Raw genomic sequence first — 67,172 nt, 5'->3', positions numbered from 1 at the left:
AGTTATGGAAAGAGGGAAGGCCAGATGGTACAAAGCTAAGAAGTTCACACAGCATGTGGCTTGACTCAGGCAGCCAAGTACATAGGGAAAATGGATCCTCTCTTGGTGGCTGGGAGCACACATCATCGACTGAGAATAGTTCCAGAGCTGGCTAGCCCCGAGCAAGAGATCATCAGAGCAGACTAGCCTCTGGAGCCAGCTATATGCTGTAAGGTTCACTTCTGATGTCAGATAACTCTGGAACGCCAACAGAATGCTCAGTATCTATGGCTGCATATCTCCCGCAGGGGAATGAATGCTTTGAGGGCTTTGAAGTGTGAAGACAGGTCCTCCCATGAAATTGCTTCCTCCCCTCTCCATGCTCTTGGGAAACACACTCAGCCAGAACATCACCAATGCCAGAGGATACAAACTGGGGTGTCCTGGAAAAGTGGAAGAACCTGTTTGGTCCACAGATGACAAAGCCAGGGGTGTCTAGCCAGGAGAAGCTCCATGTGGACAAAGAACAGAGCTACTGATGCTAAGATTGCTCTGACAAACACCAGACAGGCTCATCCCAGGTTCAGCTCAGCACGGCGTGCAATATGCCATTTGTATTTCCCTCTTTGTACGTTTAATTATGTATACTTTTTAAAGTATTTTGAGTTTATCTTATTGGTGTGTGTGTGTGTGTGTGTGTGTGTGTGTGTGTGTGTGTTTCCCCTTCTTATATTTTTTCTTAGTTACTTTTTTATTGCTGTGAAGAGATACCATACCCAAGGCAATTTATAGAAGAAAGAGTTTATTGAGGCTTACAGTTCCAAGGGTTAGAGTCCATGGCCATCATGGCAGGAAGCATAGCAGCAGACAGGCACAGTGTTGAAGCAGTAGATAAGAGTTTACATCCTTCTTCAAAAGCAGCAGGCAGAGAGAGAGAGCTAACCAGGAATGGCAAGAGTTTATGAAACCACCCCGAGTGGCACACCTCCTCCAAGGCCACACCTTTTGGGAAGGATTAGAAAATCCTTCCCAAAGAGTGCCACACAGGGAACAAGTATTCAAATCAATGAACCATGAACCTTATAGGGTCCATTCTCATTCAAAGAACAACATTACACTCCTTGGCTCTATCTTAGTTCAAATTCAAAAGTCTCCAAAGTCTTTCACAGTCTCAACATAGTTTAAAACTCCAAAGTCTCTTAATTGTCATCTAATGTAAAATCAAAACCAAGTCTTGTACTCCCAACATACAGTGTCACAGATTGTACATTACCATTCTGAATGGGAGGTGTAGGGGCTTAGCAAGGAAATACTGACCAAAGTAAACCTGAAACCCAGCTTCAAATCTTCTAACTCCATATCTGATGTCAAAGGCCTCAGATGGCTCTCCCCTTCCAGCTTTGATGACTACAACACACTCCTCTCTTGGGCTGGTTCTATTCCCTCTCTGCTGCTCTCTCTGACAGATCTCCCACAGTTCTAGTATCACCAACATTCTGCAGCCTCCAACACAGTCCAGGCTTCACTTTAATGGTATAAAACATGAGATGGGTCCTGAGTAATTACTCCATTTTCATGTATGGATAGGCCACCCAATCTATGTCATAGATGAGATGGGCTTGAATGACATCGACAGAATATTCCATTAAGCATACGGAATGCACATTCCTCTCAGCACATGAAACCTTTTCTGAAGTAGATGGCATTCAAGGGCACAATATCAGTTTTAACAAATATGAAAGAACCTTATAATTTCTTGTATAAAACTAGAAATAAATAGAACAAGAAACCACAGTAAAAATGCAAGCACTTGGAGACCGAAGAATATACTCTGGAATGGACAATGTATAATTTTAAAAAATTAACATGAAATTATTTTAAATTCCTAGAACCAAATTAAAATGAAAACACAACTTGCCAGAACTTCGGGGATATTGCTAAGGCAAGTCCAAGAGGACAGTTTAGAGCTGTCAATGCTTATAGCTAAGGTAAGTCCAAGAGGACAGATTACAGTTGTCCGTGCGTATATTAAGAAAATCAGAGAAATTACAAGTAAGTTCATGCTGCATCTCTAGATTTTTGGAGAAGCAATGACAAGCCAAGCCCCAAAGCAGTAGACCACAAGAAATGATCAAAGTTAAAACAAAAATTAATGAACCACAAACTAAAATAACAAATAAATAGTTGAGGATTTTTGACAACATAAACCTGATTGTCAAGTAGTTAACAAATCTAACCAAAAAGAAAGAAAGAAAGAAAGATCCAAATTAATGAAATTAGGTGAAGGGTGAATATTGCAACAGACTCCAGCGAAATCCAAAAGGGCACTAGGGAAGATTTTAGAAACTTACATATAAGTTTTTAAATGAACTGAGAAATCTAGAGGAAATCAACCAATTTCTGGGCATATTTGACATACCAAAATTAAGTCCAGACACTATGAACAGTTTAAACAGATCCATAGCAAGCAACAAGACTGAGTTTACTAAGAAATAAAATCCCAAGACTGAATGGATTCACTGAAGAATTCTGCCAAGCTTTTAAAGAAGTGCTAATGGCAACATTCCTCAGACCTTACAACGTACCTTACACACAGAAATGTGTTTCCATGGAGAGTATAAATAATGTTTCTCATCCCATAAAACAGAGTAGGAAGAGACAGTACCAAACTCAGCATTACCCTGAAGCCAAAATCAGATAAAAATACAATGCAAAAGAAAACTACAGGCCAACACCTTTGTTGAACAAGAATACAAAAATCCTCAAGAAAATACTTGTATTTAATAGCAATTAAGATGATCATACACTGTGACCAAGGTAGAGTCATTCCAAGGATGCAAGAATGATTCTACACAAATCAATAAATGTAATAAAGCACAGGTAAGGGCAGAAATCGCACGGCCATCCCAATGTATGCAGAGAAGGACTACATGATGACGTTCAGTGTCTGTATTGGTTACTTCTGCTGTTGAGATCAAATCCCCGATAAAAGCAACTTAAAGAGGAACGAAGAGGAACAGGTTTGTCTGGGTTCAGAGTTCAAGGATACAGTCCATCACAACTGGAAAGTCATGGCAACAAGAGCATGAGGCATCACAGCAGGTCACACTGCATCTGGAATCAAGAAGCAATGAGAGATAAATGCTGGTACTCAGCTAATTTTCTCCTCTTTATTCATCCTAGCACACCAGCCTATGGGATAGTGTCATTCATGTTCAAGGTGAACCTCTGTACTCAGTTAAACCTTTCTGGAAACACCCTTACAGGTACACACAGAAATGTGTTTCCATGGAGAGTATAAATAATGTTTAAGTATTCTGTTGTCTACACACTGATACTTTGTCTTCTTCCTTTTCAATGTGTATCTCTTATCCCTTTCTCCTGCCTTACCACTCTAGTTAAGATGGTTTAGGAGCAGAGAATGGAAACTTTGTCTCATTCTGATTTTATAAGTTGTTCCTTCTTTGACATGATATTGGCTATGAATTTGCCATGCATACTGCCTTTATTATGTCACACTGTGTCCTTTCTGCTCCCTCAAGAGTCTTATCATGAAGGGATGCTACACTGGTTAATCCTGGCAGTCAACTATTGGAATCTAGAATCACTTAATCTTTGATGATTGTAGCAAGAGTGTAAGTTGGAGAAATGATAGTCCCTGCACAAATGGAGAAACTGGGTATCTACTGTGGAATAATAAAACTATCTCTCACCCTGCACAAAAAAAAATTAATTTAAAATATACCAAAAAGACCCTAATGTAAAATATAAAAATAGCTTGAAACCATGGGGCAAGGGATGCTTGAAGAGTCAGGTACAAGCAAGAGTTTTCTGAAAAGGACTCACTCTGCTAGCTCAGGAAGAAATAGCAAGAATTGTCAAATGGGGTTGAATCGACTTAAAAGGTTTCTGGACAGCAAAGGAACCAATTAACTTAGTGAAGAGAGCCTACAGGATGGGAGAGAGTTGTCACCTATACATCTGATAGAGAACTCATATCCAGAATCTATAAGGAACACACACACACACACAAATACAAAATTCAATTATTAAGTGGACAAATTAAATGAATAGACAGTCCCCAGAGATGAAGTGAAATAGACAATAAACATGCAAACACATTGGCACCCTAAACCATCAGGGTATTTACACAGAATTCATCTCACTGTGATTAGAATGAGTATCATCAAGAGAAGATATGATAGGCTGCTGAAGGAATGTAAATTACGAGAATATGTGTTGCAGTCCCTCAAAAAAAGAAAAAAAAAAGAACGATTATAAGATCTATCTGCATCAAACCCAGGGATATAAGTCAGCTTACAATAGAGAGCTGCACCCTTTGCTTATGATGCACCAATCACAGCAGCCAGGTCGGGAGGCAGCCTGGGAGGCAGTCCCTCAGAGGATGAGTGAACAAAGAAAATGTGCTACCTTTACACCGTGGAGTATTACCCAGCCACAAAGAGTGAACTCTCTCTCTCTCTCTCTCTCTCTCTCTCTCTCTCTCTCTCTCTCTCACACACACACACACACACACACACACACACACACACACATTTTTTTCTGATCTGTTTCTCCTCTGGAGTGCCAAGATTACAGACAAGTGCCACTATACTCAGCCTCAGAACCAGAATAATGATGATGATGATGATAGAAAGCAGGAGGAACCCAGGTTGAAAAATAAGGGACAAGAAGTGGGGGAGCAGGGAGGAAAAGACACAAGAGAAGCAGAGGTGGAGGTGGAGTGGGACACTGTTATCAAAGTCCTTTATGTAAATATGTGAGAATGTCTCAATGTTATCAATTGTTTTGTACAACTAATGCATAATAATAAATAGTTAATTCCAAAAAAAGAAAAAGGAGAGAGCAGAGGAACCCACAGACTAGTGGACAGTCCGGCAGATATTTGTGGCACCAGGGGACATTTAAAAAGAGCTAATGGGGCTGAAGAGGTGGCTGGGTTGTTAAGTGCTTATGGCGCAGGATTACTGTACAAGCTGAGGACCGCAGTTCGGACTCCAAGGCCCACCTAAAACCTGGGAGTGGTCCTGCACGCACCGGTAACCGCTGCACTGAGGTGGGTGGAGACTGGGGAATCGCTAGGTTTTGGGGCGTGGCTGGCTAGCTGACAAAAGCGAGGGAGTTCCAGGTTCAACAAAAGAGGAACAAGGCAGAAAGTGGTACAAGGAGACACCCTCTGTCCTCCTCTGGTCCCTGTGAGAGAGACTTGCAGCCCTCCCCATACATAAATAAAAATAATTAAACATTGAACAGAATTCCTTCCGGTTTATGGGCTCACACCTCAGGAGGGAAATCAGAAAGCTCCCCTCCTGGTGTGATTTGCATTTTAATTAGTGCCGAGTCTGCTCTAGGCACTCCCTTTTGGTCGTGAGTCAGGAGGCCGAGGCCTCCCTGCAGAACCTGCTCAGGGCTGGACTTCAACCACACCCTCAGTCCATTCAGACTGGGCACAGCCCAAAGAGCAGAGGCCCAGTGAACTGTCTCAGGGGAGCCTGATAGCCCCATCCCCAGCTGACACCAAGCCCTCCTAAAAGGGCTGGACCACCAGCCTTCAGCTGCCCATCCACAGATAGTGGACTAGATGAGCGGGAAGGTCCTGCCTCCAGCCCCCTCAGAACCTCTCTTGTGAAAACTAAGGAACCTGTGCTCTGAGTCAGCAGCTGTGGAGACACATAACTGAGTGTGACTCAGCCCCAGGCTCAGCTCTGAGGTTCCCCGCAGATTATGCCCTTTTTTGGCCCCAGGCAGGGTTTCCCTCTTCTCTCCTAAGTGCTGATGGGCAGAGCCTCAAACAGCCCCGGATGAGCAGCGCTGTTGCTCACAGGCTCCCTCTCTAGAAGGGCTGGGTGCAAGGAACGACTCCCCAGGACTTCAGATCCTACGGGAGGATGAAGGGGCACCACGGAACCTCCTCTAGCCGTGCCTCAGAGACCAAGCTAATGTTTTAGTGAACGGACAACCCCAAGTCCGTACCTCCTTGGGTGTATAAAGGGAAAAGGAAGGAGAAAGGGAGAGGGAGAAAGAAAGAACAGGAGGAGGGGACAGGAAGGGTGGAAGTCTCTACCAGCGGAAGCATCCTGGTTATTTTATCCCAAATCCTAGATGAATTCACAAGTGACCCCTGATGGCAAGTAAAAACACCTGCGGCTTTTGAGACAGAAAAGGCAAAAGGTCCTACGAGAAGACACAGCACAGGGAAAGAGGGGGAGGGCTACTTAAGGCAGTCTATCCAGGACAGAGGAAGAGAAGAGGTCTGCTGGGAGGGGAAGGGAGAGGAGCAGAGTGTCTGGAAGTCACAGAAGTGACTAGTGACACCAGTCCTGCAGTCCGCAGTGCGTTGACATTGAGTTCAGGGCGTTAGCTTCTCCCTTGGACTGACGTAAATCCACGTCCTACATCCAGGGTCAGAGTTCCCAGCTGCAGCCCGCCTTCACAATCCAGAGCCACAATTCTCTGGCTGCATGGTCCTAAGGAAGCAAACGAATCTCTAGACGCCAATGGCAATGATGGCAGAACACGGCTCCCTGGGCTCCCGAGCTGAACTAATGAATGAACGAACATGTGCTAAGCCTTTGAGAAGGAGGCATGGACTCCCCACGCTGCTCCATCAGTGACAGCACACAGAGGTTCTGGACCAGCCATTGCAGCCCAGGCAGATCTTCACCAAGCCTTCATTGTTCTGGAGTCTCGGGCTGAGTTTCCTCAGAGCTACATTGTGTCCTTTGCCCTGTGGTATTTTTCTCTCTCTTCCTTGTTCTTGTAAGAGCTTCCTTGGGCTCAGAAGGCTTCCCTACCTCCTGTTCTCTGTATCCTCACAGTTGGTACCCCAAAGCCTCCTGCATCTTTTCTTGTTCAGTTTTCTGAGCAGTGTCTTACTCTATAGCTCAGGCTGGCCACACACTTGAAGCAATGCCCCCTGCCCAACCTCCCAAGTGTTGAGATTACAGATGTAAATCACATGCCCAGCTCTCTTGCACCTCTGTTCCAGTTTGCTCTCTGTTGCTAGGATACAAATCATAACCCACAGCAACCTAGGATGTGTGAGGGTCTGTTTGGTATAGAGGTTACAGTCCATCACAGAGGGAAGCCAAGATAGGAACTCCAGGCAGGAACTTGAAGCAGAAGCTGAGGAACACTGCTTACTAGCTTGCTCCCTCTGGCTCTCTGTTCCCTGTCTCATACAACCTAGGCCACTTGCCTAGGGGTGGCAAGTGCTCACAGTACACTGGGCCTGCCCTCCTACATCAATTAACAATCAAGAACATGACTCGCCCATTCTTATGGAAACAGTTCTTCAATCCAGGTATATTAAGTTGACAACCATAACCTCTACCTTTGTGTGTGTGTGTGTGTGTGTGTGTGTGTGTGTGTGTGTGCCTAGAGGACACAAATCGGTACATGAAATTAAGCATAATAGAACTTACCCGAATCCTTAATATATAAAGAGTGTTGTGGATCATCAAGAGGCAAATTGAATATGAAACTTTTTCAGATCCACATACACACAGAGACTGCCCACTGACATCTCATGAGACTTGGGCTGCTTTACAGACTCAAGTTGCAACTAGAACACCTCTAAAGTTCTGCCCAACCCTGGTTTCTGCAATGCAGATTTCACATTGTGAAGCATCCTGGGCAAGTATGGCCCAGTCAGGGCTATGTCTGCACAGAGTTAACTCAAGCCTTCCTCTGAACTGCATCAGCAACCTGAGCTTTATCTGTAAGCGGTCATCCACCTGAGAGTTACCGAGTGCTTTGTCAGCACTATGGTCCCTCTTTCTCACACAGAGAAACTGAGGCCTAAGAAGATAAAGACACTGGCTTAGAGCCACGGTCAAACAAATTCTTAGTGTGCTCACTGAGTCGCCCCCTGGCAGGTGGATGGATACCAAAGGACCCCCTGATGAGGACCCAGGACCAGAGGAGTGTTTGGAATCAAAACCCTAGAATAAATGAGACCTCAGCAATTATGCTATATCACTGAGGCAGGCCAGTGACAATAAGGAAATAATACCTGACCCCAGGGAGACCACAGCAGAAAGCAGAGGAAGTGTATGAACCATGCCTCAATGGTCATAAAGCAAACACAGCAGAGAGCAGAGGCAATGTAGGGCCTAGAAAATTAGGTGACTGCTTGGTTTGGATTTTTTTTTATTTGTTCATTTTATTTTGTGTGTGTGAATATTTTGCCTGTGTGTATGTGTAGGCACTAATGCGTGCTCGGTACATGAGAGGAGGTATCCCCAGAACTGGAGGTGTAGATGGATTCTGGGAACCAAGCCTGGGCCCTCTGCAAAGGCAACGCATACTCTTGACCTGAACCATCTCTCTAGCCTCTGGTTTGGATTTTAAATGCCTATCAGTGCCTAGAGGGTAGAGGCTGGGTGCCAGCCTGCAGCACTTTTAGAAGACATTGGAGGCACTGGGAGATGGGGCCTAGTCAGAGGAAATTTGATTGTTTGATTGGGAAACATCCCTGGATAAGTCTATGTTGTATTGTTGTGAAGAGACATGGTAACCATGACCATTCATTTTTTAAACAAAGCATTTATTAGGGCTTGCTTACAATCAGAGGTTTAGCCCATTGCCATCATGGCAGAAAGCACGGCAGCACACACACAGACACCGTACAGGAGAGATGGCTGAGAGTTCTACATCTGGCTTGGCAAGCAACAGAAAGAGAGGCGGTGGACTTGGCTTGAGCGCTTGAAACCTCAAAGCCCACCCCAGTAACACACTTCCTCCGACAAGGCCACGCCTCCTAATCCCTCTCAAGGAGTGCACTCTCTAATGACCAAGCACCTAAATATATGAGCCTATGGGGGGCACTCCTATTCAGAACATCACAAGCCCCCCTAGGCTCACACATGGGAACACTTGATCAGTTGAACAGTTGGTGGCACTGTTTAGGGAAGTTTAGGAGGCTTTGTTAGAGGCAGCTCGTCTCTTGGGAGAGGGAGTTAACTGAGTCTATAAACTCACCTCACTTGCAATTTGCACTCTGCCACTTCATATTTCCAGTTGCAGATGCAATTCCTCAGATTCCTGCTTCTGTTGCTACTTGCTATCATGCTTCCCACAGAGACGAACCCTTATCCTTCCATATCCATAAACCCAAATAAACTCTTCCTATTAGTTGTCTTGGTCATGGTAATTTATCACACCAACAGAAAAGAAGCTGGTATGTTTGGTCACTGGGAGCATTCATCTCATGGGGCTACTGAGAGTCCAGCCTCTCCTGCCTCTCTCTCTCTGCTTCCTGGAGACCAAGAGGTAAATAGACAGTCCTGCCACATACCCCTGTGTCTTAGTCAGGGTTTCTATTCCTGGACAAAATACCATGACCAAGAAACAAGTTGGAGAGGAAAGGGTTTACTCAGCTTACTCTTCCACACTGCTGTTCATCACCAAAGGAAATCAGGACTGGAACTCAAACAGGTCAGGAAGCAGGAGCTGATGCAGAGACCATGGAGGGATGTTCCTTCCTGGCTTGCTTCCCCTGGCTTGCTCTGCCTGCTCTCTTACAGAAACAAAACTACCAGCCCAGGGATGGTCCCACTCACAAGGGGCCTTTCCCCCTTGATCACTAATTGAGAAAATGCCTTACAGTTGTATCTCATGGAGGCATTTCCTCAACTGAAGCTCCTTTCTCTGTGACAACTCCAACTGTGTCAAGTTGACACAAAACTAGTCAATACACCCTGCTATGACATAGTGTGCCAACATCAACTCAAACCCATAGGCCCAGGTGATCACGAAACAGAGCCTATGAGACCAGGAGCCGAGATAAACTTTCCCTTTAAGCTGATTGTCTTAGATGTCTTGTCAGAAGGGCAGAAAGATGATTCACTAGTTTGGTGGTTGGCCTTCCCAAACCCTTCCTGTCCCTTTACTAAACTAGGGTCCTGGCCACTCTGCCCCTTATCTGCAACCCCCATATGCTCCCTTCAACATCCACTGAATGATTATTGGCAGACAGACTTCCTGCTTCAGGACCAATATCAGCTTCCTCTGCTCTAGTTTAGCATCCAACGCTGCAGAAGCTATTCAGTGTTTTCAGTATCACTTTTTGGCAATGGGCCTACTCACCCTTTGACTGAGAAAAGGAATGGAATTGGGTGAAGATCCCAGGTAGACTTGTGCTCCTGTGACTGCGAATGCCCCCAGATCATAGCTGAGCAAGCCCAGTGCAGTGCTCACCCTCCACTGTCACCTTGCAGGGATTTGCAAACAACTCAAGGACACATTTTGGGATCTATCTGAGGGTGCTTCCAGAAAGGCCTAACTGAGGAAGGAGGACCCACTCTCCTACTCTGGATGTGGGTGGCTCCTTCCTATGGGCTGGAGTCCCAGACTGATAAATGCGAGAAGCAGGAGGCTACCTGGGCACCAGAATGCATGTCTGCTTCCTGACCATGGATACCTTGTGGCAAGACACCTTATGATGGGTCCTAGTCCTCAAACTAGAACCAAAATGGACCCTGGGTGGCATTTTCCATGTACTTCATCCCAACAGTAATTAAGGTAACTCGGTGCTAATATACCCAGGACTGCTTACAGTGAAGATGGCTACTAGAAGCACTGGGAAACTGGCACTTATGTAGCACGTTGGGAGAAATTACACTCTGACCATCTAGGCTGTACGCTCAGGAGCCAAACGACCAATTAGCACACTGGCCTCTTGCCATGTGAACTTGAGCATATATACCCAAGAAGTTCTAGAATTTCGACTTGGAAGGGACTTGGGAATTGAAAAAGTGCAGATGGTAGATGGAGTTGCAAGGAAAAAAAAAAAGATGGTCTTGGAGCCTGCCTTGAGGCTATTTTGCTTAGTGAGCAGCTTGCCCTGGTAAGAAACATTGATTTGGAGGACTTGGGATACTACTGATGGAAGCTGTGCAGGGGCCATAACTCTCTGATACACTGTGGTGCCCATAGAGTGGGCAGTGTAGTTCTCCAGCTCTATTCTCTTCATCAGGGACTATGAAGATAGAGAATCAGCGGGGCTCTCACACAGAGGTGACATTGCTATGACTGCTGGCAGTGGTGGTAATGATGATGGTGGCAATGGTGGCAACACCTAAGCATTTCACAGATATCCTGAGCTGACACTTGTAACAACTCTGACTATGCAAAGTAGACAGTGGGTCTCCACTTGAGCAGACAAGTTTCCTTCTCTGTTGCTCTTATAGAATACCAACTGAGTAAAACTTGCGGAAGAAAAAGGCATATTTCACCCTCCAGGTTCATTGTCTTAGTTAGGGTTTCATTGCTGTGAAGAGACACCAGAATATTGGCAGCCCTTATAAAGGAAAACATTTAATTATGGCTAGTTTTCAGTTTCAAAAGTTTAGATCAACATGGTGCTAGAGAAGCAGCTGAGAGGTCTACATCTTGATTCACAGCCAGCAAAGAGAGACTGAGCCATCCTAGCTGTAGCTTGAACATAGGGGACCTCAAAGCCCACCTCCACAATGACACACTTCCTCCAACAAGGCCACAACTCCTAATAGTGCCACACCCTAATGACCAAGCATGACACATAGACACATGAGTCTATGGAAGCCATACCTATTCAAATCACCACATCCATCATGGAGGGAAGTCAGGGCAGGATCTCAAGGCAGGAACCTAGAGGCAACCACTGAATTAGAGCCCCAAGGAGGCACTGAGCACTGGCTGTCTTCTAGGCTTACATTTAGTGACCTTATTTATATAACCCTAGGCCCACCTGTCTAGGGGTGGGCACTCACTACAGAGAGATAGGTCCTCCTCTGTCAATTAGTCATCAAGGAAATACACCCCCAGACATACCCAGGAGCAAATCTGAAGGAGGCAATTCCTCAAATGAGGCCCCCAACCCACCCCCAGTTATCTCTAGTTGGTGTCAAGTTGGCAAAAATGACCAGGTATAGGAAGGAGATAAGATAGGGGTGGAGGGGCTGGCGTTTTGAAAATGGCAAGGGATCCTACAAGTGAAGATGGAATTCATCCTTAGCAAATCTGCCATTGTGAGACACTCCTGTGAAGGTCCCTCTCAGAGAGGGAATTTGGTGCCTAAGGGGCGCCCTCATCTGTGGCCCTGCGTGCAGGCTGGTGACACAGGCAAAGACTCAGAAAGCAGCTGGGTGTCTGGAACTTGATTCAAACGGTTTCCTCTCCTCTTCCAGCCCCAGGCCTTTCACATCTGCAACATTAAGGAGAACCTGTCTGATCTCCCTTCGGCTCTCGGATACCCTCCTGAGCCCTCTCTGCTTCATGGCACACACTGCAGTCTTGAGAGAAGAATAAATCCTAATAAATACAATCTCTCCAGAGGAAAGGAAGTCATACTATGTGCTACTCAGCCTTCCACGGCTGTGAAACGAGCGCCTGAGAGAATAGGTGAAAGGCAGGAATGACTTGGGTGGGCTCAGGCTTCCAGAGAGATCAGTCTGTGCTCAGCTGGTCCCACTGGTTTAGGGCTGAGGTGAGGCAGGAACCCGCAGAGAAGAAAGGGGTTCCCTTCATTGTAGACAGGAAGCAATCAGAGAAGAAGAACCTGAAGGCCGTATATGAACCCTTCAAAGGCCACTCTACAGTGACTTCTTCCTCTGACTAAGACCTGCGTGCTAAAGTTTCTACCATTTCTCAAAATAGAGCCACCAGCTGGGAACCAAGCATTCACTATCTGAGCCTGGGGTGGGGACATTAATGCTCAAACAAACTTGTCACACAAAACCAGGTCCTTTGTTTCTGTCTCCTGTACATTGATACAGGAGACGGAACTCAGGCTTCCAGAGAGGTCAGTCTGTGCTCAGCTGGTCCCACTGGTGCACACTTAGATAACTGATCTACCAGTGAACGACAGCTCCAAGTGGATTTCAGTAACACTGTGGAATTCCTCTAGTCTGTGATTTGCTTTGAAGTCACACCACAGACCTGAAACAAGGAGAAGAGGAAAGCATAGTTGTGCCTCGTACTCCACCTGCCTTGTCCTTTGCTGTCTGAAGCCAGAAAGGGAGGCCCTGCTGTGGTGTAAGGTTTCAGAGTAAGGCTTAGTCCAGTCCACCACACGCCAGCTACTGCCACAGTCCTCCTAAAACAGGGAGCGAGGGTTTCCTGCAGCCAGCTGTGAAGTTTGTGAGTGCAACCAAAAACTGCATCTCTCTCTCTCTCTCTCTCTCTCTCTCTCTCTCTCTCTCTCTCTCTCTCTCTCTCTCTCTCTCTGTCTCTCTCTCTCTCTCTCTCATATTCCAGATATGCCAGCTGTTTCTGATTCACAAATACCCTTCTGGGCGGGATGACTCATTTGGAAAGAGGGGATCTGTGTATGTGGCTATGGTTCCCTGACAGGGGTCATGTGGCCAGAGAAAGAAAAGACCTGGCCAACTCCCCTGAGAAAATATGGTGAGGGAAACTTCGAGAAGCATAAAGAACAGGGTTGACTCAGGTTACAAACTGGTCCTTGTCCAGAGAGTGAGGTCAGCCATTCCTCTGTGTGTCTGCAGATTTGTTGCAGTAACACTAGACTCCGTCTGGGGCCTTTGGGGAGCAGAGCTCTATGCTCACAGTTGGCTTGGTCGGCTGCCCTGCCTGAATGCACCGTGAAGGGTGTCGCTAAACCGGAAGAGGAAGCCCTGGGTGAGAAGGGATGTTCTTCTGCCTCCGCCTTGCAAAGAAAGCTTCGGTCTTGCAAGTTTCTGACTCGTTGGCAGTGATGGGCGTAGCCTGCCCAGGCTTTTGTAGCTAGAAGGATTGGGGAGGGGGGCCTGGTCTCCAGCTGCCAGGGAGGAGGAACCAAACTTCCTGCTATATCAAGTTTGGGACAAACTTTTTTCCAAGAGCCCTGAGCCGGGCAGAAATCAGGGTGGGGCCAATGGAAATAAGATAGTGGGAAAATTAAAAGTTTCCAGGAAAGGGCTGTGAAGCGTCTGAAGCCATTGCACAGGAAACCCCTGAACTACCAAGAACAACTGTGGTAGTCTTCAATTCCTTCAGTCCCACAAGACAAGACAGAGCCTGGTGACATGCAGTGTGCCTATTAGGCTAAGTGCTGGGAGTTGAAACCTAAAGACAGAGAATATCAAATAGAGTCAAACTGAGGTAGGGAGACATTGCCTTTCCAACCTGTGATCCTGGGCAGGATGGCCCCCTCTCAGGACTCTGCAAGCACCTCAGGTTCAAACAGAAAAATAAGGGAGAGGAGGCTCCGTTTTTTTTTTCTGTGGCAGAGGAGGGACAAGCAGAGTCAGGGAGAATCTGGAAGAGAAACACTGGGAAATGACGAGCCAAGTAGAGGAATGTTCTGGCTATCGTTGGCCCCTTCCCAGAAGCTGGTGACAGTGGGCTGGAAGCCCTCTGTTTCATTTGTGTGTGGGCCATCCTGGGGGAAGCAGATCTGGGGAACCATTAAGGAAAGAAAGAATCCCAAGTGAAGTTTGAGCAAGTGAAGCAGTGAGTCAGCCTTGGGCAACAGTAGACACCCGGTTAAAGACAAGAATACAGAAACGAGGCTAAATAGGAATGAATCTTTCTTAAAGCTAAAATTATGGCTTCATATTGATACAAATGAACACATTTTAAAAGATTTTATTTGACAAATACAGATGGAGTAACCAGACACCTCATGTTTTGTTTGTTTGTACTTTTGTTTTTTTAGACAGGGTCTTGTTGTATAGCCCTAGCTAGCCTGGAACACTCCGTGCAGACCAGGCTGGCCTGGAATTCATGGAGATCTGCCCCCATCCCTGCCTCCCCTTAGCATGTATGTATCCAGCTTACTGCTGGGTAGAACCTTCTGGGCGCGGCCCGTCAGGCACTTCATGTTAAGTGTTGGGATTTAAAGACATGGGCTACCATGCTCGACAGCCAGCATTTGTTTGCAGCATGGTGGTTTCTAAGCTTCATGGCTCTTTTCCGGAAGCTGTTCATTTTTTCCCACCATCTGATTTCCTTTGGCCCCACCCTGATTTTTTCTGGGCTCAGGATTCAAAAGGGAAGTGGGGGAAGATCCCAGACACCTGCCATGCCCAGGAGAGAATAGTGAGGTAGCAGTATCAACAGACAAGCCCTGGCTTTGCCACAGGGAGACAGACACTTTGATTCTTCCAGGAACAGTCATTTGCATATCACTGATATTTCAAGTTGCTACAATTTCCTGCAACTGACAGAGTTACAAACTATCTCAGAAACCATCAATGCTGAACCAAGATGAGGTTCAAACCAGGGTTTCTCAGCCTGGCACAGAGATCTTTCAGACTGCACTTTTCTTCCTGTTCTCTCTGTAGAGGGATGCCCTCCGCCCGACCATCCTTTAGTAGCACCTGGCTTCCACCCAGTAGAGGCCAGGAGCCTCCTTTGTCCCAGTTGTGACAATATGAGGAAAGTCTGCAGTTAGGGTCAAAAACCTTTAGGGTCACATTGGTGCGTGCGGGTTGCTTCCAGTTGAGAACCCGTGCTTTAAACCATTCATAGCACAAGCCCGCCCAGTTCTGTGTGTGTGAGTGGCAGCGAAAACTTTCATTGGACAGAGCGGTGGTACAGGCCACCAACAGGGGCTCTGTTCTAAATGGTGTCCCAGCAGCAACTCAATAAATCATCCCAGGTAAATCTGAGTTTTAGATAAGCATCACATTATTATTCTAACACAGGTTTGCCTCGGGTGATATTTGAGGGCTACGTATGCTAAAACCACACAATCCCCCAGCCCCTTTTCTTGAAATTTAGATTTAACAAGCATGGATTGTTTTGTTTTGTTTTTTTGTTTTTTTGTTTTTTGTTTTTGTCAAATTGTACAGCCCTACTTATGCACAAATAAGTAACTGCAGAGGCCCTGGGACCCTAAAATTCCTGTCTTGCTTTAATTTGTAGGGGTTACATCTTTGAACTTCTTTGGAGCTCAGTTTCTCATCTGTAAGATGGACACACCAGTAGCCATTTCTCACAAATTTGGGGGTGGTAGGTAACATGTGTGCCCAGAGCCTGCAGAGCTCTCTTTCGATCCTGAGCCCAATGAGTGGCAACTGGCTTAGTCGCCGCGCTCCCTCCCTCATCCGCTCCTGACTCATCCGATGTTTTCTGGACAGTCATTGCTGAGTTTCGCCCAGCCTTACTCCCCAATGGCTGGGGTTTGACAACTTCGCTCCCCAACTTGCGATTGTCGTCCCCCCAACACCCCCCGCTCGCCCTCCCCACCGGGCCGCGCCATCCCGAGAGCCGTCCGAAGGTGGCAGCATCGGCCCCGTAGTCCTCACGGTCGGGCTGGCACTGTGCAGGTCGCCGGCGAGCCGCGTCCGGAGCCCGGCGCCGAGCAGGCCTGGGGAGGCGGAGGCCACACCCCGCGCACGGCCCAGGCGCTTCCCGCCGGTGAATCATCCCCGCAGCAGCGGCTCCCGCAGTCCGCTGCAGCGCCCCGGGCCCGGCCGCGCCCCAGCCGAGTGCCGTGCCCCGCCTCTCCGCGACCCCTTTCTCCGTGCAGTGCGCCAACCGGATCGCTACCATGGCGGGCATCGCGATAAAGCTGGCCAAGGACCGCGAAGCGGCCGAGGGGCTGGGGTCGCATGAGAGAGCCATCAAGTACCTCAACCAGGACTACGAGACGCTGCGGAACGAGTGCCTGGAGGCCGGGGCGCTCTTCCAGGATCCTTCCTTCCCCGCCCTGCCGTCATCCTTGGGCTATAAGGAGTTGGGGCCCTACTCCAGCAAAACTCGGGGCATCGAATGGAAGCGGCCCACGGTAGGAAGCGCGAGGGGAACAGGCAGGGCCGGCAGGGCCTGGAAGGGCACTCGGGGTTCCGGGAGGCTGCAAGTCCCTGGCTCCCCGGCTCGGTAGTCCCTGCTTAGTAGTGCTCCGCGATTGCTGCTAAGGGGACTCCCTATGCAGACTGAGGCCCAGCCAGTGGACCTGCCCCAAGCTGCGCGCAGAGCGCTTCGCAGGACAGGACCCCAAATCCCATTAGTGGACACGCCCTGGAGGCTGCCTTCGGCTTCACAAAGCCGCAGGGACACAGGGCCGCTGGGGTGAAACTTTTACTGGACTCTAGTGGTGATCTGAGTGAGGGTGGAGACACTGCTCGGCAGTAGGGGTGGGGGTGGGGATATCAGAGTAGGATAGAAGACTCGGGACTGCTGGGTGGGTGGGGGCAAGGGGTGGGCACAGCCTGGCTCTGGCTGACAAAGGTGGTCACAAGTACATGTGGCACTTGTAAATGCAAGTACATGTATTTATCCAGCGTGGGTTTTGTCTGGCTCTCAAAGTGCAGTTAGAGGACTCTTTAACTTAAAGAACTGAAGGGTAGCTTAAAGAATCGATGGGCTCCAATGATTCTGTTACTCATTATTTTGCTGACCTAGAGTCCTCACCCGGAAACCTCTGCTCAACTCCTAGATACTCCTGTCCTAACCCTCAGAGTCTCTGCCCTTAAGCCCTTCCCGTTCCCTTGTGGTTTCAATCGCCAGTGGATGCCCATGGGACCCTCACTTGACTTTTCCCAGGAACTGAGAGGAAGTCTAAACTTCTAGATTCCTGTTAGGACAATGGACATTCATACCCTGCTTCTATCCTCTTGGTTCCCCCAGGCTGCTTTTGTTACTGAGTCTAGTCTGAAAGTACCAGAGACTAGCGGGGGTATAGCTCAGTTGGTAGTCTTTACTTAGCATGCATGAAGCCCTGGGTTCTATCCCAAGCACCATATAAAATCAGGTGCATGCTAATATATGCCTGCCATTCCAGGACTCAGGAGGTGGAGATGGGAGGATGAGAGATTCAAAGCCTGGGGCCACAAAGATGGCTCATTGAGTAAGGGCTTTGGTGGTCATTTCTAATGACCTTAGTTCTGTTGCAGAACCCACCTGGAAAAAGAGAACCAACTCCCCCAAAATTTTTCTCTGACCTTCATATGCACACTGTGGCGCACACGTGCAGAATCTCACAGGCACGAATGTGCACACACACAAAATAAATACTAATAACAACAGAAGAAGATGGAGGCTGGCCTTGGCTATACAGTGAGTTCATTTGAGGCCAGCTTGGACCACATGAGAACTTGACTCAAATTTGAAGATAAGTGGCAAGGAAGACTAGAGAAGTCTCTGTGGAACAGGATTCAGAGCACCTGGGTACCCAGGGTGAATCACTGGCTCTCCCTTCCTCACCTCAGCCGGGCATGGTGGTACACACCCTTGATTGAAGCCCTCAAGACACTTTGTAGCTTTGGCTGTTTAGTAAGTTCTAGGCTAGCCTGAGCTACACAGTAAGACTGTGTCTCAACATTAAATGAAGATAAAAATAAGACCAATGAGGCCACTCTGTTTTCTCTCTTGTCTACCACACTTGGTGCAGCTGCTGCGGCTGCTTCGGTTTCCTGGAGACACCCCGCTCTTCTCTCTTACCCTCCTCATCTCCCAGGCATGCTCTTGCCCCAAGTCTGGCTCATTTACATTCTTTCAAAGTCTCCTCCTTCGAGAGTTGTTCCTCACCCTGCTGCTCTCTGCCCTGTGCACATTCCTGCCCTGGGGTTGTCACCATGAACACACGCAGTCACATGTTTTCTCGCTGAGCTGTTCTGTGTTATTTGCCATGTGCTCTCAGTGTCTTGCTGGAGTAGCATCCCTTCTCAATATCCATTCATTCATTCATTCATTCACTCATTCACTCATTCACCAGCATTTAGGGAGTGCTTACTCTAGCCCAGGCATTGAGACATCCACAACAAACCACTGACTGTTTAAAGAATGAATGAATGAATGAATGAATGAACGAACAGTCATTGTGAGCCTCAGATGACATCCTGGCCGGGGAGACTATTCACATACCAGAGAACACATTCCTCACATTTGCATACTGTTTTACGACTTACTTTTTATCATTTCTGTGGTTAGGAGACACCCTAATCAGAAGCAACTGAAGGGAGAAAGAATTTACTTGGCTTAAAATTCCAGGTTACAGCACATCATTGAAGGGAAGTTAAAGCAGAAACTCAAGGCTGAGGCATGCTTACAACCCACACACATCTGAGTCCACCAACGTTCCATTCAATCAATGAGCAATTATTGAACACTTATTATATTCCAGGCACCGTATACTTAGTTTCTGTCTCTGAAGCCCAGAGAGGGCAGAAGTGTCCTTCAACAGGTGATAGTAAAGCCTTTGGGCCTCCTGAGTAGAAAGACAGAGTTCCAGAGCCACCTCAGGGACACTGCCTAGGGCAGGCTACACACATCATCGGACAGTTGGAAAAAACAAAGCTTGGGAGTGTCAACCTTGCTCAGAACAAATCAAGTCTGCATTCATGGTTGGGCTAGCTGTCCTGACCTGTCCTGTCATACCCTGGTGGGGCCAGGCAACAGGAATAACAACAACAATAATAAAATAATAATAATAATAATAATAATAATACTAATAAAGTGGCTACTGGAGTCACTAGCTGGTTTTTGGAGACTGAAATAGAGCAAAGTCATTGAATGGGAGAAGGGAAGGGACCAGACAGGCTGCAGACCCTGGAGGAGGAGAAATGGAAGGGAACTAGGTGTTTCACTTATTTAAAAAGGATGTGTACAGGAAAAGAAGAGTGGAGGAGAAGGAGAAAGAGGGGGAGGGGAGAGAGAGAGAAAAAAGAGAGAGAGAGAGAAAGAGAGAGAACAAACACTTGTGGCTTGATTTAAGAGTTGTTCAGCTGTGAATGACTTGAGTTTGCTAGAGGTTGAGTCATAAGAGAGGAAGGGGTTAAAGGTGACCCCCTGAGAAAGGCTGAAGCAATCCAGAGAAAGCAAGGCAGGCAAGGGAGCTGATTAGCCAGGTTGGTGGCTTGGGGGCTGACAACTCTTCCGGAGAGAAGAAGAGTTCTTGTCCTAACACTGGCAAGAGAACTCTCCACTGCAAAGAGATGAGATAGACCATGACCAAGGCTGAAGGCAGTGGCCATGCTAGGCCACAGTGACGAGTGGCCCAGCATCGTCCGAGGATGGCACCTCAGGTCCTCTCAGCTGTCATGATAGAATACTTGTCAAGGCCATTCACTTGACTCTGAGAACAGTCCTGTGTGGGTGGTACATTTGTCTTCTTCAAACCCATTGTGCAGATGCAGATGAACAAGCTTCAGGATGTCGTGTAACCCACCAGCATCCTAGACCTTATGCAGTAAGTGGCAGGGCTGAGATTCTCACTGCCTTATCAGAATCCAAGGCTCAAGCCCTCCCTCCTTTCTTGTATGGCTACATCATATTTAATTCCAGGCTCCACAGGCTGTGACTAGGGCTCAGTTTTCTAAAGTATATCCAGGTTGTGAAGTCTGAACTTGGACTTCTCTGGAGACCCTGAGGCAGTCTCTGAAGTATAATGGTAGCCCTCCTCCTGGGGTAAGAGCTTGGCCCCTGGATGATCGGTGTGACAGAGGCTCCTGGAGCTGAGACCAGTCTGCTCCATTCCCAGGGTTAAGTGCTTGCCTGGCAGACCTTAGGAAAAGTTGGCTTCCCTGCTCAGACAGAAGTGCTTTCTCATTGCCCCTGCATCCGTCAGGCAGACTGATGGGGAAGCAGAAAGTGAGCATGGAAGTGAGCAGGAAGTGAGCAGGAAGTGAGCAGGAAGTGAGCATGCTCTGTGAGCTGGCGTGCTGGAGGTTGCCAGGATAGACCCATCTCTCAAGGAAGAAGACTCCTGGTAGACAGAATAGTGCCAAGAGTCAAGCCACACTATGCAGATGCGAAACTCCTACAAACCAGCTTAGATTTGGGGCCTGACTTCCTTTGTGGCTTTTGGGTGGAGCTCTTCAGAATCTGGAAACACACCCAGGAGCCTGTGGGAGGGCCGAGATCTTCCATGTTGGCTGTAGGGAGCAACCTCCTCAGAGGCATAAATGCATTAGCACTTGACACCAATGAGTTCAAATCCCAGTTGTCTCTACCACTGGGGAACGGAGAAGCTTTAAGCAATCACTTTACCTCCTTAGGTGTTCTCCACATATAATAGGAGCTGATTTCATCTTTAGTCGCTAAAGTGCTACAAGAGATAAGGCTCCATGCGGTGTTTGCATAGCAGGTACAGAATGCACGGATTCTCCAAGTGCTGAGAGAAGGCAGAAGGGCTGGATTCAACCCGTCCCCAAGAAACACGTGTATTAGAAAGATGGAGGAGGACCCGTGAGTGTCACCAGACTTAGGTTCTCAAAAACTCTAGGACAGAACTCAAAGGGAAGGGTGGGGATAAATGAGGGAGAGGGGCTTTATCCTAGAAGGAGAGGGAAAAGATATCGAAATGTGAACTCATTTGGAAAATGTAGGCAAAATGAATGTCATGCAAACCCAACCACTTGCATGCATGCCCGGAAGAGAAGCTGCCAAAATGGTGGGCAGGGGCCACTTAGTGTGGAAGGTCCCAACACCTGGCAGAGGATGCTGATGCATTCCCTGGCCCTGGTAAACAGTGTAATGGAGCAGGGTCATAGGACTTCCTCCTAGCATGGAGGTCTGACTATGAAACGTTCCTCAGAGCTGAGCAGCATGAGGAGGGGCTTGAAGCAACCACTGGGAACCGAGGCTCCTGGCCACCGTGCTGACCATGCTCTGTGTGTTTGTTTCCAGGAGATCTGCGCTGACCCCCAGTTCATTATTGGAGGAGCCACCCGCACAGACATCTGCCAAGGAGCCCTGGGTAAGTAGTGGGGTCTGGAGCAAGCTGTGCTGTGTCAACTGCAAGTTCTGTGGCTTCTCTCCCCCAGCTGTGTGGTGACTTCCATTTTCAGAAGCTCCCTGGATTTCTTGTCTCCTGGGGCTGCCCCCTCGCCGGTCACAATGCTAAAACGGAAGGTCTGTGAGGTCCAAGACAGGTCCGAGAGGAGGCAGTGACTCAGTGTGAAGGAAGGGGAATCCTTTCACTGCTGAGAGGAAGTGGGAAGCACCAGGGCCAGCTCTGCCATGCCTGCTGCTCCCCGCAGGAGCTCACCAGGGAAAGCAGTGTGAATGTGAACAATCGGAATGATTCAAACTAACCCAAGCATCGGTCAGGATTGGGAGGGCCCTGTCTGAGAATTAGGGCTCTAGGCTCTCCAGCTTCTGAACGCCCCACCCCACCCCAGGCATCTGGTGAGTCTCAGCAATGATAATCCACCTTCACTTTTTCTTCTATGTAATAAACATGACCCTTTAATTATTCAGGGCAGATTACTTGCTCTGATAAACCAGAAGCCTGCTATCTGCCTCAGTGGGCTTCCCAGACAAGTCCACTATAAAAAAACTGGCTCTCTAGAATTCACCACCTTCCTATGCCCACTTCCTAGGAGTTCCGATCTCATACTGATGGCAGCCACCATTTAATAAGCCAGTCACTAAATCATGCTTGCCCACACTCTAAGATACCCCCGATCGCTCTCATTTTACAGATGAGCATTGCCATACCAGAGAGAACAGGCCTGGTGTTCAGACACATTTGTCTGACCCCAGCACTAGTGCTTTAAGTGCCAAGATGGCCTCCCTAGAAAGAGGCCTGCAGAAGTACCACCCTGTGGGGGATGTGCTAGCCTGTGCAAACTCTCAGGACAGGGCAACCTCTAGAGAGAACAGAACCCAGTTGGAACACAACTTTGCTGAGTGAGGATTCCTAAAATTCCATAGAGTTTTCTCACTGCAGAAAGCAGGCCTCCCGCCTCTGCCCTCTCTCGCCAGGAAAGAGAGCAGACCAGGCATCCTAGATGCCTAAGATGAGTGTCCTGTGGGGACAAGCCACTGCTTAGAGGAAATGGAGGTGACAGGGCTGGAAGTTGATTGAGATTTTGACCAACCTGGGAGCATTTGAAGGATCTAGGAAAATACAGCAGTTGCTGAGTGCTAGCGAAGCCTATACAGCCACTTCAAAAGTCTGCCCACGGCCTAAGGGGCGAGCCGCACAGAACAAGTACCTGAGTTAAGACCCATTTCGCGCTGGGCAGTGGTGGCGCACGCCTTTAATCCCAGCACTTGGGAGGCAGAGGCAGGCGTATTTCTGAGTTCGAAGTCAGCCTGGTCTACAGAGCAAGCTCCAGGATAGCCAGGGATATACAGAGAAACCCTGTCTCAACAAAACAAAACAAAACAAAACAAAACAAAACAAAAGACCCATTTCGGTTCCATCAGGCAGTTTGGGAGGGGCCACAAGGGTTAAACTCCTGGGAGAAGCTGTTTGCTATATGTCCAGAAGAGAAATGTAAACCTTCCTAAAGTTTCTCCGTAATTGGTCTAGCATTTAAGGTTTCTGGAAGTAGCAGATAAGCCATTTTATTTTCGTTTGGCTTTTTATTCTGGAGGACTCTAAGGAGATCATGGGTGGTGAAATGCAGCTTACTGAACTCTCACCCTTACGCTGACCTCTGGGCATGAGATCCTGAAGGGCGGGTACCATCGCCAAGTCCCACAAGGCTCAGAGGCAATAGAAGGGCTGTGGCAGACACAGGCTCTGCAGGGTTGGGACTAACATCTCCAAATCCCAAAAGGCTGAGAAGCAACAGATCAGGGCTGTGGCTGAGACATGGGTTCCAGTAATGTCAGCAGTTGGGAGACCGTGGCCCAGGCATCCCTGAGGACCTCAGTTGTCCCAAACTGCAGAAGGAAGGAAGGGTAAATAAGATGCTATCAAACCCACTGGTATGTGGCATTCAGCCCTCGAAAGCTATTCTTGCTGTGGGGTGGGATAGCAGTACAGTGCTTGGCCAGCATGCATGGATGAGGTCCTAGGTTCAATCCCTGTGGCAGCAGACAGTCAATCACTAAAATTGAGCCTGTGCACAGCCAGCTTTTTCCCATTCCTTGGTCCGGTAGGTGAGCAAAAGGGATCGCCTGTGAAACAATGGCGTTTGGGCCAGATGGTGGCGTTGGGTTGGGTTGGGTTTGGTTACACTGTGGCATCCCGAATCCCAAGTAGACAGTCTTACGCATGCTATGCAGATCTGAAAACCCGAAAGTGCAGAGGCAGGAGGGTCCATGTAAGGCTGCGCCCCAGTCACTGTGAGAGCCCTGGTCTGATGCCAAGTACTGCACTCATTTTATAACTGACGGGGTCTGAGTCCTCCATGCCGAGCTGAGAGAGGATGTTTCATTTTCTCCATTTGTGCCCCCTACCCAAATGTGTTCACTTGCCCAGTGAGCCTGGGCAAATGCCCTCTTTGGACTTGTACACACGTCCCTGCGTCTGTCCACACCCTCCCACACCCCTTACAGTGCTGCCCTCAAGTGCTTTACTCAGTCTCTCACCTGCATTCCTGGGAGGCTCAGCTTCTGGCCCTGCCTCAAATGCTCTCCCCCGCCCTCCCTGTGTGTGTGTGTGTGTGTGTGTGTGTGTGTGTTTATGTGCGTGTGCATGGGCATGGGCATACACAGAGGCACAGCGGTGCTCCCGCCTGCATTGCAGAACGTGGTTGGCCAAGGCATGGACTCAGCACAGGAAAAGATTCTGCCCTTCTTCAAGGAAGGCTGGGAAGGAAAGGCTGAGCCTCACTCAGCTAGGCCGGCCCAGAGGCCAGCCTCTCAGCTCTCTGTAACTGCTGATGGGGATGGATCCTGTGCCCAGCAGGCTCTGAGGGCCAGGCGAGAGCATATGGTTTCCAGTGCTGACACAGCTGTTCAAACAGTAGGTCTGTGATCTCTGGGCCCTTGAAGTGGGCCACTTTGGCTGCACCTTCATTTGGCTCCCAGAACACCTACCAGGCGGTGTTTGGCTGCTGGGTGCTCTTCTGGACAGTCTCCCTGTGTTTCCCTCATCAGAGATGCAGCAGGAAGGCAGCTCTGTGGGAGCTGGGGCCCTGATGGTGGGTCTGGTCTTACTCTCCCCACACAGAGGAGCCCTTATGATTTGGGCAGGCCACCCATTTTTTGTGAGTTTTGCTTTCCCTTTGGAATAGGCATTGTTTGTTTGTTTGTTTGTTTGTTTGTTTCATTTTAATAGATGAAATTTTGTGCTTTTAGAATAAATTTAGATTTACAGAAGAACCAAGCAGGTGCTGCAGAGAATCAGAATAGTTTCCAGTCTTAATGACATCGCACATGAGTGTGATACGTTTACTACCATAGATGAACCAGCATCAGTGCATTCTCCTAAGGTCAGTGCTTCACACAGACTCCTCAGGTTTCCCCAGTGACCCTTTGCATCTCAGGGTCTCTCCAGAATGCCACATTGCATCGCCGTACTGGCCCCCAGGGCACCTCTCAACTGTGACAGCTCCTCAGTCCCATCTTGTTCTTGTTAAACGTGCCAGTTTCAAAGAATACCAGACAAGAATTTTGTATGATGCTCTTCTCTTAGGATTTGCAGGCATCTCTTTTTTTTTAATTAGGTATTTTCCTCATTTACATTTTCAATGCTATCCCAAAAGTCCCCCATACCCTCCCCCCCACGCCCCTACCCACCCACTCCCACTTTTTGGCCCTGGCATTCCCCTGTACTGGGGCATATAAAGTTTGCATGGGCCTCTCTTTCCAGTGATGGCTGACTAGGCCATCTTTTGATACGTATGCAGCTAGAGTCAAGAGCTCCGGGGTACTGGTTAGTTCATAATGTTGTTCCACCTATAGGGTTGCAGATCCCTTTAGCTCCTTGGGTACTTTCTCTAGCTCCTCCATTGGGGGCCCTGTGATCCATTCAATAGCTGACTGTGAGCATCTACTTATGTGTTTGCTAGGCCCCGGCGTAGTCTCACAAGAGATAGCTATATCAGGGTCCTTTCAGCAAAATCTTACTAGTGTGTGTGTGCAATGGTGTCAGCGTTTGGAGGCTGATTATGGGATGGATCCCTGGATATGGCAATCTCTAGATGGTCCATCCTTTTGTCTCAGCTCCAAACTTTGTCTCTGTAACTCCTTCCATGGGTGTTTTGTTCCCAATTCTAAGAAGGGGCAAAGTGTACACACTTTGGTCTTCGTTCTTCTTGAGTTTCATGTGTTTTGCAAATTGTAACTTATATCTTGGGTATTCTAAGTTTCTGGGCTAATATCCACTTATCAGTGAGTACATATCATTTGAGTTCTTTTGTGATTGGGTTACCTCACTCAGGATAATGCCCTCCAGGTCCAACCATTTGCCTAGGAATTTCATAAATTCATTCTTTTTAATAGCTGAGTAGTACTCCATTGTGCAAATATACCACATTTTTTGTATCCATTCCTCTGTTGAGGGGCATCTGGGTTCTTTCCAGCTTCTGGCTATTATAAATAAGGCTGCTATGAACATAGTGGAGCATGTGTCTTTCTTACCGGTTGGAACATCTTCTGGATATATGCCCAGGAGAGGTATTGGGGGATCCTCCGGTAGTACTGTGTCCAATTTTCCGAGGAGCTGCCAGACTGATTTCCAGAGTGGTTGTACAAGCTTGCAATCCCACCAACAATGGAGGAGTGTTCCTCTTTCTCCACATCCTCGCTAGCATCTGCTGTCACCTGAATTTTTGATCTTAGGCAGGCATCTCTTTTAACGTAACATATAGAGATGTCAAGCACAGTGGTGCATGCCTGCAATCCCAGTACTCAGGAAGCTGAGACAGGAGGATTGCTAACAGGCTAACCTGATCTATGTTGCAAGACCTTACCTCAGAAACACCAAATTTAATGATGATGATGATAATAATCATAGTCGTAGTAGTAGGAAGGAGGAGGAGGAGAAAAAGTAGTAGTAGTATAAGAACAAGAACAAGAAGGAGGAGGAGGAAGAGAAGAGGAAGAAGAAGAAGAAGAAGAAGAAGAAGAAGAAGAAGAAGAAGAAGAAGAAGAAGAAGAAGAAGAAAGCATCAGTAGCAGCAGCTGCCTGTAGTTTAAAAGAAAAGAAAGAAAAGAAGAGAAGAGAAGAGAAGAGAAGAGAAGAGAAAGAAAAGAAAAGAAAAGAAAAGAAAAGAAAAGAAAAGAAAAGAAAAGAAAAGAAAAGAAAGACCATGACCAGGAAACTGGTTTGGGCTGGTTTGATGAAGAAAGCAAACCCATCCTTCTCTCCTCATGGCTCTTCTACCAGCCCCACCCCAGCCCCTATCTCTCATCCTGCCCTGCCCCATAGAGGCCCCTCCCGGAGCACTTTAGCATCTATGAGTCATGGCTTCCGCAGCTTCCTTTCTGCTGCAAACATTTGCAAAGCTGCTGTCAGCCTCCCAGCTGTTTTTCCTGCTGTAGCTAAGGCAGCAGAAGCCTGGCTCTGGTGGAGGCTAAGCTGCTGTTTTGCCCAAAGCCTTCCCTTTCTTGTCCTGGCTGGCTCCAGCTGTGGACATCAGACAGCAAGGCTACAGCTCCTCCTGGTCTCCAGCTCTGTACTTGACTGTGGTAGCAGAAGTGGTGGGAAGCCATCAGAGCTTCCAGCTATCCGTGACTCTCCTCTGAAGCCGTGGCGTGCCCAGTAGGTAGCAGGGTGACAGGGCTCTAGGTCTGTGGATCAGGATATGATCTTTGGCTTGTCTGGCTTGCCACCAGCTGTCTGGCACCACCACTAGGTGTCACGCCACACCCCTGTATCGACCCAGTCACCATGTCTGAGAAGAAAGGGTTGGGTCAGATTTTCCTAAGGCCCACACTTGTAACATTCTGTGACTTTAAAATCTGTCAGCACAACTATGCCTAAGAGCAGAGTACTAAGTCAGGGACCATGCTCTCCCTTAGCTCCCAATGGTATTAGCTCTGGGAAAGCCCCTCTCCAGGGCTCCAGCAGTTAGGACTTCATGTCCTGTGAAGTTCAGTGGGATCCTGGCCACAACACTGTGTGGATGGTGAGTTCCAGAAAGAGGTGGCCTAGAAGGTGTGTAATGAAACAGACTAGACCAGCTCTGTCCCCACAGAGCACTTATCAATGATGTAAATGTCCAACTACGCTATCCAGTATTCTAACCGCCAGCCGTGTCGCTAAGTGACACTTAAAGTGTGAGGTGTGCAACTGAGGAACTGAACTTGGTCTTCTGTTTTCTGAAATGAGGTCTCACTGCATAGCTCTCTCTCTAAATTCAAGGTCTTCCTGCCTCGGTTTCCCACATACGAGGATTATAGGTGTGCACCGTCATGACCGGTAGAGGAACTAAACTTGTAGGTTTTATTTAAATTCCACTAAATGTGAGTATGGCAATGAAAGTGCAGCAGAGGGTGGGGCTTTGGTGCCCAGATTAGAGGCTAGCTCCTTAGCTCCGTCACATTGAACAGCAAGAGTGCTCTTCCATAAAATGAGTATAAAAATCCTGAAGATGAAATGGAATGATTTACAGCACACAAAAGGCTGAGGCATGGGGAAGGTTTAATAAGATCTTCGGGGACAATGTCAGAGGGGAGTGTGCTCAGAAGAGGTCCCATCACCCCACCCATTTCCATGCCTGGATAGGACCAGCATCAGCACCCAGCGTGGTGACCATGGTGTTCTCAGAGATGTGACAGAGGGGTGTGGTACTGGGGAAAGTTCTAGATTCCTCTGCTCCAGTGCATTGGAGTTGTAACGGTCACAGCTTCTGGCTGTTTCTTCCCTAGAGCCAGAGGCTATTAGTGCCACACAGCCTGGGCTCCTGCACTGTACAGCCTGGGCTCCTATACCACATAGCCTGGGCTCCTGCACTGCACAGCCTGGGTTCCTATACCACATAGCCTGGGCTCCTGCACTACACAGCCTGGGCTCCCAAACCACACAGCCTGGGCTCCTATACCACACAGCCTGGGCTCCTATACCACACAGCCTGGGCTCCTATACCACACAGCCTGGGCTCCTACAACACACAGCCTGGGTTCCTGCACTGCACAGCCTGGGCTCCTACAACACACAGCCTGGGTTCCTGCACTGCACAGCCTGGGCTCCTACAACACACAGCCTGGGCTCTTGTGCTTGCCTCCAACACCCTGGGAATGTTAGTCATCAGTTTTCAATTACCCATCTGTGAAATGGGAACCGTGAGGACATTTGAGTCCTTTTTCCTTTTCCCACACAACAGGACATCTTGAGACTTCTGACTCTAAGGTGCTCCTGAGACCCGGACCTCTGGGGGTTCCTTTATCCCTCTGGAGACCAGAGAGAACCCCTCCCCCACCACCCCTCCCCCACCATTCTGGTGTTGCTCAGCTTGCATCCTTTGCATCCCTCTATGTCTAGCTGGGGGAGAGGAAGGATGGCTGCTGGAGAGCAGGAGCCTCAGTGGATAACAGGAGCCCCCTCCCCTCTTCCGTGGGTGCGGGAGGCAGTGAGCTGGGGAAGGGGTGTGAGCCCCTGCAGCCTCCCCCTCACCCCACTGCCTCTTTCAGAGAGTCCCCACAGCAGGGGAGAGAAAGATGGGATGAACTGGGGTCTTTCTCGCACAAGAGAGGATGACCTTATGTTGATGAGGAGGGGCTACAGTCCCGACTCCTGCCCTCCCCAAGCCAGATGGAAACGAGAAGATCAGATCGCACAAATGCTGGGAACTCCCATTAGGGGAAGCCTCTTCTGGCTTGTTGCCAGGCTGTGTGTGGAATGAGTAAGAGCAAACCAGGCCCAGAGTGACTTATCATCACCCTGTCACAGGCCTGGCTCTGGGCTGGGTGTTTCCTCTAGAGGAAACCACACAGCTAGCTCCAGGGGGACCCTAGATTGTCATTTGGGTCATTCCTTCTTATGCCTTTTAAAGTCAAGACCCTTTAGCTGTCTGAGAACTGGGGTTCTCTCCCTCTCTGGGCTGCTTAGGGCAGGAGATTGGCTTGTCCCTTCCCCCACAAGGTGCCAGGTGGGATGGAGACGACAGTAATGGTGAAGGCAGGAATGCAGCTAGGAGCTGCTTCCATGATCTTTATTATCCATGCAGCTGAGGACCAGTGAGGGGAGGAAGGGAGCCAGCACAGGAATGAGCCACAAACCCAGCAGGACTGGAAGCAGGCTTTCTCCTGGGTACCACTCTTGACATTTGGGGCAGAGAAGTCTTGGATGGTGAAGGGGATGGGAGTCCCTTCAGAGTCTGTACAGGACACACCCATACACCAAATTCTCTGCACAAAAGAGATTTATTACCATGGAGGGACCGGGGGTGGGGGTGGGGGGCAGAGCTACCTCTGGATTGGGAAAAAGCAGACAGCAAGAAGCAGCAGGTGGTTTTTGCAGGAGTGGATTTTCAAGGAGAAAAAGAGAGTCTGTGCTAGGATGAATTGGTAAGTCCTGATTGGACAGATTAGCCTGTGTCACCAAATAATGATTGTTGGACCTTGGTGTTTAGTCTCGGGAATGAGTCAGTGCCTAAATAAGGGAACAGGCCTTGGGGACTAGTTTTAGGGGTGTAATCTAACTGTCTAGCAAGGGAGAGGGAAGGAGGGTGGGTGAGACCTGCTTGCAATGCTTAGGCCTGCTAGAGAGCCCTTCAGTGGGGGGCAGGGGAGGGCGAGGGATGTTCTTTCGAAGTCAGCTGCATTCTGGGCCTTGCTAGGAACACTCCCTCAGATGGGCTGAGATGTTCCCAGTGTGGGAATGATGGAAACACCCCAGTCGGAACCACTAGCAAAGGGGTGGATAAGGGTAAAGCTGTGCACACCTAAAGCATCACAGGGTCTCGGGCACAAGGCCACGGAGGGTCACACAGTGTGGTGGTGGCCAGCGAGGAGGATCCCCAGATGGGTGGCAGTGATCGGTGGTACATGCCGAACACGCCAAAGACAGCGCCACACACCTCGAGCATTGCAGCAATTTAACTGAGGCAAGATTAAGGTTACAGCAACATTGTAGCCATGGCCAGCTTGCGGGAAGTGTGTCAGTGTTTTTGGGATATCTGAGCACCTGGGAGAGGAGTACCAGGCTTCCCTCCAGCACTGGGAGGAGCTTCAAGGGAGGAGGGGGTGGGGAGGACTTCTCTGAGTTTCTGTCAGGCCTGTCTTTTTCCTCAGTTTCCCAGTTCTGGGTCCGTTCTAAAGCACTGGTTGGATGTGTGTGGGAATGCATCTCCAGACCAGGGTGCCCTGTGACCTGCAGAGTGGCCGGATGTCCTGAACATTCTGATAATAGCATCTTTATTTGTTTTCTCAAACCCTTAGAGACTGCTGGTGCAGCTAAAATACAAGTGACTGATATCAGCCTGGGGGGGCCGACAGGCTGGGACAGGCTGATATCAGAAAGTGAAGCATTAAGAAGGAACCCCAGTCTCAATACCCCTCCTCCTCTGCCCTCCCCAGGGAGCTGGACAGGTCAGATTCCAAACTTCCTGACCTCCCCACCCTGAGCTGTGCCTATCCTCCACACCTTAGGCCCTTCCCTTTCCCCGACTCTCCTCACTCAGTCCCAGCCGTCCACCCCACCACCCTACTCTTCCCTGTCCAGACCAATGTTCACCACCATCATTGGGATCAAGTCTCTATGGCTGTCCTTACTAGTGGTGTGCTAGCTGCCCAAGTGCCTTGGCGTAGCCTAAGGCTAGGTTGGAGGGTGGTAGCGCCCTCCTGCCTGAATGCACAGAGATGGGGACAGAAGAACCACAGAAAGTTAAGCACAAATGAAAAAAGTAACCATCAGAACTTTCGAGGCACAAGGAGGCCTTTCAGGAGTGATGGAGCTGGCTGGGCTGAGTCCTGCCTCTCCCTTCCCTAAGATTAAACACTACTCTGGCCTGGGTTTGAAGTTTCTGAATGACGGGATCTTCCTTCTCTGGGCTTGCAACTCCCTCATAGCCATGGCAGGGCTAAGCTGAAGCAATGCACGGCCAGAATTTATCCACAAGCTGTTGCCTTCCGATGTGGTAATGCTGTGCAGAGCCCAGCATGTCCTGGTCCCCTGGGGGCTTCTCCACTTTGCATCACTTTCTTATTTGGGAAGGAAAGATGTTGATGGATGAAGGAAATGAAAGAGAAAACACCCAACAAATATTTCATCTTTCCCTTAGTAACCCACAAACAGCTGCAAATATGAGTAACCCAGCCACAGACATCCCCTGCAGTGGTACAAGGGACCCTGGCCTGGACACGGGGCGGCCACACGGAGTGCAGAGACCAGGAGTACGGCTCTGGAAATTTACTGACCATAGTCCTGAATGAATTTATCTTTTCAGAAGAGAGCCCAGAAGATTAAAGGAACCATTCATAAGGCCTGTCCTAGAGCAGGGTCTGGGGTGCCAACAGGGACCTGTCTGCAGTTTTTGGTGTGGTAGGAAGGCTGTGGGATCTAGGGGTGCTCATAGGGGCCAGAGCAATGGGAAACAATTAGCCTTTTCATCCCAGAAGGCTAAGTGAGTCTCCAAGGCTGAGTCCAAGGTGTGGAAAAGCCCAGACTCTGGCTTTAACTGGCTTTGGCCAAACCAATTAAAATGGAGAGAGAAAGTCTGAATTTGTAGAGACCCCAAGGGCCCATGGATAAAAGGTCTTCTCAGGTACCCCAGACTAGAGAGAATATCACTGATTAGTTGAGGAATAGATACATCAAGAAGTAGATGCTGGTCTGACAAGGCAGGAGTCTCTGGGAGAACACATCGGAAAGAAACCCATAGCATAACCACAGATTCAGGAACAGGAAGAGGCCGGCTCCGGAGACCCTTGCAACTTTGTTCTCTGTCAGGGAACCAAGAAGAGAAGGGACCCCAGAGGGCCTGTGATTCTCAGGTCCAGGGCCCAGCCTAGTTGGTGTAAAGAGAAACTAGATTTCCCCTGAAAATTTGGTCTAGTGAAACAGGGAGTGGGGCTTTCCCTGTAGGAGCCCCTCTTGGCTCTTAAGCAATTATGCAAACATGGCTTTGACCTCAGTGCCGGCCTTGACCTCCACATTGACCTCGACCTCAGTGCTGACCTTGACCTCCACATGGACCCTGACTTCAGTGTTGACCTTGACCTCTGTGTTGAGCTTAATGCCATTGCTGACCTTGACCTCAGTGCTGGCCTTGACCTCCATGTTAACTTTGACCTCAGGGCTGACCTTGACCTCCATATTGACCTTGACCTCTGTGTTGACCTTGACCTCCATATTGACCTTGACTTCCATGATCCGGTCCCTTTGTTTGGACAGCAGCACTTTCTGCAACTTTGGAAGCACTGCCAAAGACTTGTCCAGAATCGTGAGACAGAGCTATGGCACAGCACTGTCCCCTCCCTCTCTCACTCCCACCTCAGTGGCAATCCCTGCCCCTCCTCCCCAAGCCCTCTGCCAGCTTCACACCTCCCAGAACAAAACTGCCAAAGGTGACTAAGGCTTGCACGGGATGAAAAGAAAGGCGGCAAAGTTCACCCATTGTTAAGCGGCAGCAGCATCAGGGCCAGACCTAGATTTCTAACCACATTTGTGTGTATCCGTCGGCCTCCAGTGGGCCAACTGGGTCTCTCTGGCTTAGTTTCTCACCACCCAGGCTGGGCCAGTGTCCCTGCCCAAAGTGACTGCTGCCCCTCCAGCCTTAGTGTCCAAGGCTCCTGGGTCATGGACTCAGTGGGCAACTGTCATGTCTGTTTTGTTTGCCTCCTGTTTAGCCGATGGGACAGAGTGGTGCCTAGGACAATGTGAGAAGGGCGGGTCACACCCAGGGAAGGAAAGGCCACAGGAAGGGAGAGCCTGGGCCAAGGAACAAAGTGAGCCGAAGCTACAGGGGGCTGAGAGGATAAAGAACCTAGAGTCTGAAGAGTCTGGAGGCGTGGTGATGAGGCTTATGGTGCCTTCTGGTCCTGGAAGACAAACAGGTGTGTGGAACATGCCAGAGAAGTGAAAAACTAGAAACAGAACAGAGGAGGCCAGGTCTCGGGCAAGAGGCATGAACTCTGCCTGCAGCAAGACACACCCTGGATGGGAACCCTGGAGGACTGCACCACAGGAAGTCAGAATTTTTTAGTGTGTCCCCAGGTAAAAGATGAAGGGGGCCAGGCTGGCTGTGAGACCCTCGGCCACTCCCCTGGCCACAGTAATGTCCTTTCAGTGCTGGTTCTAGACTCGAGAACCCCGCCTCCCCCACCTTCCTCAAACTGTCAGTCATTTTACCTCAGAGTTTTATAATCCTAAAGTAAATATGTGTAGCCCAAGTCTGGTCTCTCTATTTGGATGGAGATATTCTATCTCTGTTTTGTCACAGAAACAAAGTCCAGTGGGAGTAGATGACAGGACACAGGAGGCCTCTGGGGCTCAATCTGAAGTTTTGGTGTCATCCGGGATGATGTGAGGCAGCCTGGGTGACAGATTGGCATTCTGTAGACAGTGGTCACAGGCGGCTCAGTAACCTCCGGGCTAAGCATGGACATGGTCAACAGCTGCCAGCTCCCACCCTGGGGAGGCACAGCCTTGGGGACTCTCATGAGCGATAAGTGCTACAGTGACCTGTCTCTGACCCTTGTCCCTGCCCTTGTCCCGGGTGCTGGACAGAAGCCAGTATGAGGCTCTCCGGGCAAGAAAGACAGACTAGAGATGGTCTGTCACAGTTGTACAGCAGCCAAGGCAGAATTTATATATACATGTGCCTCTCCATTCCCAGGGTACACAGCCAGCAGTGTAAATACAGACAGTGCAAACATGATAGCTTTAAAGAAAACCAAGCAGCTATAAAGGAAATGCATTCCAGAGCCACACAGATGCTAGACAACTGTAATCTCGGCACTTGGGAGGCTGAGGCAGGAGGATTGCTGTAAATTTGAGACCAGTCTAGACTATTAGTGAGTTTTAGGTCAGCCTGAGTTACAGAATTGCAGACCTTAACTTAATAGAGAAAGAGAAATGTCCAGAAGGAAGAGGGAGCCCCAACCCAGAGAGAAAAGCATAAGTACAGTCAAGGGCGCTTCACTGTAGCAGGTAGCCCTGGGCTGAGGGTACAGAGGGTCTGTGTTCACTGTAGCAGGTAGCCCTGGGCTGAGGGGAGAGAGGGTCTGTGGCTCCCTCACCAGCCAGCCTAGCCTAAGTAGTCCAGTGAGAAAGCCTGCCTCAAAACGCAGAAAGGACGGCACCTGAGACTGCACTGCACACACATACACAGCCTTCTGCTCTTGTGTATACACATAACACACACACAGGCACACTCTCCTGCTCTTGTGCATATGCACACACATGAACTCTCTGCTCTCTTGTATGCACACACACACATACATTCTTGTGTATGTCACATAGCGCATACATACACACACATGTGCACACACAAATATATACAGAAGACAGAGCCTTCTGCTCTCATGTAAATGCACACACATGAAAACACACATACCCAGGCACAGACACAGCTTCCCGTTACTATGTATGCACACGCATGAACACACACACACACACACACACACACACACACACACACACACACACACACCAGTTTTCCCTTTTCTATTAACTGTATCTTTATTTTTCTAGTAAGCTTGGCCTTTTGCTCTTTATATACTTAAAAAAAAAAGTGACCCGTGGTCTAGGCCTTAACGACATTCATTTTTCACGTTTTCTATATTCTTATTATTTTACTTCTTTGCTTATTGTGACTTTTACCATGTAATTTCTTTAATGTAGCTAAATTTATTATTTTAGATTTAAAGAATTTTAACTTATGATTTTAAAACTTCATGACTTCTAAATTTCAATCAGATAGCTAATTTCCACTCTAAGATTGTAATAGACTTCTCCTACTTTTTCTAGAATTTTCATGGATTCACATACTATGTCAAATATTACCATAATATAAAATATCCAAATACATAAAAGGATGAATTGTATAAATGGATAGTTTATTGTAGTTATAAGTGAATACATAGTATGTGTAAATATACATTTAAACTGCATAATGATTGTTTATATATGAATATCAAACCATTCATCATTCTTTTTGTGTGGCCTCCACACTTGTGGAGTTCAGAGGACAGCCTGCAGTAGTCAGTTCTCTCCTTCTGCCTTGTGAGTTCTGGGGCTCAAACCCAGATCTTAGGGCCAAGAGCCTCTGCCTGCAGAGCCATGCCACAGCCCGTTCTTTTGCTCATCATTTTAGACATCTTAATTCATGTCACTTTGTCACTTAGCTCTGTTGTTTAGGGTGATTTGGGGGAGGCAGCACAGCACAGAGCTTGTACTAGGCATGAGTCCAGGGGCCCAGGAACTTCCTCCCTACGTTCCAAAGTGCTAGAATTCCAGGCTGCACCATGACTCTGGGCCTCTTTTAGATACTGTCCTCTGGCTGTGCCTCATGTTTAATCTCCCCTATAAACTTAGGTGTCGACTAGATTCCAAATTTTAAAACTCTTTTGCTATTTTTATTGGGATCGTGTTGTTTATAGGCCAATTTAAGAGGGAAAGACATTTTTATGAAAATGAACCTTTGTAGCTGAGAATATGGGCTACTTTAAAAAAAAAGTCTTTAAAAACACAATTGTCTCAGTCCCCACAGGCTCCTGTGCAACTGTATCAGTACACCTCAACTGCTGCCCAGGGCTCTTCTCTGAATCTCCTTCTGCAGGTTGGGGGCAATTGACAGAATTCTAGAACTCCCAGTGGGACTTAGTGCCACCAAGAGAGAGCCGTTATCAGAGGAAGCAGGGGAAACATGCTCTGGCCTTTGATCTCCAGGTCCCCCAGTGGCTAAGGCACACCAGCAGCCATAGCCCCTGGGTCTACTGCTCAGGGGGCTTCTAAGCAGATACCAGGTTGGAGGCTACAAACTAAACACAGGGGCAAGCAGAGGGGATGGGCCAGGCACCTCACCTCACCTCACCACAGTCCAGCGCTCAGGCTCCGGAGACAAGTGTTTCTGGTTGAGGTAAACAGAGTAATTTGGGGACCCAAAAATAGTCCACAGAAGATGGTGTGCAAAGAAGCTTTGTACCTGTGTGACAACATTGATGGCTAACGGGAGAGGAAGACGGGATTTGAGTAATTCAAGTTATGACACAGAGACAGTCCTTTCCCCCAGAGTGGGCCGAGGTCTGAGTGGACGTCTTGTCCTCCCTCCCTCCCACCAGTGTTGTCCTGTTATGACTGGAGAGCAGAGCCAAGAGCAGGCTGGTGGGGAACATAGCGTTCAAGTCTTGAGTCTCTTACAGGTGCAGGTTAAAACCTGTGCTTTTTTTTCCCCCAAGCCACATCCACGTGGCCACATTCCAGGGCCTCCGCCCCTGGACTCTAAAGGCACCCTTTAGAGCTGTTTGCTGGAGCTAAAAGAGATTAGTTGAATCCCTTTGTGGCGGTGGAGTGAATCAGATCCTCCCAAACTAGCCAGCTGACTTATTAACTAGCCCAGGTTGTAACTGCCCCGAGCAAGTTCTGCTGAGAGGGAACCAACTACAGGGACATCTCCAACTAGGGCACCTGACCAGGAACAGGTCATCATGATTATCCAGAAGGGAAGTGTTCCCATAAAATGCTACAGGTGGATTCTGACCTTGGTGGGGGTAAAATCAAGGATGGGTGGGGCTGAGTGAGGAGGCCGTGGTTGATAGAGTACTGCAGGCATCATGGGGATAAACTGCCCCATGCAGATGGGGCTTACAGGCAGAGTGCACGCTCTGCAGAGACGTCTCAGGTTACGTCTCGAACATCCAAGTCTCCCAACATGGCTCTGAGTCCGGTGGATCTGGAAGAGGCACCAAGACATCCGCAAAGCAGGACGTGAAAGGTGTGCAATGAAGTGTTTAAATTAGCAGACAACTGTGGTGGGTGTTCAGCAGCCCGGACGGCACCCATGGAAACTGGTGTCCACCATGAAATAGGCACTGTTTAGTGACCATGAAAGGATGAGGTACTGTGAAGATGTGTGCAAATGCTTACGCAGGCCTGGCACATGCGTAGCCTCTGAGTGTGTCAGCTGCACAATCACTGTGTGGAGATTGGTGCCAGTACATTTTGTATGAATCAGTACTTTTTTTTTTTAACGGGTAGTGGAGCTTCCCAACGTATCACAAAATACTCTGCTGCTTGGGACGAGGGAGAATGTGAGGGAATTACATGTGAAATGGGATTTCAAGTGTTTCCGCCTTACTAAAAACTAAAATGTTCTCCCGCCTCTAAGGCTTCCTCACTGGGCTCGAGAGTTAGAAGAGTTGAATGTGTGACACTAAGATGTGTATGGCTCGAGCAGAGTGTATTGGGGCACACCTGGGATCTCAGCACATGGGAGTCCTGGGCAGGAGAGTTTTCGAGTTTTTGGCTAGCCTACGCTACACCGTGGGACCTTGCTTCAACACACCAAGTCCAAAGTGCACATCTTTCGTTGCTTCCCGCCTTGGCTTTGATTGTAGTGTTGTCTTGGCTGTGTAACACTAAGCTTTCACATTGTCTTGGTGAATTGCGTTGCACTGAAGAAATTATAGGCTTTAACATTTCATAAATGTGGCAGCCTGGCCACATTTATGACCCCGTGGGCTCATATGTTTGAATACAGTTGGATGCTTAGTTGCTCTTTGGAAGGACTGCAAAGATCAGGAGGTGTAGCCTTGTTAGAGGAAGTGGACTTTTGAAAACTGTTGGCTGTTAGCATATTCTTCCAAAGAGTTGAATTCAAATTTACAATTGAGCGTTCCTAGTGGGAACTGGATAATCTTGATGAAAAGAAACTACTATCATGGTGTTATTCTGAAACGAAACCCAAGGTTTAGCTGGTTATGATAGCACATGCCTTTAATTACAGCACTAGAGAAGCAGAGGCAGGCAGAGAGCTCTGTGAGTTCAAGAGCAGCCTGGTCTACACATCAAGTTCCAAACCAGCCAGAGTCCCATAGTGAGACCGTGTCTCCAGAAAACAAGAAACGTCCCAGGGTTTGGACTCAGAGACTGTGTGTGTAAGACCTGCCAAATGTCTACCCCATGACCTCCTGACGCTCAGGTCCAGCTGCTATCCAGAGCTAGAAAGGATCACCACCAGTTTTCTCCAGCTCCCTAGCCTCCGTGTCAGAGTCTCTAGTTTGGGCCGTATAGTGGCCTCAGTGACCCAAAAGGTTGGATCCCTTGGAAGTCTGACAGCCAATAAAGCCCCACCTCTAAACCTTGGGCCTGCGGCTGTGTTTGACTGTGCACAGTGGACACAGAGGCTTGCTAGGCCTTGTCATTCTTTAACGTGGAGACAGCGTTTGCATTGCACGCCCTCCTGGAGCTGTTGTGAGGAGTAATGACAAGAATTTGAATCTCCTAGAGAAGTGGGCAGTGTGCAGGAGGCCTGAACAAGCAATGGCTCTTGTCCACCTTCCCCCAGCAGTAAGCCGCAGGGACTTGTAACCCAGTGCGCTGGGTCAGGAAACGGGGAAATGGTCAGCCCATGTGAGGGGAATACTGTAAGCCAGGTCTGGCTTCAGGAACAACTCGAGTAGGGGGTGGGGGTGGGGTGAGCTTCCTCATCTCTCAGACTTTCTTCAGCAGCATTGGCAGAGTTTCATGGAGGCAAGATGATGTCAGCCCTTCAGTCTACACACATCTTCATAGATGCAATGTAGAGGCCGCCTGCCCCCACCCCCCAAGTTCAACCGGGGATCGTTACACTTTGTTCCTGAATTCAGACACTGCCCCAGTCAGTGTTCCAGTTGTCTGGAATTAGGGACAGAGTCATAGCTTCTGAACCTTGGAGACAGAGTCCCGGGAAGGCCCTGGTGTCACGCGGAGAACAGCAAATGGTTGCAGCGGAAAACTACAAAGTGTGCAGTGCTCCACAACCCACCCAATTCCAGAAGCAGCAGATTCACTTTCTTTTGGTGACCTGCTAATTAGGGGGTCTCTGTATCCACATACCACCCACTGCCACCATTTGTCACACAGCACAACCCGAAGATCTGAGTGCCGTCCTGTCAGAGGGATCGCCTCTCTCAGGCTCCAGCAGGATTTGCCCAGTAGCCACCAGAATTCAGAACTCCATAAAGGGCACAAGTATTCTAATTAACCAAGCTAGTCCCTGTGGTTATGTGGTTACCATGGCAACTGTTGCTGTAGTAAACATCTTCATTCTCTTCCCAGTTTGCCCCCCCCCCATTAAAAAAAAAGATTTATTTATTTACTTTATGTATATGAGTACACTGTAGCTGTGAGCCATCATGTGGTTGCTGGGAATTTTGAATTCAGGACCTCTGCTCACTCTGATCGACCCAGTTCACTCAGGCTGGCCCTGGCCTAAAGATTTATTTATTATTATATCTAAGTACACTGTAGCTGTCTTCAGGCAGCACCAGAAGAAGGTGTCAGATCTCATTACAGATGGTTGTGAGCCACCATGTGGTTGCTGGGATTTGAACTCTGGACCTTTGGAAGAACAGTCAGTGCTCTTAACCGCTGAGCCATCTCTCTAGTTCCCCTTTATTGTTGGTTTTGGGTTTTGTTCTTTTGTTTTTGTGCTCAACAAGTCCCAGTCTGCAAAGTGCCTGGAGCCGGTGCTGGACCAGGTTATTTGTAACTGCAGGATGACCATGGTGCGTCCTACACGAAGCTCCTGCTGTGGGCACCAATGGGGACTGCATGCTTTAGACATACATCTTCCTTCACAAAGACCTGGCCTGAGGATCAGAGAGCCTCATCTGGTTGTCCCTGTCCCTGTCCCCGCCCAGTCCCTTCCCTGACCACATCCCAGAAGTGAGCTCTGCCTCTACCCCAGGGAAACCTCAGTCAGCTGGAGCTCATGCAGATCAGCTCATGGCTGTTCTGTCTGCCTTTGTTGTACACTCCTGTGATCGCACTGCCTTCCTCCCTTCCCCTGGATTCCACCCCCGCCCCCTGTGCCCCGGCATCTCCTTCCTTGTGTTCAGCTCCTCCCCGTCTATTGCTGTATTTTCTTCCTCTCATTCAAACTCCGCTAGAAAACCTCTTTTCATTGAAGCCTCTGTTGCCCGTCAAGTTCAGTCCGTCCATAGACGGGCATAGCTCCTGTGTATCAGGCACAGAGCTGGGCTCCAAGGACACAGTTGAGCCGCCACGAGAGTTCTGAGTTTCTCAGAGAACGAACCTCTCTTGTATGCAGCCATCCACCCAACACGGCATTTCTCCTGTAGCGTGTCCATAAAAATATCCATCAGACCGGGTGACCTGTCCCTTAGTTGAGGGACTGTCTGAAACACCACTCCATCTACTCCAGGGTAACGTTGGGTTCCAAGCACCCAGCTGCAGGAACAAGACTTCACATCCTCTGGGAACTAAGACCTGACCAGAGCTCTGTGTGGCTTTGTGTTCTCAGGGGACTGCTGGCTGCTGGCTGCCATCGCCTCCCTCACCTTGAATGAGGAAATCCTGGCTCGGGTTGTGCCTCCAGATCAGAGCTTCCAGGAAAACTATGCAGGCATCTTCCACTTCCAGGTAACTTTATACTTGGCTGAGGCACTTCCTTGCCCTGGCTCAGGGGCTCAGCAGATGCCTCTGGGCTTGGCTTGCTCCTACACTCCCCAGTCTCTGGTAGTTTGAAAGCTCTGGAGATCAGTTCTGTTCTGCAAAGGATGCTGGAAGAGAGAGACAAGATTTTCCCAACTTGATCATCATGTGGGATCCCATCCGAACGGCGTGGAGTTGGGATGGAGGTGGTCCACGGAGGTAGATCATGGTGTACAGGAAGTAATATGTTCAGGAAGTAATCCCCTAGGGTTTTTTTTTATGTTTATTATTTGAGGGTTGAGATAAAAGGTTAAAAATCTTTTTATGATAGCAAGTGAGAGATGATATTTTTTTAAAGAAGTGCATGCGGCTTTGGAGACACAGATGAGCTCCGCTGGCTTCTTGCTTGGTGAGGGGCACACTTAACATAGGACACCGAAGAGCATCATAGGAACCCACAGCAAGGGGCTGGGCTGGGGAGAACCGGATGAGGCCAAGGCTCAGAGTCCCAGTGTCACCCTATCTTGTCCCTCTTGCCTTGCAGTTCTGGCAATATGGCGAGTGGGTGGAGGTGGTGGTGGACGACAGGCTGCCCACTAAGGACGGGGAGCTGCTCTTTGTGCATTCAGCTGAAGGGAGTGAGTTCTGGAGTGCCCTTCTGGAGAAAGCCTATGCCAAGTAAGTAACCACGCCCTTCCCCAACACCCCATCTTGCCTCTGCTGCCCTGGACTCCAAAACAGCGGGAGCTATTTCGGGGACTGTTTTGAATAGACATTCTGTTCTATAAAAGGATGACTTTGGCCCAAATTTGGCTCTTAATTCAAGGAGGTAATATGGGTATGGTGGCTGTTCACATGATGTACTGGTACAGGACAGTCATTGCTCTTTCTGAGCAAGTGAACTGGGACATTCTGGGGCTGTCTGCTCTGGCCTTGAGAAAGAACTCTGCTTCTCTGGTGGGCCCCCATTGCCTCTTAGCTGAAAAGACCAAAAGCTTCTGCCAGTGGGCAAAGCTACCCATTGCAGGGGTAGAAAAACTGTAGAAACTCACCCAGAATAAATCAGGTGGCTGGTAAGAATGGCTTCTTGGTTCTAATCCTAGCTGTGTATCACCCAGCTGGCCCAAAGTTGTGCTGGGTCCACCCCGGATGTCAGCCCTCTGCAGCGGGAGCCTCAGGTGCTGGTGCTGGTGCTGGTGCTGGTGCTGGTGCTGGTGCTGATGCACTCACTGCATTAAGATGGAGCTAGTGGGTTTAGGATCTCTACAACCCCAGGCCAGACACTGGGGCAGGGGGGCTTCATGTTCTTAACCAAGAGAACTTGGGGCATAGAGCTCAGGGCATGACCACAGGAACCTGCTGTGTGCTTTTTGGGAAACTGGGTTCATTTCTGAAGTGTCTCCAGCCAACCTCTGTGTCAGGGCTAGAGTCAACGCCAGAGGCTGGATCAGAGCAGCATTAAGTCATCCCAGAACATCACTAAACCCTTCCTGGTTTGGTACAAATTCTAAAGCATGTTGTAGCCACAGAGGAAAATAACTAGAGGGATCGCTCCTTGCCTTCCTGGGCACCCCGAGTTGGAGACAAAGACAAGGAAGATAAAAGCAGAGGACCCCATGAGCTCCCAAGTGGGGATCTAAGTTGGAGTGGGGAGGCATTTTCAGGGATGAAGGCTCCCTGTTGCAGCATGAATTCCCCCTTCAGGATCAATGGGTGCTATGAAGCACTCTCAGGGGGTGCCACCACGGAAGGCTTTGAAGACTTCACAGGAGGCATTGCTGAGTGGTATGAGCTGAGGAAGCCTCCTCCCAACTTGTTCAAGATCATCCAGAAGGCTTTGGAGAAAGGTTCTCTGCTTGGCTGCTCTATCGATGTAAGTCTCCATCACCCTCCGCAAGCACTCAAGTCCGCCGCCACCCAGAAGCTCCTTAAGGCATGGGTGCATCCCTTGCCCAGGGTCACCAGGCAATAGTCCTCTAGGGGCGCCATTGATACAGTAACAGTGCCACCAGACCTTCATCCCCATCCCACTTTCCATTCTAACTGTGTTGTATCACTCCACTCACAGACCGCAGGTCACAAAAAGCCCCCCACCCCCCTTCTGCTGGTCTTGACACCTTGTCCGGCACCTGCAGGGTTGTTTGAGCAGCCCTGCAACCTCTCCTCACTCTGTCCCAGTGCTGGTGGGTCCTGGAGAAGACGCCAGGGAGTACCAGAAGGATCTGCTTCTTCAAAATAGCTTTGCAGGCAAACAAACCTCACCAGGGAGATGGAAAGTGAGGCTGGTCCAGGCCCCAGGAGTTTCCCCAAGCTGTGCCCAAAGGATGGGAAAGGAGGGCCTTTAAGGAGTTGGCAACCCAATACATGGATTCTGAAGTTAAAAAGTCGCTGTCAGTGCAACTTAGTTGGGCGGAGTAGGGGTTGCAGAATCACAGCATCTTGGCTACAGTTGCCACTTGGGTGTCTGTCATTAGGCCTCCCACAGACCCTTGTCTAGAAGGTGACTCATCTGGGGGGAGGGGGGGCATGCGCCAACTTGCTCCCTGGTGATCAGCAACTAAAAGTTGCTCCTCCAGGTGGCAGGATGGATGCGCAGAGTTTTCCAGACTAGGCCCGGGTGCCATGTGCATCTTTCTGGGCCATTTGTATCCGGGATGGAGCAGCTGCCACCTACTGTCCTTGTGTTTGCAGATCACCAGCGCTGCAGATTCTGAGGCCGTTACGTACCAGAAGTTGGTGAAAGGACATGCGTACTCTGTCACCGGAGCCGAGGAGGTACGCCCCCTGCTAGCACGTGGCTGTCCGGGGTGGGGCCTCCAGGGCGGCAGCTGCCTGGCGCGCGCTGCCCTCTGCTGGTCACCGAGGCAGCTGCAGGCGTTCTTTTACTCTCTGGATCAGCTTTAAAAACAAAACCCAAACTCAGAACTTCCTATTTTACACTCTTAAATTATTGTTCGTGGGGCGTGGTGGCTCACACCTGAAATCCTAGCCTCTGTTTCTCAAGGGCTAGGATTTTCTAAAAATATTATTTTTTAAATGTGTATTTTAACTTGGCTAACTTTTACTGCACATGCTGTCTCCATATAAATGGCTGGGTTTTTTTCCCCCAGCCATTTACAAGTAAGCTGCAGGTATGGTGGGCCTGTCATCCCAGCCTTCGGAGCCTAGACAGGAGGGTAACCCAATGAAACCTTGTCAAAACAACAAACAACAACAACAACCCAAACAGCATCTTCCTTTTCACCCAACATCATAAGCAACGGAGAACGCATCTCTGAGAGCCTGTGACAGAAGTACCACCAGTTACAGTTAGTTAACGGATGTTTAGCTCTAACACCCCAACCACAGACACCAGGCCAGCTAGCCAGGCTGTTGGTGTCTCCCGCTGCTAACAAAGATTAAAGGCCCAGTCTTTAGAGCCAGCTCCTGAGAGCTTTAATTCTTATTTCATTGGCTTCCCCGGAACTTGGGGAGCGAGCTCCTGGGTACTTGGAGTTTAGTTATGATTTTCCAAAGCTGCCCAGCAGTGATCTGAGGGTTAAGTCCCTTCCAGCTTCCATGATCCTCCTCCACCCACTTGTCTGAAGTGGGGGTGTCCAAGCCCCTCCAAGCCTGCATGTCCCTTAGTCCCTCTCTCCTTTCTTTCATTGGATCCTTCAGGTTGAAAGTTCAGGAAGCCTGCAGAAATTGATCCGCATCAGGAATCCCTGGGGACAAGTAGAGTGGACCGGGAAGTGGAATGACAAGTGAGAAGGGAACAGGGTGGGTGGGCCCCTGGAGCGCGCATTCTACAGGGAGGGCCGAGGAGTGGGGCCAGAGAGCACACACCCTACACGGAGGGCTGAGGAGGGCTAGCTGAAGCTCTGAGAGGTGGCACTGTGGGCAGTGCCAAGAAATGAGGTCCTGAGGTCACTCCTCACACCGCGTGGGCCCCAGGCCTGCGACTCGCTAAGGGGTTTTGCAAACAGGTCACCACTCAGCACTGGGGAGCCATGGCCTGGCCCAGGCCTCCAGCGGGGCACATTCTTTCCTACCTCATGGTCCGGTCCGTGGTCCCTCCTTCCTTTTCCAGCTCACGTTCACTCTGCTATTGGGCCCTCTGGGGTAAAACACACCCCACAGGCTAGTGAGATGGCCCAGTAGGTAACGATGCTTGGCGCCAAGCCTGATGCCTGGGACCTACATGGAGGAAAGAACCTGCTAACCACAAGTGGTCCTCTAACCTTCAAAAAAGCACTGTGGCAGAGCACACCATCACCCTGCTGGAATATTCGAGGGGGCACACACTCGCGCGTGCGCTCACACACACACAAATAAGTGTAAACAAAAAATAAAGGAAGAAAAGGCCCCGTCATCCTAATAAATCAAGGCCATGAACTGTGTGCCAAGAGCGGGGATGAGCCTGTTGATCCCCAGGGCTTTCCGGTAGCTGTTAAGCTTCAACCCTCTGGGACAAAAGCTCCGTTGAGCCGTCCACCTGGTCCCTTGACTCTTTCCCAGAAGCGCTTCCCCTTCCTCTACCCCTTTTCTGGCTTGTTCCAGGCGGCCCTAGCCTCAGCAGAGGACCGCCTACGGGCAGACTTCCTTCCGGGTTGCTCTGGGGGTGGTCCTTGGTGGGTTTCCAGTTGCCCCTAAAAGAGCTGCCGGGAGCATCGTCCCTGACACAGCAATGCTCCTCCAGCCCTTGACGGTGGGCCTTGCTCATTTTTACTCTTCTATCCACCGTGTTCCAGGAGAGTGTGACCTCTCCCCTAGCTCCCTGCACAAGCGTCTGTGCTTCTTAGATTATGTTTTGTGTTTCTCCATGGGGTCTGGATGCAGGTGGGTCTGGGCCCTCGGAAGTTAGTAAAAGTGGGTGTGTTCCGAGCCTCAGCCTTTGGGGACTGTGGAGAGACATGGTCATTGCCACACACTGATTCCTAAGACCTCTCTTCTTGCTTCGCTTTCCAGTTGCCCCAGCTGGAACACGGTTGACCCAGAAGTAAGGGCAAATCTAACCGAACGGCAGGAGGACGGAGAATTCTGGTAAGGCAGCAGGGGCGGCAGGGACATTCCTAACCAGGGCACCAGTCAGCAATGCGTTCAGCACGCTGAGGACGTGTGGTAGGGCAACCTGGCTTTGCTGCTCTTTATGCATCTAAGTCCCAAGCAGGTGGCGCACCTCTGTAATCTTAGCTCTCTAAAAATTGAGGAAGAGGGCTCTCAAACTGGAGACCAAGCTGCATAGCCTTGGCTATCCAGAAAGAACCTGTTTCCAACAAAGAAAAAAAAAAAACTCTATATGATCCTAAACAGCTTTTAAATCTCTTCAATTTGTCCATCTCAGCTGTGGGGTTAACACCCGGCAATTTCACAAGGGCTGAGAGGAATTCCTTCAGAAATGTTTAGACCCCAAGAGAAAACACAGAGAAAGATGAGACCTTTCCTTCCATCAGTCTCTAAAGAGAGATCCTTGGCTCATTAAGAAACCAACTCTAAGCCAGGCGGTGGTGGTGCACGCCTTTAATCCCAGCACTCGGGAGGCAGAGGCAGGCAGATTTGAGTTTGAGGCCAGCCTGGTCTACAGAGTGAGTTTCAGGACAGCCAGGGCTACACAGTGAAACCCTGTCTCGAAAGAAAAAAAAAAGAAAAGAAAAAGAAAGAAAGAAAGAAAGAAAGAAAGAAAGGAAGGAAGAAAGAAAGAAAGAAACCAGTTCGTTAGTGAGCCGAGAGGGTCCTCTGTGTGTGCACTGCCCCCACAGAACACCTCGAGTGGATATTGTTCCAAGAGTCCATATGTTGTTTCGGTTCGTACTTATTCATGGCTTTCATTCCACCACTGAGAACTCTGGGGTGCAAAGAGAACTCATCAATTTGCCCCAAATCACCCCTGAGAAAGTGGCTGCTACAGAACTAGATTTGGAGCCTCCGAGTCTGGCCATAGCGTCCATCACTGAGTCTTAGACAGCCCCACCCCACCCCTGTCAACCAGGTAGAAGATTAAGGTGAAGCCAGTGTCTTCTATAACTCGGGACACCCTGTCTGTGCTTTGCTAGGATGTCCTTCAGTGACTTCCTGAGACACTACTCTCGCCTGGAGATCTGCAACCTGACCCCGGACACCCTCACCTGTGACTCCTATAAGAAGTGGAAACTCACCAAGATGGATGGGAACTGGAGGCGAGGCTCCACCGCAGGGGGCTGCAGGAATTACCCAAGTAAGGGCCATGACCATGTGTGGCTCCGGTCCCGTGGCCTCCTACCTGACTAGATATGCCACTCAGCCTGGAAGCCCAGGGGACTTGGCACCCACTCACCCAGGCTCTCATTCTCTTCCTTAACCACCAGCCTGTGTGTCAACATCTTTTTTCCGTTTTCTCGGCCTTACTACGTCCTGCATTCATTTGCTGTGATGTCCCCTGGTGTCCCCACATCCCCTGGTGGCTGTGGCCTTCATCTGGCTATGGAGGCAGTGCTATGTCCTAGTTCATAACGAGCCATCCCAGGCCCTCATGTAATGCATCCTGGGGCACACCAGCCTCTCAGGGCAGTCTGCCACTCTCTTGTGTGTCAAGTTCACTTGTAAAATGTTTAGAGCTGGGTGTTGGTAGCTGTACTCCTTTAATCCCAACACTTGGGAGGCAGAGACAGGAGGATCTTGGAGGTGGAGGTCATTGTGCTGTACAGAGTGGGTTCCAGGACAGCCAGGGCTACACAGAGAATCGCTGTCTCAAAAAGACTGGGAGAAAGAAAGAAAGAAAGAAAGAAAGAAAGAAAGAAAGAAAGAAAGAAAGAAAGAAAGAAAGAAAGAAAGAAAGAAAGAAAGAAAGAAGAGAGAGGAGGGAAGGAGGGAGGAAGGGAGGGAGGGAGGGAGGGAGGGAGGGAGGGAGGGAGGGATGAGGCCAGCCCGTGTCAGGAGAGGGCTCCTCCTCTGCTCTGCTCTCTTGATCCCTTTGCTGATCTCTTCTGTTGTCCTCACAGCTCAGTCCTCTCCTCCTCTTTGTCCCCTAGACCCTGTCTGATCTCGATGACACTGCCAGTCGTAGGATGGAGTGTGCATAGAGTACTGGGAACTGTCCCAAAGAGCTTCATCTATGTATTAATCTTCTCGAGGAAGTCACCCATTCTCCTTTCCAACTTGAGGATGACGGGACAGGGCCAAGGGAAGTGGCTGGTCCAAGGCCACAGAGCTTTCTGGGGTTTGAACCCAGGCGATGTGGCTACGAAGTCACTCTTACTCTGGAGGCAGGCCATGGTCATATATTGACTCTTGTTGCAGATGAGGAGACAGAGGTTCGAGGTGATATACCAGACCAACAGAGCAAGTAGACTAGCTGGCCAGTCCCTCCAGTCCCAGCACGCAGTCACCAAGTGGCAGTTCTAGAGGCTACCACTGAGAAGCCCCTCTGCCACCCACAGGAGCACCCTGTACCCGTTAGATGGGAGGTCCGCAGATGCTCTCTCAAGGACCTCAGAGTGAATGCTCTTGGCCTTGGGGACCCTCTGCCTCTACAGTACTTACTCAGTGCCACCGAGGTAGCCTAGAGCTTCATACACACGTGTGTGCCAACACAACTGAGTTTAAAGAAGCAGTTGTAACATGGCTGCCAACACTGTGAGACCGTGCTTCTAATTCTACCGCAGAGGTCATTGCATGAGGGGTGGGAGGCACTCAGACCAAGGGTTGGGGGTGAGATTCAGGGTCTTCCTGCAGATGGAAGTATGGGTTGTAGAGGCACTGTGATGGTGAGCAAGAGACACAGATGCTTTCTGGTCTTTGCATTTGCCAAGGGGTGGGGGCCAAAAGACAGGCAGTGTGGGAAGATGGAGCATCAAGGCAAGCCAGCGGCGTAAGGGCAGAAAAAAAAGAACAATTCCTGATTTAGGTCCTCCTGAGATTTATACTGTGCCAGTGGCCCTCCATTTGCTATGACAAGGGTGATAAGCCTTCAGGAAGACTTTGTAATGAGACCAAGAACGTAACTCTGATGGGAGTGGTTACCTCACATGCCTGGTGCCCCCGTTCAGTTCCTAGTACTTGCAACCCCTGCACTCAGAGGTAGAGTCAGGAGATCAGAAATCCAAGCTCATCTTCAGAGACATAAGCAAGTTTGAGGCCAGCTTGAGCTATAAGAACTTGGTGCCAGAGGAGAGAACCCGAGGAAGCAGTCTCCTCATGATAGCTTCAGGCCTAGCACACCTCTGTCAGTAGCCACTCCATCTAAAGGGTTGGTTGCCTTTGGCCTCTTCTGTGCCTCCTCGTCTCCCACCGGCTCCTTTTTTCTCATCCTCGACTGACCAGCTCAGCCACAAGGCCAGGCCCGCCCCAGTTCTCAGCTCCTGGACATTTATTTATTCAGAGCTGGGTTCCTCTGACCCTGTTCTACAGATACCTTCTGGATGAACCCTCAGTACCTAATTAAGCTGGAGGAAGAAGACGAAGATGAGGAGGATGGGGAGAGAGGCTGTACCTTCCTGGTGGGTCTCATCCAGAAGCACCGGCGACGGCAGAGGAAGATGGGCGAGGACATGCACACCATTGGCTTCGGCATCTATGAGGTACCGGCAGAGGATGGGTGGGGCTCCGCCTTGCCCTCCCTTCTCCCAGCCCCAGCCACTCAGACCCCAGAGGCAAGACTTGGAATAAGACAGAGGACAGGGAACTTAAGCCAAAATAAAGACGCCAGCTCAGCCAGACTTAGCAGTAGCTGACCCGAGGTCTGTACAGCTAGCTGTTTGTGTCCCCAGGGACCTTCTGGCCCTTCCTGGGGCTCCCACGAGTTCCGTGCTTGGAAAAGACCTCTGTGTCCCTGTTCACATTCCGTAGTCCTAGAATTCTGGTTGGCCCAGCAAACTCAAAAGAAAAAAAAAAAAAAAAAAGACTTAAGCTAGAACAGAATATTCTAGAGCACACCAAGACGTATTGTGAAGCTTACGGCTCCTAATGGTCAGAGACCAGCCAAGTCTTTGGCCTGGATGGGCAAGAGCCCACAACAGGATAAAGAAGTGTCATTGTGCTCCCCGGGGACCTGCAGGCTGCAGCTCTGCTCTCACAAGCCCCTAACTGCTCAAGGGGCCCTCTGTCATTCCAAGCCAAAGCAAAGCCCCACCTGCCTCAACTGCGCCAGAGGGGCAGCCTTGGCAAGGCCCTCTCTCTCTCTCTCTCTCTCTCTCTCTCTCTCTCTCTCTCTCTCTCTCTCTCTCTCTCTCTCTCTCCTTCAAGCTAAGGGCTAGAGCCAGGAGACCTGACTCCATGTGAGGAGGGCTCAGCGGCAGAAAACATGGCCTTGCTCGGCAGATGGGCGGAGCACTGAAGACCTCAGGGTGGCTGTACAGGTGCCTTTTTGTTTAGTGAGTGAAGTCCAGCAATTTGCTGGACTCCTCCTGGTCCTGCAAGCCCGCCGCCCGTCGTTCTCTCAGCCCCATGTTTAGCAAGGTCACGTGGTAGCCTCAACATAACTTTGGGTAATGGTAAACATTTCCAAGCCAAGCCTTGCCCACAAACTCCAAGCATACTCTTAGCACTCTGGGAAACCAGACTAGGTGTCAGGGAGAAGGTCCAGCTCCTGTGCGCAGCCCTGGCAACATGGCTGCTTCTGATTGGCTGCTGATCTGAGCTCCACCCACCAACCTGAGAAATGGGGTTGGACAAAAACCATCACTTGCAAAGTATACCTAGTATATTCTAGGCCTCTGAAACGGAGGCTCTGAAGCTGAGGACTTGGGCAGAATAGCTCAGAAATGCAAAGTGAATTGTATCTGCTTATGCATGCACTTGGAAGTCCAGTCCTGGGCTTTCAGAGGTGGGCAGGATGTTGCCCGTTATCAGTCCCATTTGACATGTAAGAAAACTAAGGCCAGTGAAGGGAAGTGGCTTAGTGGAGGAGATCCATACAGACTGGATGTGGCTGGCTTCCTCCACCTGTATTCAGTCCTACTTTCCCTGAACAAGAGGTGGGTGTGGGCTTCCACACAGCCAGATGATAACCAAAAACAAGTCACCACATGCATGAATGGTAGTAAGGGCCCGTCCGCCTTATCACCGGGTCCTAAGATGGTTTCCTTCCAGTGTGGCCTATGTACTTTGAGTTGCAGTGCTGACCTGGTTAATAATGCCGGAGCTACCTAGAAAACACTTGGTGAAGAGTCGGGCACAGTGCTAATGTGTTCACATCTGCTTCCCAAATCTGAACCAGGCCTCCTTTGTTTTTCAGGTTCCAGAGGAGGTACGTCGGGCACATGTCAGTCCCCAACCCTAGGCCTCTGCCTGCCAACAAGATTGAGGCTTAGCCAATCTGAACTCAGGGAGTAGTGGGAGCTTCGGAAGGGGCTAATGGCTGAGGGATGAGCCCTTGACTCCACAGAGGCCCCGTGGAGGTGGCTTCAACTCTGGGGCCGACTGGACTAAGCTCAGGGCTAAGTATCTAGAGAGTTCATTAGTGCTTACTGTTTCCCCATGACCCTAGAGTAGCCCTGAGAACAAGTGGGGGATGGGGAGGGGGTGGGAGGAGCAGAAGCAGCTCCCAGACAACATGCCCTTCCACGCATGACATTCTATCTGAGCTTTGCTTTCCTTTCCAGTGTAAGTAATTAGCCATCACCCCCCTGGGCACTGTGGGCATGAACTGGGGTACAGAAGGCCACATTAACAGTAATAAAATGCATAGCAGCCGAGTGACTCAAAAGGCCATTTATTAAATGGCCACACTAGGTGCCCAGACCCATCCATGGGCATTCAGATAGACAGTTGAGCTTTACTGAGCTGTGGGCCCAGCCCTGGGTTACATCTAGTTTGCCAGCTGGGCTCCTTTCTCTGCCTTGTTTTTCCTTTTGTCAGCGTGTGAAACACAACCCAGAACAGACCTGGGGCCTTCGTGAGGGAGGGGCCTCTGGCACCCTGATTGTCACCTCGGGCGAGGTGGACGGGAAAGGGACATTCCTGTCACACCTGGTCATGCCTGAGCTCCTTACTGGTCATGTGATGCTTGGGGTGGAAATTTTGATCCCCGACCAAAATGATCCAGGCATCGTCCCCACTGTCCCTCTGGGAGTGAACGTGACAAACTTTCAGGCTCTGTCCTCATTGCTTTGTTTAACCATCAGCTAACAGGGCAGACCAACATCCACCTCGGCAAAAACTTTTTCCTCACAACCCGAGCCAGGGAGCGGTCAGATACCTTCATTAACCTCCGCGAGGTCCTCAACCGCTTCAAGCTGCCCCCGGGAGAGTATGTCCTCGTTCCCTCCACCTTCGAACCCCACAAGGATGGCGATTTCTGCATCCGAGTCTTCTCGGAGAAGAAGGCTGACTACCAGTAGGTTCTACTACCTCTCCCTGTTCCCAGCCTTGGTCTGCCCTTCACCTTTCTTTTGCTTTAATACCAGCAGCACTTGACAGGTCAGTGTAGAGCTGGAGAGCCCTGAAGTTTCTACTCAAGGAAAAAGCCACTCAGGACATCTTAAGTTGGAACAGGGCAGCTGGGGAAGGGAGTGGCTTGCAGTCCAGTTTCACAGTCTGTCTATGAATTACCAATCATTAATATCATCCTAATGGCCCGTGTACACCTGGCATAACCCTTGCTTTCCCAGGTCACGTGTAATGGATAATGTCAATGTCCAAAACCTTCCCAGTTTTAGTCAGAAAGTGTCTGGTGGAGCCTTTTAAGTAGATATGACAAGTTCCCACCATTGTCCCTGTGGCTTCGGCTCATAGTAGTGTCTGCTACCCTATCACCCTGTCAGTCATTTAGCCAACAGACAGAACCACCCCTGGGCAGTGTAAGCCCAGGAGAATCACTGAAAGGCTGGAGGGACCCCAGCACTGATGGGGCACCAGGGACAAAATGGGGAGGACAGGTCAAGGGCATTCTGGAGAACCATAGTTGGGACAGCCTTTGCCAAGGACCTAGAGGTCCCATAGATTGTGTCTGATGGAGTGGGTACAGGCCAGTCTCTACCCATCACCTCCTGTGAAAGGAAGAGGCGGAAGGAGAGAGACCAGGGTACCTTTGCTTCAAGATAATACAGGACACTGAAAGAGCTTCAGTTCCCAACAGCTGTGAACCAATAAATGCCACTAGAGCATGACGGTGCTCCCTGCCATGACAGGTCCTCCTGTTTGATTGAAGTTTGCTACAGGGAAAGGGCCGAGTCATTTCACTGGGGGAGTCCCAGTGTGTCCAGCTTCGTCTCCACTGATGAGATGGAGTCAGGCCCTAATATCACTGTGAAGGCTCTGCTCTTGGTCAAACCCTATCCTGCCCTTCTCCCAGGGAAGGGTTAGTCCCCAAGGTAAGCTCTCTGCCACTCAAAGCTGCTTCCCTGACCTAGGATAGCCAACCTACTGCAGATCCCAGTTAGCAGCACTTAGAAGTCCCTTTACTCTCTCGTGACAATTCAGGCCTGCAGGTGGGACTCTTAGTAACCTAGTTTAACATTACAGGCTCCCAAAGAAAGCCTTCCCAGGCTTAAATATCCTCACCAAAGGACCCAACGTATGTAAGGGACTGTGTGAGAATAAGCTAACTTTGCCATCAGGTTCCATATGGCTTACTCCAGCCCAATGTGGGACAGAGTCGGAGGCTCATACAAGCACGAATGATAGCTTTCTCATGGCAAAAAATGTTTTAGATGGAACTTCAAAGTTGTCCTTTGAGACCAGGGATGTAACTCAGTGGTAGGGTGCTTGCTCAGCCTTACAAGGCACCAGCACTTAAAAACAAACAAACAAACAAACAAACAAAACCCAAAGCTAAGAAACAGATGCCAAGAAACTGTCTAGCCAGAAGCTAAGTGAGTCTCTAGAGCCCTTGCTCTATTCCACACGGGAAGCTGTTTGATAAAGACTCAAAGCAAAAAAGTATCTCTGCCCTGGCTACTGTTGCCAAGGGGCTGTGTTATCACAGAAACTCCCTGTGCCACAGCATGCTGGATGTAAACACTGCTGTTCCATCTCAACTTCTGCAGTAATGGTTCACACTCTCCAGTCCTCTAGTAACAAAATATCCCTCTGTTTCCAGAGCTGTTGATGACGAGATCGAGGCCAACATTGAAGAGGTATTTCTTCCTAACTAACTCTGTGCATTTGATGGACACATAGTATGTGACAGAGAAAAACACTGCAGGGGTGGGGGCTGGGGGGATGGCTGGGCTGTGTGAAGACACTTTGAAAGCCAGGCTACAGCCAGTCTCTTGTTCATTAAAGCCCGAGGGGTGGGGAAAGACAGATCACTAATGCTGCACTCAGAAGGCCACTCCCTCGCTCAACCTCACTTTTATCATTTATAAAATGGACTCAAAGTTTCTGAGAGTTCTAAGAATGGTTCAGTGGTAAATCCCAAAGGGCTCTTAGGGAATGTAATATAGGACTTTCACCCAAGGCCCAGTCTTAGCAAAAGGACTGCAGGCTAGAGAAAGGAAGGGGTCTTGCTTCCTCTCGATGAGGCCCTGAGGTGACTCTTTGATTGGATCATAGCTGCTGAAGTCTGGTGTTTGTCATATGTACCCAGTGGGACACCAAACGGTTTGTAATTGACTAAACTATTCCACGGCATTCCACTGGGCTCCTGTTGGATGGACCATACAAGGTCATTTTAGTTAAATATTAAAGATACTTGGGATTACAAGAAGTTAAAGGGTAACCTGCCTGTGGTGTGGTTTCCACTTCCTTTCATGGGCTTTAGCTAAAACAAAACCAAACACCTTACTTAGCTGGGCATGGTGGTGCACACCTGTGACCTCAGCACGGGAGAGGTACAGGCAGGAGGATGAAGAGTTCAAAGCATCTATTGCTCTACAGTGAGTTCAAGGCCACCCTGGGCTACTTGAGATCCTGTCTTGAAAAGGAAAAAAATATATCTTAAAAGACAGGTGTGGTGATCCCAGCACTAGGGGGGAGGGTCAGGAATTCAGGCCATTCTCAACTCCATAAGTTTGGGGTCAGCCTGTGTTATATGAGACCTTGTCTCAATACAAAGCAAAATAATTAATTCTTCATATTGCCATTCATTGTAAGGCCAGTATCCTAAGAACTCTGGTCTAAGGGACAGGAAGACTGGAAATGGGGGGGGGGGCACCATGGGAGGGGGAGGGGCCCTTGCTGTCAATCTCCCCCTTAACAATTTCCTGTTTCTGTCACTCGCCTTCTAGATTGACGCCAATGAGGAGGACATTGACGATGGATTCCGAAGGCTCTTTGTTCAGCTGGCTGGAGAGGTAGGTGTCACCGAGGTCCGGCTGACATAAAGAAGTGACTTCCTGGAGGAAGAGACTTCCATCTAAGGGGGAAGAAAGCAAACCAAGCAAGAGCTGAAGAATTGTCCCCGTCACTCAGACTCTTAGCTCAGCACCCCTTGTTCACATCCTCTCAAGCCCTCTGCTGACTTCTGGGGCAGCCCTCTCCATAAGATTCTCATGTTGAGGTTTTTTAATGTGTGTCCTCTCTGTCCCATGCCAACGGAGACATGGAACTTGACCTCCATACACATACCTGAGATCAAAGGGTCCCATTCCTCCGGAATGTAAGCGGTTTACACCAAAGAATTACTTGCCTTTTTCTTGAACTAGTTCCCTAGCCCTACAGTCTCGCTACACAGACAGTCCGCCCTTTCTTCCCAGCAACTCCGGAAGCAAAGGCCCCTTCTCCACTGTGTAGCTCTCTCCAGTGTAACCTGGAAGCCGGCTCATCACAGTGCTAAGTCAGATGCTGTTCACGCTGAGGCACCACCTGTCTCCCTCCCCTCAGGTTCTCAAGGGAAGGGGCCTCAGAGAAACTTACCATCCCCACTGACTGAACCACACACATCCCTCCACACACACACCCTGGGCCTTATCCATGTTGCATACATTACACAAACACATCTAAGTGAACAGAGTTGGCTGGACCATGTCTGAGGAACTCTGACAAGTGACCCCAGACAGATGAGCCATCTTGGAAATAGCTGATTTTTTTTCATTAATTTATTTATTTACTCACCTATCAGCCCTCCTCTCTCCCAGTGCCCCTCACACAGGTCCTCCCCCATTCTCCCCTCCCCTTCTCTGAGAAGAATGACCCCTTCCCTCTGGGTAACCCCCCTGCTTCCTACACATCCAGTCACTGCAGGACTAGGTGCATCCTCTCCCACAGAGGCCAGGCAAGGTGACCCAGGAAATGGCTGGTCTTAAGCAGTTTCAGGAAGCCCAAAGTCTGAGTTGTAGAGGGTAGAGAAGGCTTGCCAGGTAGGAGGGATGGTTAGAGAGCACTAGGCTGCCACAGAGGAAGGGTAACTGACTAGACCTAGTGTGTGCCCTCCATTATGATAGTATGCTAAACCCAAGCCAGGGCAGTACTTAGTGTAGGCTGGGGACAATAGCACCAACATCACTTCAGTTGTTAACAGTATATTCAAGATTGCATGGCTAAGATGCTAGCCACAGAGAGCCCATAATGATGTTGTGGTCATATGTCCACAGGATGCAGAGATCTCTGCCTTTGAGCTGCAGACCATCTTAAGAAGAGTTCTAGCCAAACGTAAGTGTCCCCTTTGCAAATCCATCATCACACTCTTCCCGCTTTGGACATGAGGGGACATGGGATCCCCCCTTCAGGCACAAGTCAGCAGCTACTCTCTGCTTCTACACCAGTGACCTTTGCAGTGTCAGTACTGGGGAGATATAGGACGGAGCAGACTCTGGGTGAGGTAGTGCCCTAGAGCAGAGGTTCCTGGGTCTAGAGATCACAGATCAAATCCAGGTTCTCCCATGTCTGAGCTCTGTGATGTAAACCAGGTTTGACCATCTGTTGGACTCCCCCGACCCCCATCTGAAAAATAGACATACTATGACTTTCTCTTCCCAGTGGTTGAATATCACTTCGTGAGATAACATATAAAATCTGCCTGCACGCTGTAAATGGAAGCTCTTATAATGACTGGCTGGTAAGAAAAGGCTAAGTCGGCCCAGACGATGGACACCACAGTCCTGAGTTTCTAAGTTCTCTGCCTACCTAGGGGAGAGGTCGCCTGTCACTGATTGGCCAGAATGGTGGACAATATGTCATCTTACCCTCGGGCTAGGAGAGATCGATTGCAAAGTCTCAACTCCTCACGTTGAATTAAATGAGCTTCAACTCACTTGAGCCAATGGGACAAATAAATAGCGTCTAGATTCTGGAATTACATGCTCAAACCCAAGCCGGAGGCGTCCATAGAGCAGGGAACAAGACTAGGTGGAGGCCGGAGAAAGAGGCAGAGCCAAGGATATCGCAGCTTTTTTTTTCTTTTTTTTTTTTCCTTTTTAACCTTATGGTTATTACTTTAAATTTTTTCTTTTGCTTTTAAAAAGTATGGCTATTATTTTTCACATGTATATATGTGTGCACATGTACATATGTGTGTGTGCACTTGAATTCCACAGTACACACGTAGAGGACAATATTCAGGAGCCGTTCTTTAAATTTCTACTGCATGGGTTCTAAGCATTGAACTTCAGTCATCAGACTTGCTGACAAGCACCTTTACCTGGTGACCCACCTTGATGGCCTTTTTGGCTTCTATAGCCTAGAATGACCTCCTTGAACTTGGTGTGTAGCCCAGACTGGTCTTGATCTCACAGCAATCCTCCTGCCTTGGGCTCATAAGTATTGAGATTATAGGTGTGATCAGCCATGACAGCTTCTCTAGCTGTTTCTTAAATAAGAAGTTAGCCAAAGGCCTGGAGAGATGACTCAGCAGTTAAGGGAACTAACTGCTCTTCCGAAGGTCCTGAGTTCAAATCCCAGCAACCACATGGTGGCTCACAACCATTCATAATGAGACCTGACGTCCTCTGGTGCGTCTGATGACAGCTACAGTGTACTTAGATATAATAATAATTAAATCTTTGAGAGAGAGAGAGAGAGAGAGAGAGAGAGAGAGAGAGAGTGATTGAGAGAGATTTAAAGAAAGAATTTATCCAAAGACTACTGCTCACCTCCCCTGCTGTTGCTCATCCCTAGAGAAGAGGGGAAATATATTTCTCCCCTCCAACCCTTACAAATCATGATGCCCCGACATGATAGTGGATAGTTAGCATGCCATGCCTGAAGTCATGCAGATTAGAAACAGGCACACATCCCAAGCATCAGTTCTACCTGTCATCATGGATGCCCCATGGACTCCAGGGACTGCCGTTCTATCTGACACCACCAGATGGCCTCCTACTTGACCCCTCCGAACAAAAGCAAATCCTTGTTTTAAAGCCAAAGAGTAGCCCAAGGTCTGTAGGGTCTTCCATACTTGGTGTGTGTCCCTCACATGGGAGACAGTGGGTTGCAGCATGCGGTTCGTGCTGTAGGATAGCATCTATTCTTCACAGAACACTCAGCAGTCAGAGTGAGGGTGGCTGGAGCCAGCATCCAGGCAGGCCAATGCAGGGCTTCCCCAGGGCTGGGCTTAGCTGCACTCTCCCTCTTCCAGGACAAGAGAATAATAGTCTTTACCCTTGTGGCTGCCTGGCACAAGGATGGTGAGAGGACTCCTTGAATGTTGGCTGTAGTGCATGCAGAAGACAGAGTCTCTTTGTCTCTCACAGCTGAAATGCAGGAAGAGCCAGGCCATGCTTGGTCCAGGCTGCTTCTAGTTGAGGAAAAGCATGTGTTGTTGAGCTCAGGCCCCTCCTCTGCCTGCCTGGTGACTCTGGCCTTCTGCCTAAGTGTCCCCACACAGCCTCATGACCATACTGGACAATGGGTTGCTGTCTAGTGGAACAAGTTTAGTGTTGAGATGTAAGCCCAAATAGTCTACAAAAACATCACCAAAAGGGTTATTCCGTGTGGCCTGGAGAGATGGTATGGGGGTAATGTGCTTGCCGTGCTGGCACGAGGGCCTGAGTTTGAATCCCTAGAACCCAAGTAAAGCCAGGCACAGTAGCATGCACCTGTAACACAGTGTTCCTATGGTGAGATGGGAGATGGAGACAAGAGTCCCCAGAATCTTATGGGCATCCCAGTCTAGCATCCACAAGGGCTAACAACAAAGAGACTCTGTCTCAACCAAAGTGAAAAGTTACTACTGACACCCAAGGCTGTCCTGACTTGTATGTACCATGAGCCAAGGTACATACCCATCCATACTCACACACATGCAGACACATCCATCATACACACACATTACTGTCATCCTCGTTACACACATATACGCTTGCACACACACATGCACACGCACACAGTTGCTCCTCATGAAGCCCACGGAGAGTGTGACAAGAGTCTCATGCCACCTGCCACCACCAATGGACTCACCTACAAAAGTGCAGTAGGTTCTGGGTCCTCAGCCCTCTCTGTCATCTCAGACAGAGATACAACTGTCTGCAGATAGACCAGTGGAACTGCTGCCTTCCTCTCTCTGCTCGGAACCTACAATGAACACACGTGCTCTCTGGCTGTGTGTGACCACCAGCAGTTTTCTACCCTGTCAGCATTTAAAGGCCCAGCTATAATCAGGTGTGATAGCACATGTCCATGATCCTAGCCCTTGGGAGTCAGAAGAAGTGTTGAGTTTGAAGCCTGCCTGAGCTCAATCACAAAACTCAAAAAGTCCAGTCATATTTTTTATTCCTTTATTGCTTATTTTGATATTAAACCCTGTTTAATATATCCATGGCAGTCATACAAAGAAATCAAACACGCCTAAGACTTTCTGTACCGTCCCCATTTGACAGCCAGTCAAACATGGCTAAACTAATCCGATTGGCTGTTGTAGTGGTCAGCACAGAGGAAGAACATGTTTATCTTTGTAGAAAGTTCTGGGAGACAGTGCTGGTCTGGAAGGCTCTCCTCATACATCCATTTTATCTTTTAGGCCAAGACATCAAGTCAGACGGCTTCAGCATCGAGACCTGTAAGATCATGGTGGACATGCTGGATGTATCCTTTCACGCGCTCCAGAGCCTGCTTCCTCAGATAGGGGAAAGTGAGCCCACTCCCACGTGCCCTCAGAGGCTTGAGGTGTGGACAGGCAGCCTGGCAGGTGTGGGGCTAGAAACCAGGGCCATACACTTGCCATCTCTGGTGTCTTCTTGGGTGACATCATTCTCTTCCTTTTGCTAAGCAGAGCTTTCCTAAACCATAGTGGGTCTGACATGAATCCGTGTCCTTGGCAAGATTTCCTTCTAAAACCATGTGTGGTGGCACACTTCTGTTAATTCCAGCACATGGTGGGAAGCAGGAGGATTTCCAGTTTGAAGGCAGCCTGGGCTACATAGAAAAAAAAATGTCTCAAACAAACAAAAACAAACAAAACATTTCTAGAGCTGAAGATGAAGATGTGTGCCGCCGCTGTTGTTTGTTCTCTTTGGCCTATCCCCTCTGGGATGCCCACCTGTCCCTGGAGCAGACTAGCCATGCTCTCCCCTCATTTCTAATGCTCAGTATTGGAACAGTCCACGCATCTATGACACCGCGTCTACTGGCCGCACGGCATTTTCCTATGACACAGCTCCCTTCACAAGACGCCTCTTCACAATACTTGAATAATGATCAAGGACCCAGATCTGTCTCTCACCTCCTAACAAACTGTTTAGTGAGATCTGGGGGCCGTAGCCCTCTTAGTCAGCTGACAGCGGGGCTCTATCACACCCTTCCTGCTGTTCCCTTTTGAGGAAACTTAAGGGTGTGAATGAAAAGCAGAAGGCAGATCCTCTGTGAAACCTCTGTGCTTGTGTTGGGAAGACCAGCAGAGCCAGCCCGTAGGCCAACTGGATGCCATTGTACCCAGTGAGTGCATACTCCAGGAGCTTTCCTTAACCGAGGGCAGGAAGATGGGAGTGGCAAGCTTGGCCTGAAGGAGTTCTACATCCTCTGGACGAAGATTCAGAAATACCAAGTATGGCCCTGGGCACCCTGGGGCGGGTAGATCAGTGTTGGGGGGACATTCTGGCATATGTGTTAAGATGTAACTGTTGTGGAGGGTAGGGGCACATTTCCAGGGGAATTGAACTCTATCAAGTCCTTGTATGCAAGGACTTAGCAAGTGACATAGCCTTGTCCTTTCCTATGCCTGATAAGTGACCAGAAATGAGGTCACTGTCAAGAGTTTCCAGAGAAGGCTGAGGGGAAGCCCTTCAAGCCCACTCAGCACACACCTCACAGGCGTCTTGACACTGTTTTGCTTGGGTCACGGTTCTAATGAGCATTTTGCGTGTTCCAGAAAATCTACCGGGAAATCGATGTGGACAGGTCTGGAACCATGAATTCCTACGAGATGCGGAAAGCACTGGAAGAAGCAGGTAACACTTTAGACTCTCCCCTCCTCGCCTGTGTTTTCTGCTGAGCACCTCTATACTGTATACCAAAACCTTGCTTCTGGATCTGGAGATGTAGCTCAGAGGTAGAGCTCTTACCTACCATGCACAAGGCCCTGGGTTCTATCCCCGGGAGCAGCCTGGTAGAACAAGCAGGTGAAGCCAGCTTTCAAGTATGTGTGTCTTTTTTGGCGTGTTTGTTTTTGTGTGTATGTGCGCATGTGTGTATGCATGTGCATCCCTCATGTGTATCCCTCTTCATACTCCTCACACTCTTCTCTGCTGCTGCTGCTGCTGCTGCTGCTGCTGCTGCTGTGTGTGTGTGTGTGTGTGTGTGTGTGTGTGTGTGTGTGTGTACTCCTCACACTTTTCCCTGCAAAGCTGATTTGGTAGAATCTGACTGTGTCAGCCTTCAGGAAAGCCCCAGAAGAACAGATATCAGTAACTAGGAAGTAAACCTAGCAAAGACCAACACAGGAGACTTCTGCACTTTGAGAACAAATCTGACTCTAAACAACAGTGGTTTAAACAGCATGCATCTTTCCCTTAAGCAGCCAAGGCTGGGATGGGGCTGCCTCCTCTTAGCACTCCAGGCTCCTTCTGTCTACTGCTTAGGGATCTGGGACAATAGGTCAACACTATCACATGCTGTCAGTAAGTCCATACACAAAGGGTTCCTTGCTTTTGAAGGCATACCCATGACTTCTGTTTACACACACCATTGGCCAGAACTTGCTCACAGTGTCTCATACAGCAAAGAAAGCTGGGAAATACTGACAACATGCCCAGCCAGCCATGGGCCTGTTGAAGTTCCTTTTTAGTTCACAAGGAAGATTTAAGATTAATTAGTTTGCCACAATCAGTCCTCTGTTAGAGCTAAATCTTCCTAAAACTAATCTCCAAGCTGATTTAGAACTAACTTAGAAAAAAATGGGATCATAGTTATCAATACAGATTAGCAAGACCATTGCTGCTGACTGGCTCCCAACACACACTGGGCAGCTCACAACCACAACTCCAGCTCTCAGGGATCCAGCACCCTCTTCTAGCATCTGCAGATACTGCATACAGGTGGTGCACATGTAGAAAAGTGTGCTGGTTCAGTGGGCAAGAGCAACCACTGTGGATCCCAAGGATCCTGGTTCAAATCTCAGGAAGTGCTTCATGGCTTACAGTTGTCTGAACTGGCTGGCAAGATGGCTCAGCGGGTAAGAGCACTGACTGCTCTTCCAAAGGTCCTGAGTTCAAATCCCAGAAACCACATGGTGGCTCACCACCAATAATGAGATCTGACACCCTCTTCTGATGTGTCTGAAGTCAGCTACAGCGTACTTATGTATAATAAATAAATCTTTGGGCCAGAGCAAGCAGGGACTGAGCGAGTGGGGCTGACCAGAGTGAGCAGGGTTGATAGGAGCAAGCAGAGGTTGTAAAAACTCAATTCCCAACAACCACATGAAGGCTCACAACCATCTGTACAGCTACAGTGTACTCACATATATAAAATAAATAAATAAATCTCTAAAGAAAAGCAGGTACACACATATAAATGTTAAAAATATAAAAATAAAGTGATGGAGAGAGAGGGAGAGGAGAGAGAGAGAGAGAGAGATTGGTTCCACAGCATGTGTGGAGAGCTAGATTGTAGGTGACACTGACAGAGCTAAGCAGTGGACCTGACACTCACAGATGGTCCCTTGTCCCCTCCAGGTTTCAAGCTGCCCTGTCAACTTCATCAAGTCATCGTTGCCCGGTTTGCAGACGACGAGCTAATCATCGACTTTGACAATTTTGTGCGGTGTTTGGTCCGTCTGGAAACGCTATTCAGTATGTGGCTAAGGCCTTCTCAACCTGTGGGTCCCAATGTCTTTGGGATGTAATGACCCTTTCACAAGTCTCGCCTAAGACTGTAGGAAAACACAGGTTTTTACATTACAATTCATAACAGTAGCGAACTTCCGAGTGCGAAGTAGCAATGAAAATAATTTTATGGCCAAGGTCACCATACCCTGAGGAGCTGTATGAAAGGGTGGGAGAGTTAGAATGCTTGAGAACCACTGGCCTATTTCATCCTTCTCGGGGGGATGGGGGTGCTGTGCAGTCACTGGATGTGTCTGTGAATTGAGAATAAATGTCCCTGTCGTTAAACTGGGGAAGCAGAGAAGAGTAGTAGCTCATGGCATCCAACAAAAATCAGCTGCCGCATCAGGCGCTGCTGCAGCCTGCAGCTCTGCTCCCTCACTCTCACACCCTGACCTCTCTCCACAGAGATATTCAAGCAGCTAGACCCTGAGAACACTGGAACGATACAGCTCAACCTTGCTTCGGTAAGTCGACAGCTCACACCAACCCCGACTCCTGGGAAGGCTGCTGCAAGATGGGTCAGAACAGGCTACTTTGGGGGCTACCTCAGCAGGCTGTTCCTGGGGTAACTGACCTGAACAGTTTGTTCCTAGGGTGACCTGAACAGGCTACTCCCAGGATGACGTTCTTTTGAAATTTTGCTTCTGGATTTTTTTTTTTTTTCTGGTCTGTTGGGGATAGGCCTGTAAATGGTTGGGAAGTCCCATGATGCACTTCGAGTTGCTATTTCTGAACGACTTGCTTATTCTCCAACCTAGGAAAACACACCTGGTCCTCTTGTCCCATGAGCTTTGACTGGATCATAAGCACTGGGTTAGACTAAGGTAGCTGGGTATACCAGATGGCTGAGGAGAGAACTGGTCAGCATCTGAAAGAATGTGCTTGTAGAATGAAACCCTTAGGGTAGAATCCAGGCCAACTTCTAGGAAGACCTGCCTGCCATTCATAGAACATATCTACCTAAAGCATTTTCTAGGACAAATACTTCTCTCCACTCTCTCCTCTTTAAAAGGAAGCTAACAACAATCACACATATTTGCCATGATAGGCTTACGTGCCTAGATCTCAAGAACACATCTCTTGAGATCAATGTGGTAGGCAACTTTCACCGAAACCAAAGCGTAGGACATCCCCTTGTAGTCCTGCTAACAGAAGGCTCACACTAACAGAACAACTGAGTAGTAGAGAGCCTGCTGAGCACTTATAAGGCCCAGGTTCAAGTCCCAGCACTGCAGAAAATATTAAAATCAGCAAAGAATCCAAGACCACATGAGTGCAGTTGGTCCCAGAGCTTGGTGGGGCATAGTCCACAGAAGGATGCTGTACTTGGTGGGAACACTACTTCTCCGGGTCACACAGGACAGCAGAATGGCAAGACACAGATAACCTTTTATTTTTTCCCTTGAAGTTTGAACTCTGATGCTCAAACAGCTGTACACTGCCCTGCCATGTGTTTAAAGTACAGGTATCCAAGTGGAAACCTTTTAACCAGTTACAAATGACCAGCTGCTTAAAGCTATATGTTTTATCACCTAGAACTCACCCTTAGCCTAAGCCTGCCATTTAAAGGGAATCAATACAACTGGAGCATGAAACACGCCATGTTCTAGAAACTAGCCTATTTCTCATTTCTGCAGGACAGCCAACTCTGCCCCCACCCCCACCCCCACCCCACTCTCTGCTCACACATACTGGCTTGTCTATGCTGACCGACCCCTTCCCATCTCCTAAGGAATGTGTACCCTCCATTTCACTTACCTTCCACAGGTTCCCAAAGATCCCTTAGGAGACATTGCCAAGGAGGAGCCATGTCTACAAAGTCGCCCCTTAGTTATACTGTGACTTCCATGATTTCAACCTCAGTTGTGGGTTACATCGCCCAGCTGTCCTGTCCAAAGTCCTGATGAGTTGGTGTATTCCACATCAATTTAGAGTCTGATAGAGTTCCTATAGAACTGAAAGTAGAACCAAGGCTGAAAGCAGAGGGTTTGGATGTCCATATCACAAACCCTTTTTTTTTTTTTGAGACAGGTTCTTACTATGTAGCCCTGGCTATCCCAGAATTCTCTATGTAAACCAGGCTAGCCTCAAATTCACAGTAATCTGCCTGCCTCTGCCTCCCTATAACTCAAGGTATGCGTCACCACCCCCACCTCCAAACCTCTGATGTGGTGTATTGAGGCAGAAGTGTGTGAAACTGGTTCACATGTTATTTGAATGTCACCCTTCATGTATTCAATACTACAACAACCACCAGTTCAAATCACACAAATTATCAAACTTCTAAGACGAGACTCCAGAAGGTAGGTTCAGCCATCTCCAGAATAACTCAAAGCCACCTATAAGGTCTTTCATTTTAACAACGCTCCCTGAATGAGTGTTTTGTTTCTTCTTCTTTTTTTCACAGTGGCTGAGTTTTTCAGTACTCTGAAGTTACATGCCTGGAGAGGTCTAGTGGAAGAAAACAGCCAATGACTACACTTAGACACTTTGTATCTGGACCTTGAACTTACGGGAACATTGACTTCATCGGATGATTATAACTGAAGAATATAACCGTCTGGGATAGATGAACTTTTCACATATCAGAGTAACATATTTGCATATTATTAAACCAAATGCAAATGAATTGCATAACCCTTGGTAAGGTCAGAGGAAGCGTTACACCTGTAAATAGTATATCCTTTTTACTTCTACACATTGTCCTGGCCATAGCAATATTAAATCAGGAAGGAATGCAGAGAGCTTTAAATAACTGGGCAAATAGTAAACCAATCTCAGAGGCTACAAGGCCTTGATGGGAATATTTGAAGAAATTTTAACTTTTAAATGCAGTGGTGGCACCTGCCACAGCAGCCCAGAGACTGCCGCTTGCCCTGAGCGAACTGAGAAATACAATGACGAAGTAGTCTGATGGAGGCATCTAAAGAACCCAGTCTGATGGAGGCATCTAAAGAATCCAGGAGCCAGGAGTGTCTGACACAAGGCCAACCTGGGCTGCCTAGCAAGACCCGATCTCAGAAAATAAATGCCAATTTAAAAAAAGGGCATGCTTGCTTCCATCATTTGGTTCTAACAGAAGATGGTTTTTATATACCTTTAGCATTCTTAAACTCAAGTCCTTGACCATATTTGGCCTTAGACACTTAGGTCTGACAAGTAGTAAGTAATGAGATCACTCTGACCAACTGAGCCAGGTGTGCCGTCTGCAAGAAGATCGTGATAAACCCCAGGGACTGTGCCTACAGCTGGGGAGGACAGGGCTCAGAAGATCTTCTTAAAACAACCAAGCTGGCTTCTTCATCCTGGGAAAATGCTAGCAACCATACAGACATATTGCCTTATCTACTTCCAAACGTACTGTTAATAAAGAGTTACAACACAGTCGCACCATGCCTTGTTTTTCTTCATAGAGCATGGCCCCCATGGGAGGGCTGAGGAGCACACAGGTAACAGCTGGGTTCTACTTACGTGAGGTCTGCTGCTCTGAAGGTTCAGACACTGAGAAGGCATCTTGCCTATAATTAAACTATGGAACTGTACAACATTTTTAAAACTCTAGTTCAGAAGTTCTGGTCACTCTGGCAGAAAGGACAATCCTAATTCCACCTGCTTGGTCTGGTTTAGGACGGTTTTGGGGAAACCCCCTATATCATTGCTGGCTCCAGAGCTTAGGCCTGCTCCCATGGGGATGGGGGGCCATTGTGGGAGCTGAGAAACCCACATAGTAAATCACTAGTCTAGGGCTAGACCTGTCGCTGGTGATCCTTGAAGAATCACAAAATGGGAAGGGAAGAAAGAAGGCAGCATGATGGGAAAGTGCTACCCACTATTTCATGGACAGTTTTGTGGGCAGATCCTCACCTCCTAGGGGTAGAGGATATATAACAGGATTGCATATAGTCCAGACAGATCTGGACCTATGTAACTAACATTGGCCTTGAACTCCTGATCCTCCTGCCTCCACCTCCACAGTTGGG

The 67,172-nt window shown here is 49.0% G+C and overlaps 1 protein-coding gene and 1 long non-coding RNA gene across 3 annotated transcripts; one reads left to right on the top strand and one right to left on the bottom strand.

The window, feature by feature from the left end:
* The first annotated feature begins 16,224 nt into the window (after positions 1-16,224).
* Positions 16,225-66,582, top strand: Capn2 (calpain 2). Its single transcript, NM_009794.4, has 21 exons — positions 16,225-16,717; positions 21,559-21,628; positions 40,965-41,083; positions 41,640-41,773; positions 42,800-42,968; positions 43,787-43,870; positions 44,756-44,841; positions 46,046-46,120; positions 47,131-47,291; positions 49,463-49,632; positions 51,288-51,299; positions 52,177-52,388; positions 54,093-54,129; positions 55,222-55,287; positions 56,527-56,584; positions 59,889-59,953; positions 60,843-60,911; positions 61,236-61,314; positions 63,040-63,156; positions 63,598-63,656; positions 65,600-66,582. The coding sequence occupies exons 1-21, from the start codon at positions 16,481-16,483 to the stop codon at positions 65,621-65,623; spliced, it is 2,103 nt and encodes a 700-aa protein (NP_033924.2). The 5' UTR covers positions 16,225-16,480; the 3' UTR covers positions 65,624-66,582.
* Positions 38,411-47,814, bottom strand: LOC108167751. Of its 2 annotated transcripts, XR_001779586.2 has the most exons (3): positions 45,130-46,049; positions 42,148-43,993; positions 38,411-41,223 (listed from the first exon to the last, which is right to left on the bottom strand). It is a non-coding gene; the product is annotated as an uncharacterized LOC108167751 (long non-coding RNA). The 2 variants fall into 2 exon arrangements; XR_003948412.1 differs by having other exon boundaries at positions 38,411-43,993; positions 45,130-47,814.
* Positions 66,583-67,172: the final 590 nt, after the last annotated feature.

The sequence above is a fragment of the Mus musculus genome, chromosome 1 (genome assembly GCF_000001635.26).
Source record: "Mus musculus strain C57BL/6J chromosome 1, GRCm38.p6 C57BL/6J".
In the NCBI taxonomy this organism is placed as follows: domain Eukaryota; kingdom Metazoa; phylum Chordata; class Mammalia; order Rodentia; family Muridae; genus Mus; species Mus musculus.
The sequence above is the reverse complement of the archived record's forward strand: the minus strand, read 5'-3'. Positions and strand labels throughout refer to the sequence as shown.

Bases quoted from the DNA above. Each gene is read 5' to 3' on its own strand.
- Capn2 (NM_009794.4), top strand. From the start codon at position 16,481: ATGGCGGGCATCGCGATAAAGCTGGCCAAGGACCGCGAAGCGGCCGAG. The intron at 61,315-63,039 runs GTAACACTTTAG...TGTCCCCTCCAG, and splicing joins GAAAGCACTGGAAGAAGCAG to GTTTCAAGCTGCCCTGTCAA. The intron at 63,657-65,599 runs GTAAGTCGACAG...TTTTTTTCACAG, and splicing joins TACAGCTCAACCTTGCTTCG to TGGCTGAGTTTTTCAGTACT.